Below are 72089 nucleotides of genomic sequence, written 5' to 3' on the forward strand. Positions count from 1 at the left end.
ACGTCTCCTAACCCTTCTTTCCTTCTTCCTCACCTCTTCTTCTTCCCCAGCAGACCACCGCACGGTCCGTACGGATACTCCCCAACATGCGGTTTGATAAACATACTCTATGAATGAAAATTATGTGTCAATGATAGGATGGCTGAGTTTGGTTTGTTCACATGCGACAGCGCATGTCAGTGAGGGTGCGTTCCGTTGGTTGGGTTTGTGGCATGCAGGAGCGACTGTGTGAGGGTGCTGTGCGACCGCGGCGTGCAGAAGCGACCGTGTGAGTGTGCGGTGCGACCGCGACAGCCGTGCGCAAGTGTACCTCCTTCTCATTTTGAAAACTTTAGGCAAGCTTGGCAAAAATGTGTGGCGAAGTTTGGCAATGCAAGGCCTAGACCCAAACAGGATAAGTACGTACGTACTCCCTCCATCTCTGTTTACAAGTCCTACGTGTATATCTAGGTTGCGAATTTTATCACCCTAATATAAACTATATAACACAAAAAACTATACCTTTTGAAAGTAGAAACTACGAAGTTTGTATTGGTATATTTTTTGTAATATATGACTTGTATTAGGTTGGCAAAATTGATGGCCTAGGGGTACGTGCATGCCCTGTAAACTGAGAGAGAGTGAGTACTAGGAGTACTAGTGTTAAAAAAGAAAGGCAAAGTTTTCCTTTGCGGGATTTAATCGATACAAATCCCCGTTTCACGTGTAAATTAATGCGTATTTTTTCTCGAAAGACCAAAGAGCTAACCATCTCACTCCTCATCGCTTGATTAACGCAGCACCATGCAAACCAACCTTCTCACTTCCGCATGCATGCAAGGGATATTAATGCTCTTGGTTGCTAACCCCATCAATTTTGCCTCGATTACTGTTAGTGGCCCTTTGCAAATTGTAATTTTGATATACTGGCCATGTGTACAAAAAAATGGAGGTAGTAACTATATTTGACTTCCTTCCCCATTGCGGTGACGTTGACAATACTTTTTTTGTGGTTTGGTGAAGTGCGTTCGACGGAGAACACCAATAAGGGAGACCACAGTAAGTCGTTTGCAAGTGCCGCCTGCAAGCCGAGATTACCGCCTTATTTGCATCCAGGAAGTCCTTTACTAGTACTACTAGGAGTACTAGTGCGGTGAGATGGTTTCTAGAAGAAGACGATGGAGAAGCGGAGTCAGCGAAGAGTGAAATGATGGTTGCTTCGTCCGTGCTTTTGTGATTTGACGCCTCACTGCTTTGTGATTTGTGATAGAAGGGACAGGGGAGTAGACTCTATGCTCTATACTGTACTACATGCGTCCAAGCATGGGAGAAAGACGAGAGATGTTGCATTTGTCTATTCCTTCAATCAATCAATCAGGGATCTTCGGTTCCATCTTTTTGGTTTTGGTAACACCGTCCACAATGGTTCCGACGATGCCAAAAGCTATTTTCACATTTGGCTACACATTGTGGATACCCTTAACCGTACCACTTGGTTTTGCTCCTGTGTGCTATCTATACAAATCTCAATTATATTGATCTAAAAAATTATAGAATCAAGATTAGTAAAAAGGAGGTGATTTTGCCGCGCGAATGGCGGGGGAGGTTTCTTATTTTTGGAGGACGTTGTCCTCGCGGTTTGCTAACATGCGGTCCCACGTGTCAGTGCCTTACCAAGCCAATCCGCGTCCCACATGAGGCAGAACAACGGCAGAAGCAACACGTGGTTAAGTTGAAGAAGATGAGGGAGAAGCGGATTCAGCAATGAGTGAAATGATGGTTGCTTCGTCCCTCCAACTTCTTTTTAGCATTATTACTTCGTCCCTCCAACTTAACTGCGGGAAAGGTGCAACTTTGTGATTTGACTCCTCATTGCTCATTACTATGCCGGAGCCATGACTGGGGTGCTTCACCGCGACTGCTCCGCACTGTATTCTGGTATGGCACGTGGACCCGGTAGCTTGATGTCCCACATGTCGGTGAAAGGGACTAGAAGATTTATGAAAGCGAGCGCTCCACTCTTACGACGGAGGAGTAGACAACATGACGGCCCAGTGAGCTGTCACTTGTACTGTATAGTACTATAGTTTTGTTGTTTCGCATGACCCATCGATATAAACCCGATTAAATAGGAAAGGTCGAGATTTTTCCTGCGCGGTAGATCATACTGGCCATACATTTCAAAGGCAATTTTAATGTATGCCAACTGAATAATTATAAGTAACAATATGATATCTAGTAAAACTAAAAACACATATGATTTATTGTGTTAGAGTGTAGTAGTAGTGTTGTATTGCATAGTTGTTAGATGTAACATGCGAGAACATGTAGAGATGTAGTTTTGGAGGGCCTACAGAGAGAAAAGCGTAATACGGTCACCGAACTTCAGAATAAGCTGATTACGGTCACCATATACGTTTTGCAGTGATTATACGGTCACTTGCTCACAGTTCAACATCGGATTGCACTCCCTTGACCGGCCAAATAGTCTGCGTGGCGCCATGTTGACTAGTTAAATTGACCACATTCCTTGTGGGTCCCACCTGTTAGTTTGCATAGGGAAAAGGTCAGATAAACACAAATTAACACAGGCGCGACAAGGCTCCAACCCGTGCGCGGGAATCACCTGGTTGTGTATGTGTCTGTCAGGGCCTGATGTGTGTGCATGCACGTGTAGGTTGAGCACTTGAGCGTGAGAGTGTGTGTTGGTCATGTGGTGTACTGGTGTGTGCATGCATGCATGCATGTGTGCGTGTGAGTGTTGCATGCGTGCATGGTTGCGTGTGTATGTGTGAGTGTTGCGTGCGTGCGTGGGTGCATGTGTTTGTTTGAGTGTTGCGTGGATGAATTTCGTGTGCATGCATGCGTGTGTGTATAATCACCACACCAGCTCCTGTGTGTTAAAACAGACGGCTCAGCATACCAATACGAGGCCACCTTGTCCGCTGTGCCCGCGGTCATGACTTCGAACCACCGTCCAAATATTTTTTTGTCGTTTGTTTTCATTCTTACTAGCAAGATGCCCGTGCGTTGCACGTAACATCAAGATGCATTTGTATGACTTGTTTATCTTGTGAGAGAAAAGGATGAACGAGGGAAGGCCTTATTTGCAAATGTGGAGAGGTGTGTGGGGTACCTTTTTGCCAAATTGCCATAGTTTCTTTCCTATCCGTCAGATATAAATCGGACAACCTATATTGCAGGATGGCAGGCACACCATCCTCACCAACTCTGTTTTTTATAAGGGTGTATTTTATGTATTTTATAAAAGTGTAGATGTAGAGTAGATACAAGTGGACAGGTGGGCACGATGGTAGTGAGATAATGTGATGCAACACTAGAGGTGCCACGTCGAGCGTTTAAATGGTCAACTAGTCATGTCATGAGCAAATACAGAGTTGTACGGTGAGTGACTGTATAATAACCACTAAATGTAAATGGTGACCATAATAAGTGGATTACGAAGTCCAATGTACGTATCGTGCTTTCGCTTCAAATACAATGATCGGCATTGCATATATCGCAAGAGAAAGATGAAACACGCGTGAATTTTCTGGGGGATTGCTTTTAGAGGACCTGGAGATAGTTTTGTGTGCATACGTGAATGGGGTGTACAAGGGGGGGTATGAGATGGAGAGAGAGATGCTCTTCGTTTCCCTTTATTATGACTAACTTTGTATATACTATAAAAATATACAAATTCACAATGCGGAATAAATATCATTGTGGGCACCATGCAATGCAAATTAGCGTTCCTACTCCTGCATATAACTTTGTAATGTTGTATACATGTAGAAACTCTAAAATAATTTTTTGGCCACACTTTGTTCAAAAGGAATGTTGTATGCGAAAAAAACGTGAAGAGAGGGCTTTTTAGATCAATGGGGTATGTGGTGTAACATGTGTGAATGTGTAGTTGATGCATTTGGCGGGGCCTAGAGAGGTATGTGTGTGTATTACCTATTCGAGAGAGGCATGGATAGAGGGGCCGACGGGGTCGGGGGGCGTGGGAGAGATAGCACGAGAAATGAGAGTGGTCTAGAGAGAGAGAGACGAATATGACATCACGACAAGAGATTCCATTCCCTTGAGTATGTATATGCAAGGGGGAGGGAATAGAGGCACCGGGAGAAATTTTTTGTGTGTGTGGTATTTGTGTTGGTATGTGTGGGTGTGAGAAGATAATGAGACGTGGGGGCAGAGGGTGTGTCACCGCGTGAGGTCCGGTGGGTCGAGGTGAGGCCCTTCGTTCGGTTCCGTCCAGCGCCACATTGGTCGGCCCATGACACATTTAGGAAGACCCATGGATGACTAGTCGTACAAGACAAAGATAGCAGAATTGTGAAGGACTCTGTGTCCACTGACAAAGCCGGCTAGGATTCGTAACCCTAGGTTCTCAGACTAAGGTAACCCCTTTATCTCTGATATTACTATTCACCCAACCCAACTTTAAGGGGTATCCCACAGAATGCTCTGCTAGAATCATACTCAACGATTAGGAAGAGAGGTGTGAGACAATGCATGAGAGACAGGTGTAAAGATAATGTGTGTACATGAGACACGTAGGCAGGTCCATGTATATAGAATGGGTCGATGAGGATTGTGCGTGTGTATGTTTGCGAGAGGAAGAGTGCTTGTGATAAAGGTTAGTGAAAACAGTTGTAAATGGTTACGGGAGGGAGGGAGGGTTATATCTAGAGCATGTGTGCGAGAAAGACACCTCGGGAGAGAGTGTGTGAGGATGTGTGAGAGACCACCGATGGAGAGTGAAACTACACGTAAAAGACTGCTCTACACATTGATTGAAGATATAAATTGTATCCAAATATTAGGATGGGATCATGATATTTGCAATTCGCGTAAGGAGCGGTCATTGATCCATCAGACATCTAGATTCTATCGAATTTGAGCATGTCATGTTATTATTCGACACAATTGATCCACATAGTTAGTATTTTGAACTCCAGACAATGCATCGCTTTAGCAATCGAATATAAACGTGAGTATAGTTCATGTTGTGTGTGTAAAGCACATTATACATACGAAAGTTACACAATGGACATTATAAATAGCTACCTATGAACTAGCATACATTTGAATTCAAATTAAGGTGGTTTAAAAAATCGAATTCAACATGACGTCCATTCAATTATTTGAATTTGATATCATGACATTTGTAAACCATACCTAAATTATGGGGGCACCAATCTTTGCTCTGATTTTGTACATAATAGCATATGTATTCGTGTACAAAATAGATTCAAATTTAGCTCCTCCATTCCAAAATAATCGTAGTTATAGGATTTTCAAGTTTAATTCCAAAATAATCATATGTCTCCTGTCATTTATTTTTCAGCCACCTGCTATCTGCTACTTTTACAATGCACTAGTTCTGCACACACTTCACCCATACTCTCACTATTGTGTTTTTATGCAAGGGTATTTTAGAGTCTACCGAAAGAGAAGCAGCAAAGAAAAGAGAGAAGTCGCGCCAGCTTTCTTCGTGGGTATGCACGACACGTTACAACGCTATAAAGGGTGCAGTGTCAGCAGATGGAGACGGTAAATGTAGCTCTGGAGTTGATGACCTCGCTCGCAATGAACCACCATCCCAGGTGCTTGCTTTAACTTCGCGGTGTCATATGTGGTTGCATGTTCCATATGGTGTCTAGCTTGTATTCGAAAGGCCGAAGTCGGTAAGATAAGGAAAGATATTTTTTTTACATGAACCACCATCCCGTGAGCACCAGAAGACAAATAGCTAGTCAGGGCACTAGCCGAGCCAGTGACAAGCCTAGCAAAGATAGGCATCACCTGGAAGCCAACTAAAATAATGCGATTGTGGCGAAGCAGCCCGCCTCCCACCAGGCTCTCAGGTCCTAGATGATCATGCCCACCACTCCAGCCGGATGTCTAGCTTGTATTGCTTCCAATTTGGTTAAATTGCATCTGCTTAGCTTACACATTATACCTTTGAATATGACATGCCTTTCTGTTTTTGGTACATACTAGTACATCTGTGTATTAACCATGTTCTTACATCAACCTAATGATCTTGTGTATCCCTCATCAATCACTTATGACGAGGCGGGCAGGCAAGGGGACTACTCCTCATTTAAAGAATGCAGCGTCAGCCTCCCGACATGATTCTCAAGAAATAGAAATGCTAGATGAAGATAGTGAACGTAGCTCTGTAGTTGATTACAAAATTTCCCCTACACTAGCATCGCAGGTGCTTGCTCTAACTTGGCAGCGTGATATGTGGTTGCATGTTGCTCTTCCAATCTGGTTAAATTGCATGTGCTAGTCTACTTAGCTTATACATTATACCTGTTAATGTGACATGCCTTCCTGTATTTAGTACATAGTACATCTGTCTATTAAGCATGTCCTTAAAACTATTGTTTTTTTTGTATCCCGCATCAATCAATATGATGAGACACCTTTAGTATATGAAGTGCGATATTAGTTGCATCTTTCATATGATTTATAGCATGCACTGCTTCCAATTAGTTGAAATTCCATTTATCATGGGACGCTTTTAACTTGGCAGAGTCATATTGGTTGCATCTTTCATGTGGTATCTAGCTTGCATTACTTCTTATTTGCTGGAATGGTTTCTGCTTAGTTTACACAAACAGTTGTGAACATGCCATGTCGTCCTATTTTTCGTACATATTTCATCCTGGTATCTTGTGTTTGCCTTACATCAAAGTAGTGATTGTCAGTATCATGCATGAATGAGTTCTGAAGAGAGAATTTTATTGCTTTTTCTTGTCGGTTTTACTTGACAATTCAAAATCAATAAAGCGTAAGGAAGTTAGCAAGGTAGCGGATAAAGGTGCTCCTTCCGAACGGAGGGCCTCTACAGTTTCTACTCCTCCACACCCCCAAGATGATTTCCAAGACAACACATGCCTAGACACTCAACAAAGCTGTGTTTATGATGAGCACGTCTCCCCTAGTGTAGCATCACCGGTGCTCCCTCTAACTTGGCACTGTTATATGTGGTTGCATGTTATGTGTGATGTCTAGCTTGTATTGCTTCTAAATTTGTTGAATTCCATCTGCTTACATTACACATTATACTTGAATAAGACACGTGTTCCTGTTTCTAGAACATACAATATCTGTCTATCACACCATGTTCTTACATCAAATTACTACTGGTGTGTAACCTGCAAAAATCACTTATCATAAGAGACGTTTGACTTTGGAGTGTGATATAGGTTACATCTCACATTCTTTTCTAGCTTGTACTACTAATTTGTTGAAATGGCACTTATGACGAGACAGTTTTAACTTGGTAGAGTGATATTCGTTACATCTTTCATATGATGTCTAGCTTTCATTGCTTCTAATTTGTTGAAATGCCTTCTCCTTAGTTTACACATCATAAGCTGGGAATATGCAATGGCACTAATGACGAGAGACCTCTAACATGGTAGTGTGATGTTGTTTGCATCTTGCATATGATTTATTTCTTGTACTACTTCACATTTGTTTAAACGCCATTTATGATGAGACACTGTTAACTTGGCAGAGCGATATTTGTAGCATCTTTCATATGGTGTCTACCTTCCATTGCATTGCTTCTAATTTGGTGAAATGTCTTCTTCTTAGGTTACACATCATAGTTCTGGTTATCTCTTCTGTCCTGTTTTTCATACATATTACATCCTCATATCATGTGGTTGTCTAACATCAAAGTTCACTTTGTCTGCATCACGCATCAATTTGTTCTGAAGAACTAAATTGTTATTCGTTTTTCTTGTCGGCTTGACTTAACATGGCACAGAGAAAGAGGAAGAAACATAGAATGACAGGGAATGAGAAGCGGATTAATCCTGCAGATTCTACTGGTACTAATGGTGCAATAGAAGGTCATAGTCCAGCGGAAAATTCTACAAACACGGCATCCCATGCTACACGAGGTGCAAAAAAAGCCAAATAGAAACAAATAGCTGCCACCAAACAAGCAGAGACAGCCCTAGTTCTTGCAACACCTACCACAGTACTACCAGCTGCACGACTTACTCGTGCGTCTACTGAGCTAGCAGCACGTTCCCAAGCTCCCTTGCCATCTGACACTACTTTCCAAGCACTCTTGACACAAGACGAGTTGGCAATATCAGATGAACCTTGTGAGCTTCAACAGTAAGAAGGTAGTTGTTGGAGTCAATTTACAGTTGCATGCTTCTTTATATGTAGTCTCATAGTTTGATGTACACTAACACTTCCTATGTTCGTTGTTGGACTAGCACCTAGGTGCAAGAGGAAACAAACATCAGGGATAATGCTCAATAGGTTAACTAAATCTAGAGGAGGAAGAATGGAGATCCGTTTTGAGGCAGGTTTAAAAAGGCCACGTGATGCTACAGAGTCAGCCAAGTTAGTATCAGAGGCAGCGGTTGCCGTTAGGTGTCATGTACATATCCTCCCAACATGGATTCCGTACAGGAATGACAAATACGAAACCTAGTTCAACACCTTCCTCGACCATTTATCTGTAAGTATGGTTATGCATGGAAACTAGTAATATCGTCTTGCTCTGTCCCATACTTTCTAGGTTGCTGATAATGAGACTCCCATAATTTTCAACAGATGAGGTTCAAGTTGGATAGCCAAGATGATGCAACCAGACAAGCTTGCACCCATGTTTTCAAGTCTGTTATGCGACAGTATCGGTATAACTTGAGGAAAACTCACTTTGAAGGCAAGGCTAACAGTGAACTTTCCCAAACATCTCAAGTGGAAAATATATCGGATGAAGACTGGAGGGGCCTTGTTAAACACTGGTCTGATCCGAAGTATCAGGTACATTATATATATGTGATCAGATCACATGTTGAAGTCCTATTTACGCATGTGCCACACAAATCTATCTTCTTGTAGGTGAACTGTTCAAAAAACAAGGCCAACCATACGAAAGTGAAATTCCAATAGACGACAGGATCTCGTAGCTATATTGCACACTGCGAGGGTCTTGTAATTAGCTGTTGTTTCACTCTTTTCGTTGTACCATATTATCGGATCTATATTGACTTGTTCGAAATGCAGAGGAAAACCCGCAAGGACCAAAATGTACCTGAACCAAATGCTGTGGAAATCTTCAAGGACTGTCACACCAGCAAGAAGAAGGGCATGACTACACCAGTCAAAGCCGCTGTTGCAAGTCCTTAATCCTCATGCCTTTTAACTACTACTTACTCTGACTTGTGCCTTGAACTGCATGGTTTGCAGCCAATGTCTATTACTCTTTTCAATTTTATACACAATTGTCTTAGCGTATCATTGCACCTTACAAGGTTTAAAAGACAGGAGTGATGTTCCTTTGATCTTGACCCGTAATCTAGTTCCGTGCTAGACTTGCCCACACAACGTTACAATTGCCTGTTTGTCTGTTCTCAGTTGTTTTGTGATATGAATGATGTCATACTATGCTTACCATATTATAAACTTCGTCTCTTTATCCTTAGCCATCAATACAATGTGAAGAAATAGACAATACATTAGCGATGGTACATGGTCATATGTTTGGAACCTGGTTTTATTATGTACTTTGCAATAAAATACAACTAATATTTTACATGGGTTCACCAGAATAAGTTCTGTATATAGACCAAAGCTATTTTGTTTGGTTTTGCTGCCTCCTTAATATCTTCTGTTCTGGTACTACTAATGTAAAACCTCAACTTTTCAGCGAGCTATGGAAAAAATGGTGGAACCGCCACCTTCTGACGGTGGCGAGGCAACTATAACCGCAATGTCATCTCTTGTTGCAGTGGGTCAGTACCTGTCCACTAACAGTGCCAAAAGCACATTCCTGCGTAATATTGGGTTGGTTGTTAAGGCGATATCATCCAAACTGCCTCATGATCAGGATATGCAAGCTCAAAGCAATGTTGTATCTGCGCTCCAGACACAAGTCCATTCCCTAACAGAGGCCCTTTGTGAAACAAGGAGAAACATTGCTCAATGTCGTCAAGATATGCATGGTTTTGAAACCAGACTATCAGACATTTTGCTATGTTGTTCAGGAGCCTAGGGGAAATGAAGGCGAGGGTTATGGTGCTCCATCGGACAATACAACATGAAAACTTAATAGTCAGGTCAAATGAACTGAGCTTCTGAACTTCTGGTGGTGCATTTATCTGCTAGACTGTTAAGTTTTATGCCAACCTTCCTTTTGTTATATAGTTGTAATTTTTTTGGTGCGATACAAAATTTATTCTTAACGTGCAACCACCGGCAGAAGAAAACAGCAAGCCATTTTTGTATAGTGTAGGGTGTTCCTTTTATTTGCACTCGTGGCGATCTTTGATGCTGAGTGGATGTAATCTGTGCAATCACCTTAATAGCCTAGCGTTAGTTTTGGCCTTATTTATTTCCTACTCTTCTTTTTCCCTGGTTTTCTAGTGGCCGCAACTACTATGGGCCATATACGGGTCGTAGGATCCATGGGTCTCCTACGGGCCGTCGAAAAATGGGCCTGTAATCGGTGGGCCTCGGGCCGTCGATAAATGGGCCTGTAATCGGTGGGCCTCGGGCCGTCGGATAAATGGGTCTACATGGGCCGTAATCTGGCGTAATTGGTATCGGCCCAGCACGGTAACGGGCCGTTAACAGGCCGTAGGACTGCAAAGGCTTAATTCTATCACAGGCATAACGGGTCGTTAATGGGCCAGAATATAGGACGGGCTGGAAATGGCGCAACGGATTAACAGGCCAGAAACGGGCTGACTCTTGCCATGGGCCGAATTTGTCCCATTAGGGTAAGAGGCTAGTAACGGGCCGACTCTTGCCATGGGACGAATTTGGCCCATTAGGGGAACATGCTAGTAACGGGCCGACTCTTGCCATGGGCCGAATTTGGCCCATTAGGGGAACAGGCTAGTAACGGGCCGGAAGTAATCGAGGGCCGAAAAGTAGCCCAACAACGTATGGGCCGTCAATAGGCCGAAAGCTAACACGGGCTGGAAATGGCCCATGTAAATCAGGGCCATTAACGGTTACAAAGGAAATTACTATTCATTATGGGCTAGAGTCACCGTGGGCCTGTAAAGGGCCGAAAGATACGAAGGCCTCATATGGGCCAAAAGACGTCATGGGCCATACATGGGCCTAAAGTGAAATGGGCTGGTGTTATATTCGACGGCCCACATGACGTTGTTGGGCCGATTTCCTTTAGGGCCTAACGGGCCATGAGTTAACAGGCCGTAAAATGGGCTATTTGCGAAGAGACCGTTAACAGGCTTTTCATGGGCCAGCCCGTTAACTTTTGACCATGTCAAACGGGCCGGCTTTGTAAGCTAAATGGGCCAGTGGTGGGCCGTGCCACGTGTCGACATATCATAGGAGCCTATCTGACCCACTAACGAGCTGACACGTGTTTCGTCCGGCCAATAAGAATTTTACACGTGGAAATTTCCCATTGGTCTGGGCTGTTAACGGGTTATCGGATCCAAAACCAGACCCGATAGCTTAACGGTGTTCCGTTACAGTGGATGCCACGTGTCAGTCACCCTTGACGAAAGCACTTCTGTGACGCGCGATTTATCGTCATGGAAGTGGTTCCGTGATGATAATTTTTGTAATGTCATGGAACACTTCTACGACAGCACAGGTATGACTATCTTGATTCTGTAATAAAATCGTCATGGATGTACATGCATGACAAAAAACGTGACCTACTGTGACAAACACGTATCATCACGGAAGTGTATTTTTTTTTGTACTGTAGGCATCTAGACATGCATACTTGATCTGGTCATGGTCTAGGTTGGACTTTTCTCACTAACTAACAGTGATGCTTTTTTCCTTGTTAAGACTTATGTTTGCAACCTTCTTTGCTAGCTTCTCCAATGAAGCCAAATTCCCAGCTTTTTGGTTATGAACCTTGATACCTAGTCCCTGCACATCAACAGGTTTTTTGATACCCAAGCTATATAACTTGAGTTTTTTTGATGTCATTGCAATGGCGGCACCCGCAAATTCGACTGTGTCATTGTCGAGGAAGTTGCGCAGAAGTGGAGGGATAAAACTCCTGGCATGAGCCTGGTATAGCTGGTAAATTAGGCAATGCTTGCCCACACAAAGCTGCAAGACAGCAGCACATTGTGGCTCTTGATTAGAGAGAGCAAGTTGTTTCTCAAGTGGAAGCTTCTTGCACTCTTTGCTGTGGACATATCTAGTGTATTCACAGTCAAGGCCGATAACACGACACTTGGCATGATTAAGATTCTTTTTCCAGATGAACCTGATGAAGGCAACAACTGTTGAAGGGCTTCTAGTCATCGTAGTATGAATTCTAATACCACTCTTGCTGATATGAAAAAGGCGGTCTGGATGATTGTTGTCCACACTCTTGGGAAATTGGACACGGACTTTGCCGACCTTAATATTGTGAAGGTTGACATGGCGAACATTTCTTCGCTGAGGTTGACAGCACACACTACACCACAACACTTGATTGGGGGCAGTTAACTGCCGGGAGAAAAACCTGCCTAAGGGCAATCTGTCTGCCGGGACATCTGTTACTGCCGGTAGAAGCATCTTAGGGCGGTCTAATTGTCAGGAGAACTACAGCAACAATGGCACGTGCACTACTGGCATACTTTATGGCCCATAATCTGCCGGAAGAACTAAATCACGGCCCATTGTCCGCTGACCCATGCCGGAGACCGTCTTTGGCGCATGAAACGGGAAAACGGCCTAGCTAGCGCGTGCCAGCGAGGAAAAAAAGCACGCGACTTTGATGAATTCTTTTGCCTATTGTAAAATAGACGCGCCGGCCCTCCCGCGACCATAGAGACCCGCAATGCTTCCCCCAAATCGATCCCCAATCCTGCGCCTCCACCAAATCGACCGCGCGCAGCCGCCGCCCCCAAAACCTAGCTCACCACCGGCGCGCGACCGCCTTCCGGTCAGACCTCCTCTAGCGTAACCCCCCACCCCCACCGCCGATGTAACCCCTCACCACCGCAGCTCCTCTACCCCTCACCATCGCAAGCAGCCGCCTCCCCCAACCATCCATCCATCACCGGTGCCGCCGCTCCCAACCAACAACTTCCTCCACCCCCAACCGACCATCGACCGCCGCTGCCGCCACCAACCATCCACCGCCCTCCGCTAGACCCAGCTCTTTCCTCCCCGAGCTCTGTTTCCGCCCACCACCAAGCCGCTGTCAGCCACTGTCATCGTTGCCGCACTCCAGATTGAGCTTTGCTTCCTCCCCGAGCAGGCGAGCACCAAGTCATGGGTCTGCTCCTCCACAAGCCCCTAAAGCAGGAGACCGCGCATTGGCCCTCCTCTCCAGCAAGCAGGCAACTCCTTGACAAGCCCCTGAAGCAGCAGTCCGCGGGTTGGCCCTCCTCTCCAGCAAGCTACTCTGCCTACTGAACATCGAGTCTACTGTACTTCATTTGACAGCTGGTAAGGTTTCATGACAATTTTTTTGTTTTCTTTTGTTCTGAATGTGCAGCTATGGATCTTGAGATCAAAGCCCCTAAGACTACATTGCTAGTTTGTTCTTCCTTGCTGATGGCTAGAACACCTCCTGCCCTTTGAAGCTTGTGCTCAAAATAATGTTGAAAAGTAGCAGCACTGAACTATTCCATCAATTAGAACAAAGCATCAAGTTTTAATTGCTTTGATATTATAACAACAAAAAAACCATGAGCCAATCACATTTGAAGGTTATTTTCTTGTCTAAAAATGAACACTGCTACTATAAGTAGCCCTTTAGATCAAAGAACAGGGACAATTACTGATTAACAAGTGCATACTTTAATTAGATTTTTTGACACCTGACTAAGTTGTTTAGTTGAGCTTTGGAGTTCACTTTAATTTGAGATGAAAGAAAGCTAGTTATTTAAGTTCTTTGTTTGTTTATTTAATGCCCCAAGGTAGTACCATCTTTGTTTGAGTTTTGCCAAATACGAGATGTGTACAGAACATGTGCTATGCTTTTACGATATAGATGATGCCATTCTTACTGCTATTTTGGTATTTTTATTTTCTGAAATGAAATGTTTTAGTTAATTATATTCTATTGTGTGATGGCATTTCTTCACGTATTGTATTTCTTGTTGCCTGTACTAGATATTGATGATCTGCATTTTGTTACTAGATTTTTTCCTTCATAGAAGTATACTTTCTTGCATGTTAGGCAATTTTAGTGAAATTGGTCAAGAATGGAGAAGAGTTGGATGGATAAAGCTAGAAATACACAAGCATATATTGACGGGGTAGAGAAATTCATAGATTTTGCTTTTACGCATTCAGCAAGAGGGAACACTATACTATGTCCTTTTAGAATTTGCTTGAACTGTTGTTGGTTTGAAGCTAATGTTGTCTATGAGCACTTGTTATGAGATGGGTTTATTAATGGGTACAAACGATGGATATATCATGGGGAGGCATCATCATCTCTTGCATCTGAGAGTGACCATGATGAGGTTCAACCAGATGATTTTCAAGAGGAGATTGACTTAGATGACTATGATGAGATGCTTGAAATGGTTCAAGATATAGCACATCAAAATGGGGATTTTAGTGATGGTACTAGTGGGGAGGATCCAAGTCACCAGGATGCAGAGCCTGGGGGCGTCGACCCTCTTCTAGAGAAGCAAAAGAAGAAGGATGAAGATGCTTTTCTACAATTCATAGCTGATGATAGGGAGGAGCTTTATCCAGGGTGCACAACCTTCTCAAAGCTACGTTTTGTTGTTAGGTTACTCCACATAAAATCTCTTGGAGGTTGGAGTGATAAAAGTTTTGACATACTGCTAGAGTTGCTAAAGAGGCCTTTCGAACAGCAAAGCTACCCAAAAACTTTTATGAAGCTAAGAAGATGATAAAATGCCTTGAGCTTGGTTATATAAAAATTCATGCATGTGAGAATGATTGCATTTTGTTCTGGAAGGAACATGCAAATAAGGATATGTGTCCTACATGCAAAACTTCTCGGTGGAAATCTGAAAAGAATAGTCTTGATGGGAAACATGTACACAAGGTCCCAAGGAAGGTTCTTCGTTATTTTCCAATAAAGAAGAGGCTACAATGCCTTTTTGTGTCCGCAAATAGTGTAGTGGACTGCAGATGGCATGCTGAAGAACGTACAAGAGATGGACTAATAAGGCATCCAGCGGATGCACCTGCTTGGAAGGACATGGATGGCAAATATCCAGATTTTGCTAAAGATAGTCGCAACATGAGGCTGCTTGTAGTATCTGATTGTTTTAATCCATTTAGGACAATGAAGTTATCCTATAGTGTCTAGCCTGATGTAGTAATTCCGTTGAATCTTCCTCCTTGGTTGTGCATGAAGCAGCATAATTTCATCCTCTCTTTACTAATTCCTGGTCCAAGGTCACCTAGGAGAGATATAGATGTATTTCTTGAACCACTTATTGATGATTTGAACTTGCTTTTTGAGGAGGGTGTTAGAATCTATGATGCCTCGACCGGTAAACCCTTCAACCTGCATGATGCTGTATTGTCAACTACATCAGACCTCCCAGGCTTATGCACTCTATCCGTGATTGTAACCTCTAGTGAATTTGGTTGTCCATCGTGTGCCTCACATACTTGTTCTCTTCGGTTGAAGGAAGGCAAGAAATTTTGCTATATGGGTCATCGAAGGTTTCTTGATCCTAACCATGAATACAAATTTGATGAAGAATCCTTTGATGGTGTGAAATTAGGGACAACACCTGGACCACTTACTGGAGACGAAGTTTTGGCCCTCACTGAAAATATGAAGACTGTTTTTGCAAAGGACCCTTCCGGGAAAACAACCACAAAGAAGACCAAGGTTGGCGAACCACCAATGGTTCGGAAAAGAAAATCCATATGGTTTAGGTTGAGATACTGGAACGACTTGCTACAGCCTCATAATCTTGATGCAATGCACATTGAAATGAATGTATGTGAAAATATAATTAACACACTTCTATGTATGGATAACAAATCAAAAGATAAGTATAGCCCTCATAGAGATCTAGAGCATCTTCGAATAAGAAAATCTCTCCAACCTGTCCCAGTAGGTGAACAATTTGATTTGCCTGCTGCACCCTATGGAATGGACAATGTGTCAGGACCCCGACTCAATGCCACATCGATCTAGCATGTAACACCTCATATCACTTTGCGGCCTCACGCACGGTATTCCCACGGGTGTCGCCTTACCTTTGCCCGGGACCGTTTGCGCCTTTTGGCACACGTATATGACAGTGTCGCTAGCATCCATATGATAAGGAGCCCGGGCTGACATGGCTAGTCGTAAACCCAAAGCGGCACAGACTTACAGGGACAGGCATCCATGACCCAGCATCGAACGTGTCGGTCATCAGCGAGTGAATCCAGGCTGTAGCACTGGGCTAGCAGGACTCCGGTGAACCGGGCTGTAGCGGGCTAACAGGACTCCGGTATTCATCGCGTGACATTTCCCCGAAGGGACAGACACAGGAACGAAGAAGGACACATGCCGGCCAGCCTAAGTGTTCCGGAGCAGTAGCAAGCTACCATGGCTCGGTGGAAACACTAGGAGACATTTCCCGGTAAGAGAGGCTACTAAAGATAAACAACTAGATTGTCAGATCCCACACATACCAAGCATTTCAATAACATACACACAATATGCTCGATATGTGCAATACAACATGGCATCACAAAATGACTCTACGACTCAGTAGTTTATTCAATAGGCTCCGAGGAGCGAGACATTACAAACATGGGTCTCATGACCCAACAATCAGAGCATACAAGTCAAAGCACAAGCGGAAGCTATCATGTCTGAGTACAGACATCTATAAATGAAAAAGGCTGAGAAGCCTGACTATCTATCAGATCCTGCCGAGGGCACAAGATCGTAGCTGAGGTAACAAGCTAAACGTCGAAGACCACGCGGAAATACTAGTGAGACTGAAGTCTCTCTGCAAAAACATAAAATAGGCAAACGTGAGTACAAATGTACCCAGCAAGACTTACATCAGAACTATCTACATATGCATCTTTATCAACAAAGGGGATGGTGGAGTTTGACTGCAGCAAGCCAGCTTTGACTCGGTGGCTATCCTGAACTACGACTGCAAGTAACTCTTTTGAGGTGGCGCACACGAGTCCACATATTCACCATATCAATACACCACTATGGATCCGCTCCCGTCTCCCTACGAGAACGCCATCCATAGCACTCACGCTTATCTTGCATATTTTAGGGTATCCACTTTCACTTGTCTATGAACTGATATAAGCAACCCAGAAGTCCTTTTCCGCGGACACGGCTATTCGAATAGATGATGTTAACCCTGCAGGGGTGTACTTCTTCACACACGCTCTCACCACTTACCGCCGTTTACACGACATGTACTCGGCAACCTTCAAGCGGAAGCCCAACGTGGGTGTCGGCCACGGCCTGCCTAAACACTCGAGTCTCTAGTCCAGGTTTATCGCCTATTCGGGTTCCATCCATGAGGAGATCCGGCCGGAGTTTCGCTCACAGCCCCAAACGATGTGAACAGGGTTCCCGAGACACCAAACGGGCGCCCGGTACACCGTGCCACGTGCCTACCACATCACAGCCCACCCCTACGGTCAGCGCTGCCCACGGCCTCCAGCATACTACAAACACCAGAAACTACTTGCAACTCCTGGACAGAGGACAAGGGTGATCAAGAAGCCGAGAGGGTCCATTGGTTTCGGGCCCAATGCGTGGTAGTAGCTGAATCATGGATCACAAACGCAGAACTCAGTTCCTGAGGACGGCTGCAATGAGAGAACCCACCATGTACTCCTACATGGCCTCTCACCGCTACCTTTACCAAAACGTGTTCACACACTTAGCTCAAACATAGTAGGACATGTTCACACGCCTCTGATTCATCCCCGATGAATCAGACCTGACTCAACTCTAAGCAGTAGCAGGCATGACAAACAAGCATGAATGAGTAGGCACAACAGGGCTCAAACAACTCCTACTCATGCTAGTGGGTTTCATCTATTTACTGTGGCAATGACAGGTCATGCAAAGGATAAAGGGGTTCAACTACCGCAGCATGTAACAGTTGAATCGGTGTTGTCCTAATGCAGTAAAAGAGAGCAGGAGCGAGAGAGTAGGATTGTATCGGAATGAACAAGGGGGTTTTGCTTGCCTGGCACTTCTGAAGATAACATTGAGTCTTCATCAGTGTCAACGATCACATCATCGGTATCACGTCTATCGAGAGGGGACAAATACCGGTAACACAGAAAGGAACACAATCAATGCAATGCACAATATGATGCATGCTCATGACATGGCAATATGAATGTGTTTTGAGCTAATGCAACTAGCAACAGATTAAATGAAGTTGGTTTGAATATAAAATTCAAATTTAAACTCCATATGTGATTAAATAAATGCCATTTAATTGATTTGTGCTAAACAGCAGCTATAAGTTGTTCTAACATGCATGAAAATGGTACAGATGGATTCCTTGAATTTTTCTGATAATTTTTCATATATAATTTATTTGATTTGGAGTTACGGTTAATTTTCTATGATTTATTGAAGTTTATACCAATTTCTGGAATTTCCTGAATATTTAAAATAAACTAAATTCCAGAAAAGGAATATTGCGTCAGCATGACGTTGGCATGACGTCAGCAAGTCAACAGGGGTCGGTCAGGGTCAAACCTGACGTGTGGGGGCCACACGTCAGTGACACATGTTAGACAGGGGGGGGGGTTAGTTTAATTTAATTAAAGATTAAGGAACTAGGGCCCACATGTCAGTGTCAGCAGGGGGGGGTAATTAAATTAAAATAAACTAAATTAATTAGCAGGGGGGCTGGCCCCACCTGTCATCGACCCAGGGGGGGTTACGCCGTGGTCAAGTGGTCAACCCCACCGGCGGCTTGACGCCGGCGAGGCCAGCCGCGGTGGCGAGCCTCGGGTTTTGCCCACAGGGCTCAGTTTGGCGCGCGGAGCACAACTTCGGGATGCGGACGCTCGTCCGCATCCAACTGTGGTGGTGGCGCGGCCGGGGAGTGGCCGGAGTGGTGCCGGCGACGAGCTCGGCGGCGGCCGAAGCTCGGGTGCAAGTGGGGATGGGGCTGCGTTTCGCAAACGAGCGTGGCGAGGTGCCACGGAGGCTCTACGCGATGCGGGGAGCGCGTTGGGCGCATGCCCGGGACCAAATGGTCACCGGAGCTACGCCGACGTTGAGCTCAGGCTGCGGCGCGTTTCGGCCATAAGGGGGGCGACGACTACGGCGATCAAATGAAGCGGGGAAGAGGGGGAAAGGGTGGAGGAGCTCACAGCGATCACGAAGAGGGGCTCGGCTTGCTCGGGAACGGCCGGAGTTCCACGAATTTGGGCGACGGCGACCGGCGGGTCTGAGGTAGGAGATGAGCTCGGGGAGGATGTTCGGGGCTTCTGGAGGGGCGTGGCTCAGTGGAAGAGGAGGAGGGGGTCGAGGCGAAGCTCGAGGGCGTGTCGGAGAGGCTGCGGGATGGCTGCGGCCGCGGTAGCGACGTCGGCGGCGACGAGATCCGCTCGGTCGCGGGAGGGAGAGGGAGCAGAGGGGGATAGGGACGGAGGGAGAGATACGGGAGAGTGAGAGAGGGTCGAGGGAGCCGCGTGGCGTCTCCAGGGAGTAGCGGAGGCAAGCAGGGAGGCAGGAGGTGGCCTGGGCGTGTGCCCGCGCGCTCCGGCCACGCGCCTGCGCCTACTGGCGCGAGGAGGAAGGCGACAGGGGAGGGAGGCGGCGGTGGGCTGGGCCAGCTGGGCCGGTTGGTGGCGCCAGGTAGGCTGCGGTAAGTGGCCCAGGTGGCCTTCTCTTCTTTTATTTTTGCTCTGTTTTATTTTTAATCATTGTTTTCTATTTGTTTCAATCTGTTTTGATTTAGTTCAAACACTAAATCATTTTTGTTTCTTCCAATAATTTTTGCAGGGACTGAAAGTAATATTCTAGAGCCCCTCACAGAATATCAGAATTATTGAAGCATTAAAAATATATATAACATATATTTGCTCCAACTCAAATACAATATATATTAGTTCAAAGATCCAAAATGACATGGAAAATGTGCATCATCTCCGGTTACTGTTTCCAGCATTTTTCCAAAGATGATGAACATTTTTTGAAAGCCACTTGGATTGACTGAAAATATTTTAGGTGAACCTGGTGAATTCTTATAATGCTAGGGTTTGGACAATCCCCATTTCAACTTTCTGTAAAAGTAAACATGATGCATCACCAAAGGCTAGTACTAGTGCAATGCCAGAAGCTAGGGATGGGACAACTCACCCCCACTAAACAAGAATCTCGTCTCGAGATTCAAGCGTAGGGTAGGATGAAGGGAAAACGCAAACTAGTATAATCTTCATGATCCAGGTTGCACTTCAAATGAACGTTGTTTCGATCACCATCTTTGTCTTGTCGTCTTGCTCTGAGAAATCCTGCCAACATGACCTGGAGGGAAAGAGACTCTAGAAGGGTCGGTCTTCTCGAAGGTCGAGCAACTCAGGATTAACTCATGGAATGAGACATAGCAACCTCTCTTGAGCTGAGACACTAAACATACGTCCATGGGAATGGAGTGAAGCAGATGACGAAGGTTCACTAGGTAGACAATAATTCCACACTTAAGAAGGTGGTAAAATATCGTCCACGTAGCGAGGAGTTTAGTTGCCATGAAACCACGACGAAACATCCTGGAGGAGCGTGATTCGTAGATTATTTCCTTAAGTGGCAAAAAGAATTACCTTTGATTCGGAGATCATTTAAGCTCTTCATACCAGCCTAAGGCAATCACAAGCGATCATTTGGAGGGGGTCGGTAGAATGGCATACTCGGACTTGGATGATGTGGATTACCTTGTTGAAGACAACGCAATGGATGAATTTGCTTATCACCGGAAATGGAAGGGACCCATGGTAGAATGGCACATTGGTGGTGCAAACTGGGAACAAAATGCAAATGATGGGAATGATTCTGGTAACTGGGGAAGAACCCAACAAAAGAGAGTGGATTCACTGTTTGAAAGGGTCATAGCATTGCCGAGGAAACTGAGAGCAATCTCGGTTAGTGCCGATGATAACACGTAGCGCTTGTGCGTGCTCTCAAGAACTTGAGCATTTCCACATCATCAAGGTTTTATCAACAGTCGCGTCAAGGATCCTGGCAACACAACTTACTACCATGATGAATACCGGTGGAAGATGCAGATGCAAAGGAAGATAACACCTTCTCAGATTTCACCCTTGGCAGGGACAAGGAAATAAAATCTGGATGATCGACCGAGAGACATTTAGCACTCCGCTTCTAATGTTCTCCTTGATGTGCTAGCGTAATACACCCATAGATATGGTTTGATATCTAGAACATCAAGTAAAGATCGGACTTCGGGAGCAATAGAATCCATAAGAAACAGTTACGGAGGTAAATCCTACGAAATCCTTATGGGGAGGTGGCCAACTTCCTCAAACAAGATACTACAATAATAGGCCTTCCGGCTGGGTGTGTTGGCCACGACATCCACTTTACCGGTTATTGAGGGACCAATATTATAGTTCTTGGGAAATGTTCCAACCATCATATCTGCCTGAGATTCAGATCTGGTTGGTGTCAGGTTATTCCAGACTCATCGAGTCTAGGAAGAAAAATGAAAGTTTGCAACACAAATCGACGAGATAACGTTGCGGGATTCTCGGGAGATGAACTACGATAGCAAGCTCCAAAACATGAGCTGGTTCTGCTACTAACATGTGAACACGTTGTCCCAGACAGGCATGACCACATAGTAGTCTTATAATAAAACACTACCGAGTTCAGTAGGGGGAACCATCAACGAGGGTATCGAAGTCTTGTGCATTACCATGGATTAACACTTAACTCCTTTTCTCGAACAAATCAGTCAGTGGCTTGGGGTGCTACGGAACACATATGGAATGGAGGTTGCAAGTCTCCGAACCACAGAATACTTTCGCACGTATGCATGACTGATTTGGGATGATTCCAAAGAAACAACATTGACTTTCTCGAATCCACGGCGGCAACTTGCATCAGATGCACATGAATTAAAGGAAGTCACTACCTTCATCCAAAAATACATGCTTCATGAGCTAGCATGAACAAATGCTTTCAAAAGTTTCCAACACTAACTTAATGTTCAACAACAGCATGGAGGGGATAAGGATGTTGTCAATGGACTCAACAACATCTCATCGGAATTTCCATATCACTGGACTTCCACCATCGTGTGAACACGGTGATAGCAGTGGTCAGACCCAAAAAATATAATGGTGTATGCTCGAGGGATCAACCACGAGGAAGACAACATTACGAACATCGTTGGTTCTGACTTGATTTGACGATAGCCCACACTCAAATCAAAAGATTGATAAGACGATAGGTCCAACAACTGATCACAGGGACCAATCGATGAAGATATCATCTTTCTTCAACACACACTACACAAGAATATCCCTTTGGAACGAACTAAGTCAGGCAAGCTTTTATCTTCCAACTCTCCAAGTTGTTGTCTAGCTTAACCAACTAGCTCCGGGATATCCAACACAGATTCTTGGAGAAAGGGTGGTTCACAAGAAACCAACTTGATCACGAGCTCAACATAGCGGTCAGGTGACAACCTGGTAATACTTCCGAGAAGATCTTCGGAAATCACGAACCACCGATATGTTACTAAGCTCGAGAACAATCTTGCTTTTCAGGGCAAGATGATATGATCAAATGGGCGAGGACTTGACAAATCCTAACTCATCAATCAAAGAGTGCACCAGGAAATAAGGACTAGGTAGCACGATCAATCTTAGAACGGTGATTCAATAACCAACATACTGAGAATAGGATTATTGTCCATTAACTACCAAGCAATGGGGTTGCTAGGAGTATTGAGTTCACACATCACGATTCACTTGTAGACATTCCGGTTACAATAACACAGGAACCGAGGAATGAACAATGATGGCAAGAAGTATTACTGTACTAAGAGTTCATAGGATGGTGTGCAATTCCTATAACAATCTCGATATAAAATATGTAATACTCCAAGGTAGAGCAGAACCAAAAGCTGGATTGGCATTTGATCTGCGGAATACAACTACTTTGACCCAATCCTAGATATGGAAGAGGTACTGGAGTTTGTTTCTCCTAGTCATTCCGGAATAGAATGGCTTGACAGACCACAAGGGTAATAGGCATCGATAGACGAACGCACGCATACTCTTGACTATCAATTGATAGACGAGGGTCAGAATGCAACTAAAGAGAGACAACTCAAAAGAACATATTACTTTCTGGGTTGTGGATACATGGGTTGGTATGCCGAACAAAGTTCAACAAAATTCTTCCGGATAACCCATGCATAAAGGCTGAGCTGGCAGAGTCACAATATAGCATGGAGAACTCATAGAGGGCCTGTTGTGATCTTTTGATCCAACAACTTCTGCCATAATGGTTCATGGTATTTGGAAGAACGATATACCACGGACCTCGAGGACTATCGCAAAGGTTACTGATATACTAAAGGAAGTAGCAACACTATCAACATGATGTAAGTAGGGTGAATATCGGGTTTAAGAACCCAGGAATAGAATACCTACTACTAAGTAGCATCACAGGATGCTTTCGAGAATGATGGCCAGAATCATCACACTGGGAACACAAATCATGGCTAAATTACTAGATGATCCCCTAGGACACCTAGGGTCATTATAATATCTCCAACATATATGTCAAGGTAACGGAGTACCTCAACTCACTGATTAGTGTGATTGAGCTGGCATAAAGGAGCATCGAAACCAGAGGAAAAGGATTTTGCAAATGCATCAGATTATTTAGAAACCTGGAATGACTCGGACAGCATAACGGCTATAAATGCTCAGAAAAGATTTGAGACATTCACAAAAATGGTGGCATAACCACTCAGAAGCACAATATCAAGGTTCCGAGATCAATAATTAACATACAGAGGTAGAAATGAACTGAGGCTTAATCCAAAAATCTTATAAGTCTACGGATTAGTAACACGTGATCCTGATGGAAAGAAGAGATAGCCTAGTTCTTAATCCCTGTAGAAGAGAAGATGATGACTCAGATCAGAAGGCCATGAGGTATAAGGAGTAAAAGAGCCTTACGTTCCAACCCACAATCAATTCCCTTATATAACTAAAGAATTTCTAGACTCAACTTCGACCAGTTTGGCTTGGTAATCCTACAGGCAGTCAAGCTCTGATACCAACGCTGTCAGGACCCCGACTCAATGCCACATCGATCTAGCATGTAACACCTCATATCACTTTGCGGCCTCACGCACGGTATTCCCACGGGTGTCGCCTTACCTTTGCCCGGGACCGTTTGCGCCTTTTGGCACACGTATATGACAGTGTCGCTAGCATCCATATGATAAGGAGCCCGGGCTGACATGGCTAGTCGTAAACCCAAAGCGGCACAGACTTACAGGGACAGGCATCCATGACCCAGCATCGAACGTGTCGGTCATCAGCGAGTGAATCCAGGCTGTAGCACTGGGCTAGCAGGACTCCGGTGAACCGGGCTGTAGCGGGCTAACAGGACTCCGGTATTCATCGCGTGACATTTCCCCGAAGGGACAGACACAGGAATGAAGAAGGACACATGCCGGCCAGCCTAAGTGTTCCGGAGCAGTAGCAAGCTACCATGGCTCGGTGGAAACACTAGGAGACATTTCCCGGTAAGAGAGGCTACTAAAGATAAACAACTAGATTGTCAGATCCCACACATACCAAGCATTTCAATAACATACACACAATATGCTCGATATGTGCAATACAACATGGCATCACAAAATGACTCTACGACTCAGTAGTTTATTCAATAGGCTCCGAGGAGCGAGACATTACAAACATGGGTCTCATGACCCAACAATCAGAGCATACAAGTCAAAGCACAAGCGGAAGCTATCATGTCTGAGTACAGACATCTATAAATGAAAAAGGCTGAGAAGCCTGACTATCTATCAGATCCTGCCGAGGGCACAAGATCGTAGCTGAGGTAACAAGCTAAACGTCGAAGACCACGCGGAAATACTAGTGAGACTGAAGTCTCTCTGCAAAAACATAAAATAGACAAACGTGAGTACAAATGTACCCAGCAAGACTTACATCAGAACTATCTACATATGCATCTTTATCAACAAAGGGGATGGTGGAGTTTGACTGCAGCAAGCCAGCTTTGACTCGGTGGCTATCCTGAACTACGACTGCAAGTAACTCTTTTGAGGTGGCGCACACGAGTCCACATATTCACCATATCAATACACCACTATGGATCCGCTCCCGTCTCCCTACGAGAACGCCATCCATAGCACTCACGCTTATCTTGCGTATTTTAGGGTATCCACTTTCACTTGTCTATGAACTGATATAAGCAACCCAGAAGTCCTTTTCCGCGGACACGGCTATTCGAATAGATGATGTTAACCCTGCAGGGGTGTACTTCTTCACACACGCTCTCACCACTTACCGCCGTTTACACGACATGTACTCGGCAACCTTCAAGCGGAAGACCAACGTGGGTGTCGGCCACGGCCTGCCTAAACACTCGAGTCTCTAGTCCAGGTTTATCGCCTATTCGGGTTCCATCCATGAGGAGATCCGGCCGGAGTTTCGCTCACAGCCCCAAACGATGTGAACAGGGTTCCCGAGACACCAAATGGGCGCCCGGTACACCGTGCCACGTGCCTACCGCATCACAGCCCACCCCTACGGTCAGCGCTGCCCACGGCCTCCAGCATACTACAAACACCAGAAACTACTTGCAACTCCTGGACAGAGGACAAGGGTGATCAAGAAGCCGAGAGGGTCCATTGGTTTCGGGCCCAATGCGTGGTAGTAGCTGAATCATGGATCACAAACGCAGAACTCAGTTCCTGAGGACGGCTGCAATGAGACAACCCACCATGTACTCCTACATGGCCTCTCACCGCTACCTTTACCAAAACATGTTCACACACTTAGCTCAAACATAGTAGGACATGTTCACACGCCTCTGATTCATCCCCGATGAATCAGACCTGACTCAACTCTAAGCAGTAGCAGGCATGACAAACAAGCATGAATGAGTAGGCACAACAGGGCTCAAACAACTCCTACTCATGCTAGTGGGTTTCATCTATTTACTGTGGCAATGACAGGTCATGCAAAGGATAAAGGGGTTCAACTACCGCAGCATATAACAGTTGAATCGGTGTTGTCCTAATGCAGTAAAAGAGAGCAGGAGCGAGAGAGTAGGATTGTATCGGAATGAACAAGGGGGTTTTGCTTGCCTGGCACTTCTGAAGATAACATTGAGTCTTCATCAGTGTCAACGATCACATCATCGGTATCACGTCTATCGAGAGGGGACAAATACCGGTAACACAGAAAGGAACACAATCAATGCAATGCACAATATGATGCATGCTCATGACATGGCAATATGAATGTGTTTTGAGCTAATGCAACTAGCAACAGATTAAATGAAGTTGGTTTGAATATAAAATTCAAATTCAAACTCCATATGTGATTAAATAAATGCCATTTAATTGATTTGTGCTAAACAGCAGCTATAAGTTGTTCTAACATGCATGAAAATGGTACAGATGGATTCCTTGAATTTTTCTGATAATTTTTCATATATAATTTATTTGATTTGGAGTTACGGTTAATTTTCTATGATTTATTGAAGTTTATACCAATTTCTGGAATTTCCTGAATATTTAAAATAAACTAAATTCCAGAAAAGGAATATTGTGTCAGCATGACGTTGGCATGACGTCAGCAAGTCAACAGGGGTCGGTCAGGGTCAAACCTGACGTGTGGGGGCCACACGTCAGTGACACATGTTAGACAGGGGGGTGTTAGTTTAATTTAATTAAAGATTAAGGCACTAGGGCCCACATGTCAGTGTCAGCAGGGGGGTAATTAAATTAAAATAAACTAAATTAATTAGCAGGGGGGCTGGCCCCACCTGTCATCGACCCAGGGGGGGTTACGCCGTGGTCAAGTGGTCAACCCCACCGGCGGCTTGACGCCGGCGAGGCCAGCCGCGGTGGCGAGCCTCGGGTTTTGCCCACAGGGCTCAGTTTGGCGCGCGGAGCACAGCTTCGGGATGCGGACGCTCGTCCGCATCCAACTGTGGTGGTGGCGCGGCCGGGGAGTGGCCGGAGTGGTGCCGGCGACGAGCTCGGCGGCGGCCGAAGCTCGGGTGCAAGTGGGGATGGGGCTGCGGTGCGCAAACGAGCGCGGCGAGGTGCCACGGAGGCTCTACGCGATGCGGGGAGCGCATTGGGCGCATGCCCGGGACCAAATGGTCACCGGAGCTACGCCGACGTTGAGCTCAGGCGGCGGCGCGTTTCGGCCATAAGGGGGGCGACGACTACGGCGATCAAATGAAGCGGGGAAGAGGGGGAAAGGGTGGAGGAGCTCACAGCGATCACGAAGAGGGGCTCGGCTTGCTCGGGAACGGTCGGAGTTCCACGAATTTGGGCGACGGCGACCGGCGGGTCTGAGGTAGGAGATGAGCTCGGGGAGGATGTTCGGGGCTTCTGGAGGGGCGTGGCTCGGTGGAAGAGGAGGAGGGGGTCGAGGCGAAGCTCAAGGGCGTGTCGGAGAGGCTGCGGGATGGCTGCGGCCGCGGTAGCGACGCCGGCGGCGACGAGCTCCGCTCGGTCGCGGGAGGGAGAGGCAGCAGAGGGGGATAGGGACGGAGGGAGAGATACGGGAGAGTGAGAGAGGGTCGAGGGAGCCGCGTGGCGTCTCCAGGGAGTAGCGGAGGCAAGCAGGGAGGCAGGAGGTGGCCTGGGCGTGTGCTCGCACGCTCCGGCCACGCGCCTGCGCCTACTGGCGCGAGGAGGAAGGCGACAGGGGAGGGAGGCGGCGGTGGGCTGGGCCAGCTGGGCCGGTTGGTGGCGCCAGGTAGGCTGCGGTAAGTGGCCCAGGTGGCCTTCTCTTCTTTTATTTTTGCTCTGTTTTATTATTGTTTTCTATTTGTTTCAATCTGTTTTGATTTAGTTCAAACACTAAATCATTTTTGTTTCTTCCAATAATTTTTGCAGGGACTGAAAGTAATATTCTAGAGCCCCTCACAAAATATCAGAATTATTGAAGCATTAAAAATATATATAACATATATTTGCTCCAACTCAAATACAATATATATTAGTTCAAAGATCCAAAATGACATGGAAAATGTGCATCATCTCTGGTTACTGTTTCCAGCATTTTTCCAAAGATGATGAACATTTTTGAAAGCCACTTGGATTGACTGAAAATATTTTAGGTGAACCTGGTGAATTCTTATAATGCTAGGGTTTGGACAATCCCCATTTCAACTTTCTGTAAAAGTAAACATGATGCATCACGAAAGGCTAGTACTAGTGCAATGCCAGAAGCTAGGGATGGGACACAATGAAAAGAAGAAATTGTTTTGTGAAATTTTTAAGGAAGCTATGTTCCCTGATGGTTGTGCATCTGATATACGCTGGAATGTCCTTGTGAAGCAGAAAAAGATCGTTCGGCTGAAGAGCCATGACAATCACATTCTTTTGCAGCAATTGCTTCCAGTAGATGTTCGGAACACATTGCCAAAGGAAGTCGGTATTGCCTTGGTTCGTGTCAGCAGATTCTTCAAGCAAATATATTCTCCTGTCATTAGCATAAGTGACATGGAGAAGCTAGAGGGAGAAATAGCTGAGACCTTGAGCATTCTTGAAGCCATATTTCTGCCATCATTTTTTGAATTTATGGTTCACTTGATGATTTATCTTCCAACCCAAGTGAGGCTCGGGGTTCCAATAAAGTACAGCAGCATGTACCCAGTAGAAAGGTCATCCCTATAAACCTATTTTCTTGGTATCATATGGTTTCTTGCTTGCCCCAAAATAATATGATATATCCTATGTATATACTATATAGGTATAATATGAAGCTAAAGGGGTTTGTACATACCAAGAACCACCCCGAGGGGTCAATTGCAGAGGGCTATGTGTTTGATGAAAGCTTTACATTCTGCTCTCGTTATTTACATGGATGTGAGACTAGATTTAATAGAAAATGCTGAAATGACACCCTTGAGACCAATGTATCTACTATGCCATTTTTTATCAACAAGGGTCGATTTTTGGCTGGAAAGCATATAGTGACCTTAGATCACAAGTCATGGCTGCAAGCACATCGATGTGTTTTGTTTAATTATGATAACATAGATTCATATTTCAGGTATTTTATTTCTAAGATTTTCTTTCATTTGAGCCTATGAACAATATTTTTCATATTGCTGAATTTGCATACTTAACTCCTGCAGCAAGTATGATGCCTATTTAACTTCGATTGGCCACGGGAATAAGTTAGAGATTACTGGCATTCGCCATGAGAAATTCAATGAGTGGTTTAAGCTCCATGTGGCACAACTAATTGCGAATGGTGAAGATATTTCTGAAGAGATTCAAACTTTAGCTAACGAGCCCTTTTAACTGCAGGGAAGCGTAATAGCTATACCATAGACGGGTACAATTTCCACACAAATTCATATGATCAGGGTAGACCTACCCAAAGCAGCGGGGTTGCTCTTGTATCTCAGATTTTGTCTTCCACAAGTGAAGATAATGAAAATCTTATGGTTAGGAAAAATATATTATAGTGTGATAACTGAAATCCTTTAGTTAAATTTTAACAACAAAGGAAGTATTGTGCTTTTAAAATGTGATTGGGTTGACAACAGTGCACAAGACAAGTGGGTTCAAGTCAATGATCTTGGTGTCACACGTGTGAACTTCAAGCATTTACTCAAGTCTGATGATCCTTTCATTTTGGCATCCCATGCAACCCAAGGGTACTATGTGCAAGATAAGCTTGATAAAGATTGGTATTCTGTTAGAAGCTTTCCTCATCCACGAGACCTGTATGATATGTTTGGAGTGGGAGATGAAGATTTTGACCACCATGATGCACCTACTGTGTCAATTGCTGATATGGATGCCAATGTTGATGTGTTGATGTTAGAAATATACCTTGTAGTAGGACAGATATAGATGGAACACTTGTTCCTTCAGTTTAGCAACCAAAGTGTGTGCCTTTTCCTTTCATTTTTCTTATATACTTGATATCCAATGTGTCAATTCTAATGTGCTATAAATTTTATTTTAAGGAAAAAAGATGGAAAAAGGAAGAGACGAAGACAATGCTGAAGCACGAGAGGAAGAGAGGCTAGCGAATCTTAAAGCAAGAAATAGTGAGGATTTTGCACGATTTGGGTCTTTCAGATTTGCAGATGATAAAGAAATTCCTGGAGGCAAAGCCAGTCAATGGCAAACTAAAAGAAAGAAGGTGATATAACATGCTTCTATTTGGTTATTGCATCTATTACTTCAGTTTTACATATCTTGTTTCGTTATGTGCAGAGCACCGCAGAAAAGTCTACTGTTGAAGTAACTCGAGTTCTTAGGTCCCAAAGTACTAGAGATGTTGATGACATGCCAAGTGATAACATTGAAGAGCACGAAGGTATGTAGCTCTAAAATCTATGTATAGAGACTGCTAGTTAAATGATGACAGCCTACTAACTATTTTTCATGTTTAGACCATGAGTTGGATCAAGAAACAAAGGGGAAGAAGGGGAAAACGCACTAGAATGCACAATGTGTATGATAGATTGGGGACAGTCCCACCAATTCGTCTGGAGTACAATGGTGATGGATAACCAATTGGGGACAATGCGTCGGAGTTTTCAAACTTCATCTGAACACTTGTGAAAATTAAAATATCTCTTGGGCATAATGATTGGAGAAAGGTTGATGTTGAGCAAAAAAATCATTTGTGGAAAACCTTAAAGGTATACTCTATGGTTTCTGGTATAACTTGCCCCTTTATCTCTAGATGACTAGTAGTATAACTTTCCCCTTTATCTAATACATCATCCTTGCACTCTCCATTTACACTTGCTTGAAAGCAGATGTACTATCTTGTGGATGACAAACTGAAGGACTGGGTAATGGGAAGCGTTGTGAAGAAATGAAGGGATTTCAAATCGGATTTGAAGACTTTGTATTTTGATGAGAAGATGACCGATGAGGAACTTCAAGTTGTCCCAGATAACAGAGTTAGCCCAACTGACTGGAAAGAGCTTGTTGCTTTTTGGAAAACTGAAGCAGGGAAGGTACGTTGCAAGAAAATATATGTGCACTTTTCTGTAGTTTGCCTAATTTACAATTCAGTGAATCAATATTTGTAGCAACGTAGCGAGCAAGGAAGAAAAAATCGAATGGAGATGGAATTATTGCATACATCAGGCAACAAAAGTCATGCTCGTGTTTCTCATGAAATGGTGTATAATGATCTTATATAACTCTATTTTGCACCATTTCTTGATTGTTATGAACTAATTATAAGAAAATGAATGTAGCATAAGAAGAATGGATATCCCCCTCAGAGACATGAACTATTTATTCAAACACACACGTGCAAGAAGACTGGTGCACTTTCAAGTGTGGCTGCAGCAACTATATTTGTAAGTATTTTGAGTTGCAACAATATTTATGCTTTGTAATTGTTAGTTTTTTTCTCTAGAACATTGGAGTTATAGTCTTTAGTAGACACTATGTTGCTGATGTGTTCATGGATCATATATTCTGTCTTATAGAAAAAGATAGAAGAGAAGTCAAATGAGCGTCCAGAACTTTTAGAAAAAAGCATCAAGCAAGGTGACCTCTTCTCACATGTTGCAGGAAAGTAGAGGAATGGGTATGTGAGGTGTATAGGTCTAGGACCAAGTGCTGCAGGTTTGGGCATGCCGGGTAATAGAAAGCTGAAATCCATGAAGCTTCAAACGGCTAAGGAAGAAGCAAAAGAAGCTTGGCAATCAAATGTAATTCTTGTTGAGCATGTAGAGAATAATTTCCAAACAGTAGTTACAACTCTGAAGGATGAACTTCAACAAATGAGGAGACTGTTACAATCAAAAGTGCAGCAAAATATTTAGTTCAATCAAGAGTACGGCTTGTCTCACTCTAGATATGGATATGGAGGTGGCCATGGTGGTGGCTATCGATATGAAGGTGCCCATGGAAGTGGATATCGACATGAAGATGGATATGAAGGTGGATATGAAGGTGGATATCGGCATAAAGATGGATATGGAGGTGGACATCGACATAAAGATGGATATGAAGGTGGATATGGAGGTGGTTATGGACATGAAGGGGGGTATGAAAATTAAGGGGAGTATGAGCATAAAGAGAGTGCATAATCTGCCACCCGCAGCCATGAGGTGCGGCAAGAGAAAGAATCAGCCATTTTGCATAAGAAGACTCAAGAAGCACTCTTGCAAAAGAAGTTAATAGCATCCACTCAGAAAAACTTTTTACTTTCTGGTACCGCTCAACATGAGGTGCTACAAGAGAATGAAGCAACCATTTTGCAAAAAAGAAGGCAATAGGGATCACACAACAAAGTAAGGATGTGGCACTTCATCGCCAGAAGATGGCAACAAGCAAGGAAGTTGAAATCACACAAAAAAATCAGCAGGTCAGATTGTACTTTGTTTATATTTTCTTGCTCTTTCTTGTTTAGGATGACAAAGACACTTTCACTTATCTGAGTTCTTTTTCATGCTTACTCAGAAAGGGAAGGATGTGATCCTGTATAATGTTTATTGAGATCATAGTATCCCAGCGGCAAAAGCAACCATTCTGTCAATTGATCAGAAAAAGGAGGTAGGTGGTTAGGAGCTTGGCTCTGAATATTGTCAGGTTGCCCTGAACTATGTAATAAAAAGGGATGCTATACTACCTTGTGGTGTTGCGAACATGACCACCATGGGGCAAGCTCACGGGTGATGTATCGCATGGCCATACAAGCATGTGAGATTTTGTTCTTATTTTCTTATGATTAAACCTACCAATGACTATGGTGGTTGATTCCTGAAAAATCTTTGCTTCTATGTATGAAGTTGGAAGTGGACAAGGCCATGGAAAAAGCGGGAATGCGACCACAAGTAGGCTAAGGAGGTAATATACATGTTTCTCTTGGCTGCTATGTGTATGATGTTAAGTTGCTGCATGGTAATTGCTTGATCTATGCGACTGGATCGATGGATACTTTGATTGGATGTTGTTGTTCATGTCATGTGTATGCATGTTCTTGCATATAACTAGTGGAAGCTTTTACATGTCCGTTGAAAAGAGTATTTAGTTTGGCAAAGTTCTTGATTTGTTCTTAAATGCCGGTCCAATTCTGAATCTGCTGCTGAAAATTTACTATTTCTGAATTGAATGTACACTATAGTTTGTTATCTGGTTTAATTAGGATTTAACATCTTCCACTATTGTCTCTATATACTCGTTTTCCTGTTCATTTAGTCCAGTTACAGATCTGTCATTGAATTTTTTCTTGTTCCAAGTACACTAAAATATTTATCCCATTTTATACTGCAGCCAGATTCTGACTGTTCGTTTCCAGAGTGACTTGAAGTTTTATATGATGCAGATTGCAAGGAGTTTGGTACCTTCACAAATAGGAATGAGTGTTATAGCAAAATGACCATATTTAGTCCCTAATCGCACATGGCCTCTTTTTTAGATGCATGCCAAGTAGTAAATACTTCTACCTTATTTCTAAACTGATTAGTCTCCACCGTTAAAGTTTCACAACTTACGGTTGAAAAATCTTCAATGTTCCTTTTTTTGTTTAATATTATAATAGATAGATGCTGCCAATTCTTGATAAGTTGTCACTTTACTGGATGACATGGTTTCTAAAATACGTCTTTCAACTGTTTGGCACTAGGTTACTCTTGTTTGGCACTAGGTTACTTGCAGAATCATCAACCTTTTCTTTCTTATTTTTCTTGGCAGATAAAGTAGTTGATGCCTTTTCCTTCATGCTTTGTTCTCTACTACTTGGCTATACATGAGCACTATTTGTGTTCATGTATACTGGACAAGGCATAGGCGCATAGTTTTGTTTGTCAAAAAATTGCCACTTTGTACTATGGTGTATTCTTTTCTACATGTGTCATATTATTCCTATGCAAAGAATGACTACTGCCTAGGTCTTTGTAAATGTTCCTTAAGTTTAACTGTAGCATGTCAACTTCAATGTTAATTTCAATTCTGAAACAAGAGCTCCCTATTGAGTATCCTATTTGTTACAGGTTTCACAAAGGTGCACAAGTCGATGAAGATTTGGAAGGTTTTCAAGCTCCTGAAGATTTGGAAGACCTACAATAGTTGGTGGAGTGATTATATAATATTCTTGTTTAGTTTGTGAAACTTGGACACACTTTCTCCACTCATTTTGCTGCTTGATAAGCCATCTGCTCATTTAGGTTGTGTGGCACACCCAAAAACATGTACTTCTCCATTTGTTGCACTATTTCATTTTGTTGGTTGTGTGACACATTTTAAAACATATATGCGCTGTACCTTTTGTGGCACAACCTCCTTATATGTATATTATGGTTGTTTTGTTTATCCAATGACGTTTTAAGGTTCTGGATGAGGCCTGATATTATTTTGATTGAAGCGTATGGATGAGGCATATATGTGACTTTGATCGATGTATAAACTGTACATGTGATATGTCCTGATGACTGAACATACTAAATGGATATTACATATGGGATGCCTAGAACAATTAGGTACTAAAATCAATATGCTGGCAAAATAACTGCCGGGTCAACACTCTTCTGCCGGCAGTATGACTGCCAGTAACTGGTAGTCCATGTGTCTTGCCTAATCTGTCGGGAGAATAGAAACTTGATACGTCTCCAACGTATCTATAATTTTTGATTGCTCCATGCTACTTTATCTACTGTTTTAGGCAATATTGGTATTAATTATCCACTTTTATATTATTTTTGGGACTAACCTATTAACCGGAGGCCCAGCCCAGATTTGTTGTTTTATGCCTATTTCAGTGTCTCGAGGAAAAGGAATATCAGACGGAGTCAAAACGGAACGAAATCAACTGGAGAAGTTATTTTTGGAAGGAAACCCACCTGATGGACTTGGACCCCACGTCAGAAGATACGGGAGGTGCTCACGAGGGTGGGGGGCGCGCCATCCCCCCTGGGCGCGCCCCCTGCCTCGTGGGGCCCCCGTAGCTCCACCGACGTACTCCTTTCACCCATATATACCTACGTACCCTAAAACTTCCAGAACAGAAGATAGATCGGGAGTTTCGCCGCCGCAAGCCTCTGTAGCCACCAAAAACCAATCGGGACCCTGTTCCGGCACCCTGCCGGAGGGGGATCCCATCACTGGAGGCCATCTTCATCATCCCGGCGCTATTCATGACGAGGAGGGAGTAGTTCTCCCTCGGGGCTGAGGGTATGTACCAGTAGCTATGTGTTTGATCTCTCTCTCTCTCTCGTGTTCTCTCTCGTGTTCCCTCGATGGCACGATCCTGATGAATCCCAAGCTTTGCTATTGTAGTTGGATCTTATGATGTTTCTCCCCATCTACTCTCTTGTGATGAATTGAGTTTCCCCTTTGAAGTTATCTTATCGGATTGAGTCTTTTATGAACACTTGATGTATGTCTTGCGTGGGATAACCGTGGTGACAATGGGTTATTCTATTGATCCACTTGATGTATGTTTTGGTGATCAACTTGCGGGTTTCGTGACACTTGGAAACCTATGCATAGGGGTTGGAACACGTTCTTGACTCTCCGGTAGAAACTTTGGGGCACTCTTTGAAGTACTTTTATGTTGGTTGGATGAATCTGAGATTGTGTGATGCATATCGTATAATCATGCCCATGGATACTTGAGGTGACAATGGAGTATCTAGGTGACATTAGGGTTTTGGTTGATTTGTATCTTAAGGTGTTATTCTAGTACGAACTCTTTTATAGATTGATCTGAAAGAATAGCTTTGAGGTGGTTTCGTACCCTACCATAATCTCTATGTTTGTTCTCCGCTATTAGTGGCTTTGGAGTGACTCTTTGTTGCATGTTGAGGGCTTGTTATATTATCTATCTATGTTATTATTGTTGAGAGAACTTGCACTAGTGAAAGTAAGAACCCTAGGCCTTGTTTCCTATCATTGCAATACCGTTTACGCTCACGTTTATCATTAGTTACCTTGTTGTTTTTATTATTTCAGATTACAAAACCCTATATCTACTATCTATTTTGCACTTGTATTACCATCTCTTCGCCGAACTAGTGCACCTATACAATTTACCATTGTATTGGGTGTGTTGGGGACACAAGAGACTTTTTGTTATTTGGTTGCAGGGTTGTTTGAGGGAGACCATCTTCATCCTACGCCTCCTACGGATTGATAAACCTTAGGTCATCCACTTGAGGGAAATTTGCTACTGTCCTACAAACCTGTGCACTTGCAGGCCCAACAACGTCTACAAGAAGAAGGTTGTGTAGTAGACATCAAGCTCTTTTCTGGCGCCGACGCCGGGGAGGCAAAGGTAAAGGGCACTCACTCACACCCCGTCAACTAAGCTCTTTTCTGGCGCCGTTGCCGGGGAGGTGAGTGCTTGAAGGTATATCTTTAGATCTTGCAATCGAATCTTTTTGTTTCTTGTTTTAGCACTAGTTTATTTTATAAAAGAAAATTACAAAAAAATGGAGTTAAGTTTGTCTCAAACGCTTCACCTTTTTAATATCTTTCATGAGTATGATGGAAAGGAAAATTGTGCCAAAGTGTTAGAAGAAGAATTACATAGAATGCTTGGCATGAAATATGTGAATGATGAGCATGATTGCAATGTTGTTAGTATGAATTCCTTGAATATCCATGATGCTAATGATATGCAAAGCCACAAGCTTGGGGTAGCTATGTTTGATGAAGATGATATTTTTTGTCCCCCAAGCTTAGATGAGCAAATTTACTATGATGAAAGCATGCCTCCTATCTATGATGATTATTGTGATGATACGTATGCTATAAAGAAGAATTTTGCTTATGTGGAGAGTAGTAAACTTTCTATGCTTGTAGATCATGAAAATAATGCTTTAGGTGCTGGTTATATTGTTGAATTCATTCATGATGCTACTGAAAATTATTATGAGGTAGGAACATATGCTTGTAGGAATTGCAATAATATCAAGTTTCCTCGCTATGTGCTTAAATTCTTGAAGCTATGCTTGTGTTACCTTCCTATGCTTGTTGATTATTGATCCCATAAGTTGTTTGCTCACAAAATCCCTATGCATAGGAAGTGGGTTAGACTTAAAAGTGCTAGTCATATGCTTCATGATGCTCCCGTTATGTTTAAATTCTTATCTTTTATGTGAGCATCATTGTCATCATCATGCCTAGCTAAAAGGCATTAAAGAAAAGCGCTTGCTGGGAGACAACCCAATATTTATCCTTACTGTTTTTGTGTGTCCACATGATTATTCTACTGTAGTAATCATGTTTTATAGCTTTTGTTTCAATAAAGTGCCAAGTAGAACCTTTGGGAAGACTTGGGTGAAGTCTATGTGATCTTGGTGTGAAAAACAGAAACTTTAGCTGTAACATCCCAAAATTCTAAATTTTGGAATGTTATATTAAATATATAGATTTGATTGATTGTTTGATTGATTGACCGAAAGTGAGTGAACTCGAAAGTTTTTGAAAGTTAAATGAGAGGGAATAAAAGGACTTTCCCAAACTTTCATTTTCTTTTCTACACTTCATGAATTCAAATTCTTTTCAAATACAAAACCCTTGAGCGAAGATGATATGACTTCTTCCATTTATTTAAATGACAAGGGGTGTTGAAAATATTTGAATTTCATTTGGAAAATATTTCCAATTCTGGAAGATAAAATGACTTCTTCAAAACATATGAAATGTGAGTTGGGAGTTTCAAAAAAATAAAATTCAAAGTTCTTTTGAATTTATTTTCAATTGGGAGTTATTGAGTTTTATTCAAATTATTTTTCTCCAAAAATAAAATATATGAAAAATAGGGTAACATGATTCCCTACATCAGAAAATTGGAGAGAAATGAATTTGAATTAATTTTGGTATTTTTTTAAAAATGATTTTTACTGGATTTTACTAGAGCAGAAGCACTCTTTGCTTTATTTGAATTTGTGTGTATTTTATTTGACTCTAGAAAAATGTTCAGCTTGTAAAACATCTTTTTATGAAAATTTTGATATATTATATGCCTATATAATATTTTTATTTATTTGGTTTCTTTTTATTTTTTACTTTTTTCCTGGTAAAATGTATTTTTTTTAAATCTGTTCGCCGACTGGGCCGACCCAGCACCCAGCCAGGCCGCGGCCCAACCAGCCCGGCAGCATCGTCCCCGACCTCCCGACGGGAGCCCTGCCCCCGCACGCCATCGATGCCGCCGTACCGCCGTCGGAGTCCTCCCTCTCCTTGGCCCCTCCCCAAGCCACCGGCGTCGCCCCCCTATAAATCCGGAGCCCCGGATCCCGCCGCCCCCCTCTCTCTCCTCCTCACACCACGCCGCCACCCCGCATCTCGCCGCCGCCGCCGCTGCCAGATCTGCCGCCGCCGCCGTCGGTTATCGTCGCTGTCGCCTCGATGCTCGTCTCGCCGCCGCCGCTGCCGCGCACCTCGCTGCCCCCGCCGCCTCTCTGTTCGCCTGTGCCACCGGAGCACCGCCAGCAACCACGACCAACGCCCTCGTCGCCGCGGGAAGCTACCGGAGTTGACCGATCCGCCACCACCGGATCCGATCCACCCCGAACCGGTAATAAACCGCCCGGTCCGGTTTATTTTTTTGGGTTTTGGTTTACTTCGTTTTGTTTTTTAAAAAAATACGGTTTATTATATAGTTTAGTTTATTTTGCGAGTGTTCATTAGTTAGGGTTTTGTAGCGAATGGTTTTCGTTAGTTAGCGTTCGGCAGCGAACGTTCGCTCGGTATAGTTTTTTTTTCTTTTTCTTTTAATTTCGGCCAGGGACCTGACTATGAATATTTTATTTACAGATTAGCCCCTGGACTTCAAACCCTCACAACTTTTCAATCGTTTATCCAAATCCAATGAAACCAATGCCCACTTCTTTGTTACGATCCCCTCTATCCATATAAACAACTTAAACATGTTTTTGGAAGTTTTAAAATTTGAATTCAAACAGTTTAGTATTTGAACTTCGTTTGATCGTAGTTTGAGTTCTATAACTCCGATTTGAGTGATTCTTTTTGCATCTTGAAGCTGTTGACCTAAACTTTCTGATAAGGCCAAATTCACATAGTTTTGGTACTGTTAGAAATTCTTTTATGATGCAAGAGTCATTTGCTTGGTTTTGATGTTTTCCGAATCGTACTCTCCGTTCTTTCCGATCTTTTGAGTGATTGCTTATGTGTGGTTACAATTGCTTGCTCACAATAGATTGACCGGAGTGTGACGCGTAGAACTATCAAGAGTTTTGAGTGTGAATCATCTTCATCAACATTGCAGGCAAGTTCACACTTTGATCATACCTCCTTATTACCCAGTTTTATTGCATTAGTTCAATCCTCCAAACCATTGCATGATTAGGATCTGTATTAAATTGTGGGCTTTGGGAAGTAGATTGAGGTAGCACCTATTACCTGTTTTATTATCAAACCCTTGGGAGTTACTTCTACATTTGCTTATTATGCCATGCTATGCTCGTAGACGTGAATTGGGTGAGTGAATATCCATGACCGATGTGAGATTGTTAATTAATGGTTTATTTAAGGTGGCAACATTAATACACATCTGGGTGGATTGAGGTACCTGGTTATTCTAGGATTGCCTGTCTAGGCACGTGGGTAGACCAGGATTGCCTGTTTTCTTTTATGGACTGCCACCCAGGCTCAAAGGGATCATAAGATTATTCATGCTAGAAACTTCCGTGTGCAGCCACATGCTATTATGGGCTCTAGCATAGTTGACTAAGTCGTTTGAACTCTTAAAGTGGTAGACTAGCAGATGTAGGGGATGTAGGTTGGTACGGTCTACCCATCGTAAGGTGCTAGCGCTTCTGAAAGACTATGTCTTGGTCATCCGTTTCTCAAACACCATGTAGTGCGAGAAAACCAACGGAGGAGATCGAGTCATGTGGGGAAAAGTGCGCAAACCTCTGCAAAGTGTATAAACTAATCATGATTAGCCGTGTCCCCGGTTATGGACGTTTTGATTATCTAGTACTTGGATTATCATGTGAATCTCGTCATGTTACTTTAATTAATCTTGTTGGGTTTAATGATGATGCTTAATTGGGATTGAGGATGCTGTCAACCATTCTCAATGTTTAACAACCACCATGATAGTTAAATAATTTATTCCTTTGTAGTAGGGAAAAATTGGCTTTTCGCAAAAACACTATAACCATAGAGCCTCCACCAGCCAAATATGCATGTAGTGATAGCCTTTATTCATCACTGCTCTATGGTGTGAATTTTTCAGTACATTTAATGTACTGACCCTTTGTGGCTGCAACGTCTCATGTTGCAGGATCTTACGACGAGAAAGTGTTACATTAGGGTTACGATTTCTGCACTCAACTTTGTCGTTGGTGTTGATGGGAATCCACAACCTTGTTACTTCCGCTATTTGGATTGAGGTAATAGTACTTACGTTACTTTATACATGTGATTTACATCTGTTATAAATCCTCGAGTACTGTGTGTGTCAGCATACCGATCCAAGGATGACACTTAAGCACAGAGACTTGATCCATTCGGGTCAGGTCGGTACAAGATGGTATCAGAGCACATGTTGACTGTAGGACGTGACCCTAGAAACTGGCAAGCCCATAGGAAATATTTTCTCTACAACTTCATTCTTCAAAAGGATCTTTTACCTCTCTTCTCTTCTGAGCTTATTCAAATATTAGTGAGACCATACCCCTTACCCTTTTGACCCCTCGAAGATTCGAATGATGAGACCACTCCAAGAAGGACAAAATATCGGACAATTAAGACCATTCAGAATGAAGAGGATTTTACTATATGTTATGATAATGGAAACTACAACTTTTGAAGACTATGAAGACTAGGAGAATTTGAAGGCTCTGAAGAATTTCCAGATTTTTATTACCAAAGAAGGCTACACTTATGGAACTTGGCAGACTATGGAAGCTGTCAATACCCGAGATCAAGGTGTGTAGGAGAAAGACCGGAACATGGAGCGTAAAACTTAAGGTTTTGTCAAGAAAGCCCCAAGAAAGGAGATATCAACTATGGAATGATAGCTCATGGCAGAGACATAGTCATAAACATGGATATCCATGATGATATCGCTCGCTCATGTTATTGTCACCGTGAGGTGTTAAGCATGCATCTTTCGTAAGAATTGGATGGTAGAAGGCTAATGAAGCATCTATCATCTAACATTGGAATTTTAACCTTAGCTGGTGTATCGCCAGGATCTGGAGTATTACATCAAGGATTTTAAGATGGACTTTAGGAAGTCATATTTGACAAGGAGGCAATTCATGAAGAACTCAGGAACAAGAAGCTGAAGTAGCCAAACTGGAGGAACAAAACCTCGAGATACCAGAGATTTGTTAGGAACTGAAGGACATTAGGACCATGGTTCATGCCAAGGATGTTGAAACCCAGAAGTTTGGAATGCAACTCCAGAAATATTAAAGGATGTCATGAGAGACTTCGCGTCAACAGAGATGATTTGGCAAATGAACTTGAGAAGGACAAGCATGATCAGAAGGAGCCACCGGAGACATGACCAAGACTTAAAGAGTTTGATGACGTTGAGATCTATAGACCATTAGAAGACCAAACCCCTGTTATATACCTACGTTAGATGTGACGATTGTGAGCTGTCATCTGTTTGATGTTTTTCCGACAGCCACAATAAAACATGTCTTTTCAAAACTATTGTTTGTACTGTGTGCATCCCTCTCGATCTCTCTTATCCCACCCCAAACCCATGGACCCAATATAGGATGAATGGAGATGAGCTTATATTTTCTGGACCGATGAGTCAATTGGTGATGGAATAATGGATTCAGAACATGGAGGATCATACGGAGAGTGACACTATAGCCAGAAAGGATATGACCCATCATGCCCTTCAGAGTTTTGAAAGAGGTGCTGCTACTTGGTGGAGGATGTACCAAACCATCAATGGATGGCAAAGAGTAACCACTTGAGAAGAATTTAAGTTGACTCTGCAAAGGTCTCGTCTTGTGTCCCAGAAGTTGAGGCCTTATGGAAAGGATATGAAGAAACCTTGTGCATACAAGCTTTGTGGAGAAATAGGACCCAATCATAAAGAACACCAGGATGAATACCCTCATAAGTGGGGATTTACCAAAGGAGTTAGCCGAGGATCTCAGGGAACTTCGGTTGGAGATTGTTCCCAAAGGTTTTGTTGCAGCAATGGAAGTTCAGTCCACCTTGTTGGGAAAGATCCGTGAAGCTCAGAAGGATGACAAAGAGATTTCTGAGTTAAAAGAGAGGATGAGCAGAGGAAAGACCAAAGGTTTTTGTAAGGATGAGTACGACATCTTATGGTTCGAGGACCGTGTATATGTTCCCACTAATGCAAGTATCAGGAAGTAAATACTTCAAGAGGCTCATGACTCACCATACTCGATTCGCCCTAGAAACACCAAGATGTATTATGATTTGAAGGAGTGTTTCTGGTGGAATGGTATAAAGAAAGATATTACGGAGTATGTAGTCGTAGGTGATGTATGCCAGAGAGATTAAAAGCAGAGCATCAAAAGCCAGCAGGATTACTACAGCCTATGCTGATACCCAGATGGAAGTGGGGATAAGCTTGGCATGGATTTCATTACCGGATTTCCCAGAACCCGAACGGGATATGACTCTATCTGGGTAGTAGTTGATTCGCTTGATCAAAGTGGCTCACTTTATCCCAGTGAAAACCACCTATACAAGTGCGAAGTTGGCCAAGATAAATATGACCAGGATTGTATGTCTACATGGAGTTCCGAGGACCATCGTATCAGATAGAGGAACATAGTTTATCTCAAAGTTTTGGAATCAGCTGCACCACACCTTGGGTACTAGGCTAGAGTTCAGTACATCCTTTCATCCGCAGACAGATGGATAAATCGAGAGAGTCAATTAGATTTTGGAGGACATGTTGAGAGCATGTGCGCTAGATTATGGATCTAGTAGTGATGATAATCTACCTTACGTGGAGTTCTCATACAACAACAGTTACCCAGCCAGTTTGAAGATGGCCCCTTTTTAAGCTTTGTATGGGAGAAGGAGCCAGACACCATTGATGTGGGATGATGTTGGAGACCGTCAGTTGTTTGGACCAAATATGATCAAGGAGTCAGAAGAGAATGTTAAGTGGATTCGAGATAGACTGAAGGTAGATTAGTCCTGGCAGAAGATTTATGCAGACTCAAAAACGCAAGGAGGAAGTCTATGAAATTGGAGACAGAGCATGTCTTCGTGTGTCCCCTCTGCGAGGAGTTAAACGATGTGGAGTTAAGGGAAAGTTAGCCCCGAGATTGTAGGACCATACCGAGTTTTGGAGTGTATGGGAGAAATGGCCAACAAGTTGGAGTCACCCGAAGGACTATCAGGAGTTCATGATGTGTTTCATGTTTCCAGTTGAAGAAGTGCCATGCAGAGATGGCCAATATTCCCCTATAAGGACGTTTGACCCTGGAAAGGATAATGATGTTCCACGAAGTGGAGTATGGACTTCATAAGTATAAGTTTTATCTCGGTATGTTGGATGTCCCACGAGGATGAAGAGATGAATTACTATTGGATATAAAGGAGGTATGTTGGAAATATGGATCAATGGAAATTCCATGATGAGTCTGAGTAATCACGTCTTAGTTTGGTACTAATAGAAGGAAGGAAGACGTTACAATTGGATGGATTTAAGAATGCTAGGAAATTGGATGTTGGAATAATGATCTGTTGCCCCGATGATGAGTTCAAGGTTTGCAAGTGATGAGATGGGCCATAACCCATAGGCCCAGGACCTGCCAAGAAGCAGGCACACTCTTGCTGAAGGAAAACCCTGGAAGGAGTTACCGTTTTTTCGACATACGATTCTATAGGAGTTTACGCAAAACCTGAGAGTTGTTAGGGAACGATAGATGTTTGTTTGGCTGGCAGAATCAATGGATTTATCCGAACTTGGTTTGTCGACAAGAGAAATTCTGCAATGCTTGTGAGGATGACCGAGTGTTAGAATGCGAGATTCGCTAAACCATGTACAAGGTAATGATTTGGGTGCGGGATGGATTGATCACCATACCAACTTACTCTTATTATTCGCCTTGCTATATGGGATGGTAAATCTGAGTGACTTACCTATAATAGAGAGTCGACGATCAAAACCTTTTTTGAACCTTAGAATGGTATAAGTATTTTTCCCTTGTACAAGGCAGTTGTCGCCAATCGTAGGTCATACGGTGAGGTTCAGCCCAGACCCATTTCCTGCAGGAGAAACCATAAATTGTTGACCACCATGAGATATCGATAGTTGTTTAGTATTGGCGCCAGACCCGTCAGCTAACAAGACCCAGTCTCAGTATAGCCGTACCAAGATGAAAGGACAGAAGTATTGAGGAAAAGTTATGCCACTACCGGAAGATCCCAGAGAGGGAATTTTTCCCGAGATCTGAGAAGACCGACACTGTCAGAAATAAGGATGGAGTATATGAGTTTTGATGGAACCGTAATGATGCTTCTAAGGGTGGTAGCACCCAAGACCCCGGAGACGATCGATGGATTCTGAAGACCCCCTACCCTAACCTATTTCTTTCTAGCCTCTCCGAATCTCGAGGACGAGATTCATTTTAAGGGTGGTAGGTTTGTAACATCCCAAAATTCTAAATTTTGGAATGTTATATTAAATAGATAGATTTGATTGATTGTTTGATTGATTGACTGAAAGTGAGTGAATTCGAAACTTTTTGAAAGTTAAATGAGAGGGAATAAAAGGACTTTCCCAAACTTTCATTTTCTTTTCTGATCTTCATGAATTCAAATTATTTTCAAATACAAAACCCTTGAGCGAAGATGATATGACTTCTTCCATTTATTTAAATGACAAGGGGTGTTGAAAATATTTGAATTTCATTTGGAAAATATTCCCAATTCTGGAACTTTATGCAACTCAATGATTTTCACGAGCGAAGATAAAATGACTTCTTCAAAACATATGAAATATGAGTTGGGAGTTTCAAAAAAATTAAATTCAAAGTTCTTTTGAATTTATTTTCAATTGGGAGTTATTGAGTTTTATTCAAATTATTTTTCTCCAAAAATAAAATATATGGAAAATAGGGTAACATGATTCCCTACATCAGAAAATTGGAGAGAAATGAATTTGAATTAATTTTGGTATTTTTTTAAAATGATTTTTACTGGATTTTACTAGAGCAGAAGCACTCTTTGCTTTATTTGAATTTGTGTGTATTTTATTTGACTCTAGAAAAATGTTCAGCTTGTAAAACATCTTTTTATGAAAATTTTGATATATTATATGCCTATATAATATTTTTATTTATTTGGTCTTTTTTTTTATTTTTTTCCTGGTAAAATGTATTTTTTTTTAAAAAAAATCTGTTCGCCGAGTGGGCCGGCCCAGCACCCAGCCAGGCCGCGGCCCAACCAGCCCGGCAGAATCGTCCCCGACCTCCCGACGGGAGCCCTGTTCCCGCACGCCACAGATGCCGCTGTACCACCGTCGGAGTCCTCCCTCTCCTTGGCCCCTTCCCCAAGCCACCGCCATCGCCCCCCCTATAAATCCGGAGCCCCGGATCCCGCCGCCCCCTCTCTCTCTCTCCTCCTCACACCGCGCCGCCACCCCGCATCTCGCCGCCGCCGCCGCTGCCAGATCTGCCGCCGCCGCCGTCGGTTGTCGCCGTCGCCGCCTCGATGCTTGTCTCGCCGCCGCCGCTGCCGCGCACCTCGCTACCCCCGCCGCCTCTCCGCTCGCCTGTGCCACCGGAGCACCGCCAGCAACCACGGCCAACGCCCTCGCCGCCGCGGGAAGCTGCTGGAGTTGACCGATCCGCCACCGCCGGATCCGATCCACCCCGAACTGGTAATAAACCACCCGGTCCGGTTTATTTTTTTGGGTTTAGGTTTACTTCATTTTGTTTTTTAAAAAAATACGGTTTATTATATAGTTTAGTTTATTTTGCGAGCGTTCATTAGTTAGGGTTTTGTAGCGAATGGTTTTCGTTAGTTAGCGTTCGGCAGCGAACGTTCGCTCGGTATAGTTTTTTTTTTCTTTTTCTTTTAATTTCGGCCAGGGACCCGATTGTGAATATTTTATTTACAGATTAGCCCCTGGACTTCAAACCCTCACAACTTTTCAATCGTTTATCCAAATCCAACAAAACCAACGCCCACTTCTTCGTTATGATCCCCTCTATCCATATAAACAACTTAAACATGTTTTTGAAAGTTTTAAAATTTGAATTCAAACAGTTTAGTTCGATCGTAGTTTGAGTTCTATAACTCCGATTTGAGTGATTCTTTTTGCATCTCGAAGCCCTTGACCTAAACTTTCTGATAAGGCCAAATTCACATAGTTTTGGTACTGTTAGAAATTGTTTTATGCTGCAAGAGTCATTTGCTTGGTTTTGATGTTTTCCGAATCGTACTCTTCGTTCTTTCCGATCTTTTGAGTGATTGCTTATGTGTGGTTACAATTGCTTGCTCACAATAGATTGACCGGAGTGTGACGCATAGAACTATCAAGAGTTTTGAGTGTGAATCATCTTCCTCAACATTGCAGGCAAGTTCTCACTTTGATCATACCTCCTTATTACCTAGTTTTATTGCATTAGTTCAATCCTCCAAACCATTGCATGATTAGGATCTGTATTAAATTGTGGGTTTTGGGAAGTAGATTGAGGTAGCACCTATTACCTGTTTTATTATCAAACCCTTGGGAGTTACTTCTATGTTTGCTTATTATGCCATGCTATGCTCGTAGACGTGGATTGGGTGAGTGAATATCCATGACACATGTGAGATTGTTAATTAATGGTTTATTTAAGGTGGCAACACTAATACACATCTGGGTGGATTGAGGTACCTGGTTATTCCAGGATTGCCTATCTAGGCACCTGGGTAGACCAGGATTGCCTATTTTCTTTTATGGACCGCCACCCAGGCTCAAAGGGATCATAAGATTATTCATGCTAGAAACTTCCGTGTGCAGCCACATGCTATTATGGGCTCTAGCATAGTTGACTAAGTCGTTTGAACTCTTAAAGTGGTAGACTAGCAGATGTAGGGGATGTAGGTTGGTACGGTCTACCCATCGTAAGGTGCTAGCGCTTCTGAAAGAATATGTCTCGGTCATCCATTTCTCAAACACCGTGTAGTGCGAGAAAACCAACGGAGGAGATCGAGTCATGTGGGGAAAAGTGCGCAAACCTCTGCAAAGTGTATAAACTAATCATGATTAGCCGTGTCCCCGGTTATGGACGTTTTGAGTATTCAGTACTTGGATTATCATGTGAATCTCATCATGTTACTTTAATTAATCTTGTTGGGTTTAATGATGATGCTTAATTGGGATTGAGGATGCTGTAAACCATTCTCAATGTTAACAACCACCATGATAGTTAAATAATTTATTCCTTTGTAGTAGGGAAAAATTGGCTTTTCGCAAAAACACTATAACCATAGAGCCTCCACCAGCCAAATATGCATGTAGTGATAGCCTTTATTCATCATTGCTCTATGGTGTGAATTTGTCAGTACATTCAATGTACTGACCCTTTGTGGCTGCAACGTCTCATGTTGCAGGATCTTACGACGAGAAAGTGTTACGTTAGGGTTACGATTTCTACACTCAACTTTGCCGTTGGTGTTGATGGGAATCCACAACCTTGTTACTTCCGCTATTTGGATTGAGGTAATAGTACTTACGTTACTTTATACATGTGATTTACCTCTGTTATAAATCCTCGAGTACTGTGTGTGTCAGCAAACCGATCTAGGGATGACACTTAAGCATAGAGACTTGATCTATTCGGGTCAGGTCGCTACATTAGCGCTCACGAGATTAGCTGCCATTTTTTACTGGAGAGTGCTTTTAGGTTGATTATTTTTGCAGATGATTAATAGACAAATTACTCAGGTCCAGAAATTTATTTCATAATTTTTGGGGTTACAGAAGTATATGTTTTATACATATTACTACAGACTATTCTGTTTTTGACAGATTCTGTTTTCTATGTGTTGTTTGCTTATTTTGATGAATCTATGAGTAGTATCGAAGGGTATGTACCATAGATAAGTTGGAGTACAGTAGATATTACACCAATATGAATTTAGAATGAGTTCATTACAGTACCTAAGTGGTGGTTTTATTTTCTTATACTAACGGAGCTTACGAGTTTTGTTTTGAGTTTTGTGTGGTTGAAGTTTTCAAGTTTTGAGTAAAGATTCGATGGACTATGGAATAAGGAGTGGAAAGAGCCTAAGATTGGGGATTTCCAAGGCACCCCAAGGTAATATTCAAGGACAACCAAGCAACTAAGCTTGGGGATGCCCCGGAAGGCATCCCCTCTCTCGTCTTCGTTCATCGGTAACTTTACTTGGAGCTATATTTTTATTCACCACATGATATGTGTTTTGCTTGGAGCGTCATTTTAATTTTGTTAGTTTTTGCTTGCTGTTAGTTAGAATAATGTTTTGCATCTTTAGTTTCAATAAAAAGTCAAGGATAGCCTTTGCCATGCTTATTTTGCTAGTTTGCATGTTTCTGTTTGAAAACAGAAAGTTTACCGCTGTTGCGAAAATTCCTTAGAAAAGTCAGAGCATGGTCTAACGTTGAATCTTTTTGCATATTGAGCTCTGATAAATTTATTACAGTGGTAATTTTAGTTCATAATTTTTGGAGTCAGGGAAGTATTGATACTCTTGCATTCTTTACAGACTGTACTGTTTTGGAAGATTGCTGTTATGGTTGCATTGTTTGCATATGTTTGCTTGTTTAATGATTCTATTTGAGGATAGGAGTATTAAATATACAGAGGCATTTAGTATGCAATGTTGAATAATAGTTTAGGTGATTTTCTACAGTATAATATGATAAGGTTTTGCATTGGTTTATACTGACCTATCTCACGAGTTCTTGTTGAGTTTGTTGTGAATGAAGCTTTTGATAAAAAGAGAAACCACGATATGAGAGGAAATAAAGAGACACAAAAGTTCAAGCTTGGGGATGCCCAAGGCACCCCAAGATAATATTTCAAGAAGTCTCAAGCATCTAAGCTTGGGGATGCCCCGGTAGGCATCCCACCTTTCTTCTTCAACAACTATCGGTTAGTATCAGTTGAGCCTAAGTTTTTGCTTCTTCACATGAGTTGTGCTATCCTTGCAATGTAGTTTTCTTTAGCTTTGATTTCTGTTTGAATAAAGTATCAAGATCTGAAATTATTAAATGAGAGAGAGTCTTCGCATAGTTACATAATTATTTAGCTACTCATTGATCTTCACTTATATCTTTCGGAGTAGTTTGTCATTTGCTCTAGTACTACACTTATATCTTTTAGAGCATGGTGGTAGTTTTTATTTTGGAGAAATAGTTGAACTCTCATGCTTCACTTAGATTATTTTGAGAGTCGTTAATAGCATGGTAATTTTCTTAATATTAATATACTTGGTGTTCAAGATATGTGAAACTTTCTTTTGAGTGAATTGAATACTAAGCTAAGTTTGATGCTTGATAATTGTTTTGAGATATGGAGGTGATAATATCAAAGTCATGCTAGTTGGGTGATTATGAATTTGAGAAATGCTTGTGTTGAAGTTTGCAAGTCCCGTAGCATGCACGTATGGTTAAAGTTGTGTAACAAATTTGAAACATGAAAGTGTACCTGGCTTGTGCATCCTTATGAGTGGCGGTCGGGGACGAGCGATGGTCTTTTCCTACCAATATATCCCCCTGGGAGCATGCGTGTAGTACTTGATTTTTGATGGCTTCTAAATTTTTGCAATAAGTATATGAGTTCTTTTGACTAATGTTGAGTCCATGGATTATACGCACTCTCACCTTTCCGCCTTTGCTAGCTTCTTCGGTACCGTGCATTGCCCTTTCTCACCTTGAGAGTTGGTGCAAACTTCGCCGGTGCATCCAAACCCCGTGATACGATACGCTCTATCACACATAACCTCCTATTATCTTCCTCAAAACATCCACCACACCTACCCATCATGGCATTTCCATAGCCATTCCGAGATATATTGCCATGCAACTTCCATCATCATCATCATGACATACATTACTTTTGTCATATTGCCATTGCATGATCATGTAGTTGACATCGTATTTGTGGCAAAGCCACCATGCATTATTTTTCATACATGTCACTCTTGATCATTGCACCATCCCGGTACACCACCGAAGGCATTCATATAGAGTCATATCTTGTTCTAGTTTTGAGTTGTAATTCATATGTTGTAATGAAAGTGTGATGATCATCATTATTAGAGCATTGCCCAAATAAAAAAAAGGCCAAAAAAGGCCCAAAAAAAGGAAAGGCCAAAAAAATAAGAATAAAGGCCCAAAAATATAAAAAAATGGCAATGCTACTATCTCTTTTCCACACTTGTGCTTCAAAGTAGCACCTTGTTCTTCATGTAGTGAGTCTCATATATATATTGTGCTTCAAAGTAGCACCTTGTTCCTCATGTAGTGAGTCTCATAAGTTGTCTTTTTATACTAGTGGGAATTTTTCATTATAGAACTTGGCTTGTATATTCCTACGATGGGCTTCCTCAAATGCCCTAGGTCTTCATGAGCAAGCAAGTTGGATGAACACCCACTAATTTTCTTTTGTTGAGCATTCATAGCTCTAGTGCATCCATTGCATGGCAATCCCTACTCCTCATGTTGACATCAATTGATGGGCATCTCCATAGCCCGTTGATTAGCCTCATCAACGTGAGACTTTCTCCTTTTTTGTCTTCTCCACACAATCCCCATCATCATATTCTATTCCACCCATAGTGCTATATCCATGGCTCACGCTCATGTATTGCGTGAAGGTTGAAAAAGTTTGAGATTATTTAAGTATGAAGCAATTGCTTGGCTTGTCATCGGGGGTATAGAAGTTGGGAACATATTTGTGTGACGAAAATCAAGCATAGCCTAACTATATGATTTTGTAGGGATGAACTTTCTTTTGCCATGTTATTTTGAGAAGACATGATTGCTTTGATTAGTATGCTTGAAGTATTATTATTTTTATGTCAATATGAACTTTTGTCTTGAATCTTTCGGATCTGAATATTCATATCACAATTAAGAAGATTTACATTGAAATTATGCCAAAGTATCACTCCGCATCAAAAATTCTTTTTTATCATTTACCTACTCGAGGACAAGCAGGAATTAAGCTTGGGGATGCTTGATACGTCTCCAACGTATCTATAATTTTTGATTGCTCCATGCTACTTTATCTACTGTTTTAGGCAATATTGGGCTTTATTATCCACTTTTATATTATTTTTGGGACTAACCTATTAACCGGAGGCCCAGCCCAGATTTGCTATTTTATGCCTATTTTAGTGTTTCGAGGAAAAGGAATATCAAACGGAGTCAAAACGGAACGAAATCAACTGGAGAAGTTAGTTTTGGAAGGAAACCCACCTGATGGACTTGGACCCCATGTCAGAAGATACGGGAGGTGCTCACGAGGGTGGGGGGCGCGCCATCCCCCCTGGGCGCGCCCCCCTGCCTCGTGGGGCCCCCGGAGCTCCACCGACGTACTCCTTTCACCCATATATACCTACATACCCTAAAACTTCCAGAACAGAAGATAGATCGGGAGTTTCGCCGCCGCAAGCCTTTGTAGCCACCAAAAACCAATCGGGACCCTGTTCCGGCACCCTGCCGGAGGGGGATCCCATCACCGGAGGCCATTTTCATCATCCCGGTGCTATCCATGACGAGGAGGGAGTAGTTCACCCTCGGGGCTGAGGGTATGTACCAGTAGCTATGTGTTTGATCTCTCTCTCTCTCGTGTTCCCTCGATGGCACGATCCTGATGTATCCCAAGCTTTGCTATTGTAGTTGGATCTTATGATGTTTCTCCCCATCTACTCTCTTGTGATGAATTGAGTTTCCCCTTTGAAGTTATCTTATCGGATTGAGTCTTTTATGAACACTTGATGTATGTCTTGCGTGGGATAACCATGGTGACAATGGGTTATTCTATTGATCCACTTGATGTATGTTTTGGTGATCAACTTGCGGGTTTCGTGACACTTGGGAACCTATGCATAGGGGTTGGCACACGTTCTTGACTCTCCGGTAGAAACTTTGGGGCACTCTTTGAAGTACTTTTATGTTGGTTGGATGAATCTGAGATTGTGTGATGCATATCGTATAATCATGCCCACGGATACTTGAGGTGACAATGGAGTATCTAGGTGACATTAGGGTTTTGGTTGATTTGTATCTTAAGGTGTTATTCTAGTATGAACTCTTTTATAGATTGATCTGAAAGAATAGCTTTGAGGTGGTTTCGTACCCTACCATAATCTCTAAGTTTGTTCTCCGCTATTAGTGGCTTTGGAGTGACTCTTTGTTGCATGTTGAGGGCTTGTTATATTATCTATCTATGTTATTATTGATGAGAGAACTTGCACTAGTGAAAGTAAGAACCCTAGGCCTTGTTTCCTATTATTGCAATACCGTTTATGCTCACGTTTATCATTAGTTACCTTGCTGTTTTTATTATTTCAGATTACAAAAACCTATATCTACTATCTATTTTGCACTTGTATTACAATCTCTTCGCCGAACTAGTGCACCTATACAATTTACCATTGTATTGGGTGTGTTGGGGACACAAGAGACTTTTTGTTATTTGGTTGCAGGGTTGTTTGAGGGAGACCATCTTCATCCTACGCCTCCTATGGATTGACAAACCTTAGGTCATCCACTTGAGGGAAATTTGCTACTGTCCTACAAACCTGTGCGCTTGCAGGCCCAACAACGTCTACAAGAAGAAGGTTGTGTAGTAGACATCAAAACTGCCGGCAAATAAATGCACTAGGGAAGTAGGACTGCCGGGAATATTTTATTTGCCGGGAGAAGTGATCCCCGGCAGCCGTTCTCGTGGCGTTCTATCTGCCAGGAGAAATACTGTCCCGGCAGATAGTGTGCCGCTTAAAGTGCTTTCTCATGGTAGTTTACATGCTGTTGCATCGGTGTTCTGGTGTACTGACATCGACTCAAATGAAGTCAAAGAGGAATCATATGCGACGGGTGTTGATGACGACAAGGGACTTGACAATGTTGATGTTGGGTTCACATGAAATGTTTCATAGCCATGGGAATCCGGATGCTTTTTCTTGTATTCAAGGGGAAACTTGAGAACCTTCTCAGAGAATTCTCTAATGGATTTATCGGTCAGCGAAAGAATAGGCTCTGAAGCATCAACTTGAACTTTATTCTAAACCTTTGACGTCCTTCCATGCAGAAACAACGAGGAGGAAAATATAATCATGGTATTGCCCCCATTCATAGGTTGCTCATAGTGGAGTTTTTCCATTGTCTTCCCTTTTCCTTCTTTTTCTACCCTCATACTTCCCCCAAACTTGAGTAGAGAGAATACTTCCATTCCTTGGTCATTTTCAGTTGGTGATTTAGTCATAATATCTTGATGCCGATTTGTTGAAGTCGCACATGGACCAACTGGCATATCAAGCCAAATGTCTCCAATGCGGAGTCTCACTGACTGCGGCACCCAACATTCCATACCTTCAAACTAAAGAAAACCATATATTGGTTTTCTTCATCTTTTTTCATGTATGCATACATAATATTTTACGTTTTATGTACTACAGAAATTCATGTGTTGCAGTCCTATGTTGGAATTCGAAGATGAGGGGTGAAATATGTCCCATCGGGCGTGCCAGAATCTGATGACGGGAAAATAGCGGGCGTGAGATACGCGTCCACGTCATTGATACAGAGTGACATTTAAATGCATAAAATAAAAATAGAATCAAACATTGCATGTACTTTATTACCAGAACTCTTACATTTATATAAAAATTCTGTTAATTACATCTCCAAAGAGAAAACCCCTGATTAAGAATTCCAACATATCTATTACATAGGATTACATCACATGCCTATTACAATATTCTACAAGAGAATTCCTCCTCGCGGTCGATGAGGAACTCCTGCTTTGTGATCTTGAAGTTTGGTTCCATGCAAATACTCCTCTATGATTTCATGTGTGATGTTAGGGAATATATTTCCTAGCATGCAACCATTTGTGTGTGTTCAACCTCATATATATGTAGAATGCAGGTTGATTTTGGCTAGGCATAATTTTATCCTACGTTTGGCACATAGGATATGTATATATTTTCTTTGGGAGTTTTACATGATATCTTTGGTTTTGATGGCATGGATTTATGTGACATACCAATTTTAATAAGTTTTGCATCATCACATTACTACTATCATCGCGCGACACTGATGTGGTGCCCGTGTGTAGCGTAACGGGCTGAAGCTTTTTGACACAATCTTGATGCTTTCTATGGTGCATGTGATATGTGCCATGTTTAGTTGATTTTGACTTCACACAGTATCAAAACTAACAATTCGGTGCAATGATATGACACACCCATATAGCCTGGCCCAAATGGAGTTTGTGAGTGGAGTTTGCTTATGATATTTTTTGTTTAATGCCTATGTGCGCTACATGGAACATACCTTATCATGTATTTTGCATGAATTTTGTATGCATATGTGGATGTGGAGTGAACGTATTTTTATTAAGTTCTCTTTACCTGTATTACTACTAACACCACGTAGCACTAAGATAATGCTCATGTGCAGCGTAACCAAGCAAAGGTTTGCGGAGAAATTATGGTATTGCATGAGTCATATGACATCTATCATTTTTGTTTATATTTGCACCTTACATGGTACTAGCACTAACTCCACATAGGGTCATTTCATTGGTACTCATGTGTAGCATAACCCTCGTAAAGTAAGATTGTGATATCCATTTGTGATGATGCTAATAGTTTAGGCTCTTATAGCATTGGAGCATTTCATGACATATTTTATTTGACTTTGGCCAAAATATGTGCCCCCAATGTTTTGTTTCATTTTCTCTCACTTGTATTACTACTAACACTGCGTAGCATTAAGATAATGCCCGCATGTAGCGTAACCAAGTAAGGTTGGTTTTTATGATGCAACATGTTTTATATTTCATCTTGCATGATTTTGGTTTTTGGATGTGTAACATGAACATATTTTTTAATTAAGTTTTGACATGCTCGTATTACTACTGACACCACGTGTCATTAAGATAATGCCTGCATGCAGTGTAACCAAGTGAGGGAATATATTTTTATGCTCTTGTTTATATTACAACTAGCGTGACACATAATGCCGGTACCGCAACCAAAGAAGAGTTTATCGTGAGTTCAATTTAGCACGTTCGTAATTTCATTCCAACTTAGTCATATCCAACAAAAATTATGATGACTAAATTAAGGAAAAAATTTATGAAGTTTCCATACTTATGACTCTCTCTTGATTTGCATCCACGTATAGACACCAAACCAAGGAACGGGGCATTCATGTTGTCTTGTATCGCTAACAAAACCAAACCAAGACGGAGATCAATAGGACGAAGCGCATGCAACATTTTAAGGAACCATGCATGCTCCTTGACTGGTACCGCGATGGCTGAGCCGAAGGCGAATGTTTAGGGTAGATATAACATGCTCCATGGTTTGTACCATGAAGGCCGAACCAAAGATGAAATTTTGAGGTAGATTAAACATATACCTTGGTTTGTACCGCAATGGCCGAACCAAGGATAGGAATTTTGGGAAGATGAAACAACTCCTTGATTTGTACCGCGATGGCCGAACCAAGGGCTAAAATTTTAGGAGAGGAGGAAGAAAGCTCCCTGACCTGTACCACAATGGCCAAATCAGGGGCTAGGGGAGAGCCATGAATCTCACCTTCTCACCAGCTGCAAGAAAGACGCCTACCTCCTTCTCTTCTCTTTTTCTGTGCTCCAATATACTGTAATGTGTGTGATTTTAGCAGAGGAGATGAAAATGTATTAAAGGACCGAACCTAGAGCAGCCACGGTGCCTCCTATTTATAGGGGTGGGCTAGAGTAGAGCAAGGCTCTTGTTGGATCCGCGCCCACGTTTGATTGATCATGGGATCATGGGAATCGTGGGAGCGGGGCTGATCTTTTCTTTTTTTATTTGTTTAATCTCTAATTACCCGGCAATGTCCCATCACCTAATATGGGCTTGAATAGGCCATCATTTGTCAACGTATGGGCTCTTGCCCTAATCCATTTGCTTGTATGGCTGATGGATGATGAGGCAATTCATGTGCGTGTACACGTAGCCATTTTTTAAAAAGTGGGCTAGGCTAATTTTCAACGTATGTGTCTCCTAATATATGCGTGCATGCCTAGCTATCTCACCAGGGTTCCTATATGGCGCATCGGGCGCCGCCGAGCGACCTGGCGCACACCCCTTGGCGCGCCGGGCATTCTATGGGCCAGCCCATATACCGTTTATCTTTCTTTTCCGTTTTTTCTTGAGTTCATTTCTTTTCTTTTTCTTTTTTTCTTTTCGGTTTCCCTTTTTCTTTTTCTTTTTTCTATTTCTTTCGAAATCCGTGAACATTTTGTGTAGCAAAATGAAAATATGTTCGTCAATGTGTAAAAACGCTCAATTATTCAAAAAATGTTCATAAAATTCTTTTTTCTTCATCAGGTTGAAAAAAATGTTCATCAACATTCAAAATTTGTTCATCAAATTCAATTTTTTTTATCAAATTCGAATTTTGTTCATTGATTTAAAATATTATTCATTGAATTAGAAAAATGTTCATCATATTCGAAATTTGTTCATTGATTTCAAAAATTGTTCACAAAATTCATAATTTGTTCATTGATTATCAAAAAAATTTCATCATCGATTTCAAAAATTTTTCACCACATTCAAAATTTGTTCGTCGATTTCAAAATTGGTTCATCACATTCCAAATTTATTTTTTTATTTTTTTTCTTTTCTTTCCAAATTCGTGAACATTTTTTTGTATAAAATTCAAAAAATGTTCATCATTGTGTAAAAATGCTCAACGATTGAAAAAATATTATTGAAATTCCTTTTTTGATCATCGGATTGAAAAAATGTTCATCAAATTTCAAAATTTGAAACCATGATAATTTTTGAAATCATCAAGATTTTTAAAAATCACAAATAATTTTTAAAAGTCGTGAACATTTTTGCCTAAGTCGTGAACATTTTTCTGTAATTGTGAGCATTCATGAACATTTTTTGGAAATTGTGAACATTTTTCAAAACAAATGAACATTATTTTGAAATCCTAAACAATTTTCCAAATCTTGAACATTCTTCAAATCATGAAATTGTTTTTGAATTCGAGAACAATTTTTGAAATCATGAACATTTATTTAATTCAAGAATAAGTTTTTGAAATCATGAACATTTTTTACAATTTTGTGAACATTTTTTAGAATTCATGAACAATATTTAAAATCATGAATATTTTTGAATTTATGAACATTTTCTTACCATTTTTTGAATAGTTTTTGAAATCATGATTGTTTTATTTAAAATTAGTGACATTTCTGAAATTTAAAACTTTTTGATATCCCGAATTATTGAGAAAAAGAAAAAATAGAAAAAGAAAAAAACAGGCAGTGTCCCGGCCCAACATGGGCCGGCCCATATGGGCACGAAGGGGGAGCGGGGGGTGCGCGCTCGCTGCATTCCCGGCGCCTTATGCGCCCTATAGGAGCTCCCCTATGTCACGTACCCACACCTCATGCATGTATGTACGCAATCGAATGAATCTTTTTTTCTTTGTTGTGCAGCGGATCGCTCTTATAATTGGCTATCTATATCAAATTTATTTTGTGTGTATCCGTTAAGATACAACGATATTTTGATGGAGGAACATACCCCGTGATGCTTGGACAAAATTGATGCCGCCTTTGACGGTGAAATTTTAGATCAATGTCCGTCGGTGATAGTGCACGTACATATGAACCATGTGTCCCCCATTTTTTCATATATTCTTTTTTTGTCAGCGATGGTGCACGTACATATAAATCATGTGTTCTCCATTTTCCAATAGGTGAAAACTTAATGGTTGTTTATTTATTTTCATAATATTTTATAATTGTTGGTTTAATGCCTACATAATTGGCATTCCAAAATATAACATAGGCCTATTTTTTTTCTCAGTCATCAATTTGAGCGGTTGATTATAATTGATTTCTTTCATTATAAAACAGATTTTGACGTTTTGTGTTTATATTTTATGTGGTTTATGCATTTTGTTTATCTTTGTCAAAATCCATGTCAACAACCGGGCAGCTTCCTTCCCTTCTCCATTCGAGCACACTTATCCACCAAGGTGTAAAGCTCCTTCATAGTCTTGGGCAACCGCACGTTCATCTTGGAAGGGATCCAGCGGTTGCACACATTGGACTGAAAGGCAGCTATCATAGCTACGGGATGGATATTTGGGATGTTTCTATGGACCTTACCGAATCTCTGTAAATACTTACGGAGGGTCTCTCCTTACTTCTATTGGAGAAGATGCAAGTCGCTGGGTCGGCCTAGCTCTTGATGGCTGCCGGTGAAGGCGCCGATGAACTCATGGCACACGTCGGCCCACGAAGAAATGGAGTTCTCCGGCAGGTGCATCAGCCAAGACCTCACATTGGATTTGAGGGCCAAAGGGAAGTAGTTGGCAAACACCTTCTCGTCTCTTCTACCGATAGCCTGAACAGTGATGGTGTACATGCTTAGAAACTCTGCTAGGTTCAGCCTCCCATCGTACTTCTCGGGTATCTCTGGCTTGAACGTGCGTACGGACGGCCAATGGACTTGCCGCAGCTCACGAGTAAAGGCAAGGCACCCAACCTCAAAAGGTAGGCACCCGCCAATACCGAGCGCAGGCTCGTCGACATCAGGGCCATCGCGCACATCGGTCCGGCAGTGGTCCTCACGATGTCGCTCGACGGTAACATGCACGTCTCCTCATTTCGCCTATCCTTTAGGGCTTGCTGTCGGCCTGGACGTGCTCGAGGGTCAGAAGAGGCCATCGAGACATCATCAGGTTCATGATTCTGGTGCGCTTGCGCTAGATGCCGTGGTGGGGACTGCACCGTGAGGGTGGCCCCTTCTGTATGGCCAGCAACACGGGCCATTGTCGTTGCTTGGAGAGGCCGTGGTGGGCCTGCTCGCTATGAGCCCCTAGCCTCTACGAAACTGAGCAGACTTTGGATGGTGGCACGCTATTCGTACATCTGTTCGGCCGCTGGCGGAAACCTCAACAGTAGCTAAGCCCGCGCCATGGCTTCTGTGGCTGTACTAGGCATAGGTGATGATGAAGTAGATTGCACCGTCGCTTGGCTCCTGACGGTTCCAGCGGCGGCAGCACCGCGCCCCGCTATTGCAGAGCGGCCACCTGGATGGCAGGGTGGTCCGGCAAAGGTGCTAGAGGGCTAGCGGCTCCGTCAGGCGCAGCGACTTGGTCGACCCATCCGAGGGAGCCACACGCGTTGCGGTCACTCCCGTGGTGGGGTGGCCGGAGGGTGGTGATTCACGCCGGATCGAGCGCCATTGCTGCGGCTGTGCCCGTCAGCGAGAGGAGGGGGCGCGGACGGAGTAAACCCCTCACCAGTACCTTGTGGAGCATGGCCGTCGGGGCCTTGCTGATGCTGTTCTCCTCCAATATCTCCTAACCCTGTGTCGGCCATGGGGGAAGTGGTGATGTTGCCTCCTGCTCTGACCACATCCCCAGCAGCGTCCACGTCCTCGCGTGCCTCTGCATCCCCTGCAGCATTAGAGGCCACAGGCGGCCGAGCCTTCGAGGAGGATGGATGAGCCGAAGCACCATATTTCTTCTTGGGCGCCATAGTCGACGGCGCCATCGAAGGTGAAGACGGTGATGAGGATGACACGCTACACACGCCTTCAGGTTCACACAAGTGACCCCCCTACCTGGCGCGCCAAAGATGTCGTGGGAAACCACGGCCACCTATGGGACCAGAGGGCCCCTTGCTGGTTCGATAGGGGGACGTCATGTTGCACCAAGAGCAGACGAGCGTGGGGCAGCACGGCAGAGATCACATAGGCAATTTTACCTAGGTTCGGGCCGCCGTGAAGCGTAAAACCCTACTCTTGCTTTGGTGGATTGATAGTGGAAGAGTGGTGGTGGAGCGCAGTACACTTGCTCGGCAAGGGCGGCAGTGGCTACATGTGTATGGGCGTATGTGTTATGCAAACTTCTAACCCTTTCTACGGTTGCAATGGGCCTCCTTTTATAGATTAAGGGGTTACCATCATGGCAAAGTACTCATTATGCACTGATAAGATAGCAAACAGTGCTATCATACCTAACTCTGCAGGCTGACAAGGTGCAATAATGCACCGCTTAACGTCACGTTGTTGGTTGCCCGGCAAGCCTTGCCGAGCTATTTTGCCAGCCTCACACCTGCTTGCTTGACACGTCGCAGGGTAGGTGTCATTCTTGGGCATCTTCCGTAGAGAAAGGCTGCCATGTTGTGAATGGCTGCTACTTCATCACTTTGCGGCTTGACACCGACTGATTGACAATGCGGGTCGTGGTGGAACAGTTGGCTGAGGTGGTTTTGCCCTCTGAGTCCCGGCAAGCCCTATCAGGACGTCGTGGGTGCCATCTTCCGGGGGCGACCCTGCCCCTGTCGAGCTCGTCTGCCCGGCAAGGGAGGCTCTTCTCTTGATGGTATCTTGTTTTCTCTAGCTTGACCTTGGTCCTCTTGGTTTGCATGTTGGTCCTTCGAAGCTCTTGATCTCTTGCACTCTGACTTGGGTTGGTGCCTCAATCCTGTTCTCGTGGCTGTGCACAGTTTGGGCAACAGGCACATGGTTTGTTGCAATGACAATCATGATCGGTGCAACCGAGTTAGTCCATGTCGGTTGAACCGATGAACTATTCGCAAGGAGACGTTGTGCTTCGGTTAGACTGATAAGTTTGGATCAGAGGGACTGAGTTCAACACAGAGTAGAATTTTTTTGTCAACTTAGCTCACTTAGCAAATTAAATTTCGCAAGGATTTGCAGGGAATTAACTGGAAAGATTTGCAATGAGTTAGACACAGAAGTTACAGAGAAAAACAGACAAAAGAAAAGAGATCTAGATGAAGTTTTTTTATAAGGGGAACAACATAGCAAGAAATATATGCAAGAACACAAAGTAAGAACAGAGAAACACTAGAGAACTTCATCTAGAAGGGGTCGGCGACAAAGTCACCTATGTTAGGGTATATTGACTTAGGAGTCAAGAGAGGTCAGTTGATCATAGGTCATACTTATCGTTTAAACTCAAAATGGGGTTACCATTTTTCGTTTAAGCATTTTGATGTATTCACATCTTGTTGAGTTGCTTTGACTCATTTCTTGGAGTATAGCTTCTCTAAGATGGATTAACATACCTTAGGTTGTAGTGCTGGATGCTCAAGGTTGATGTAGTCCATCAGGAGTTGGGAGCACCACTTGTACTTTGAGTTCATCTTCCTACATGGAATAGTATTGCAAGAAAGAGCACTTGTGTATACAAAATGAAAATCATGAAACTTGATACCAAATGAAATTTGATATATAGAAATTGTCAAAGGATATGCTGAGTGCGGTCATGCTTCCTTGTATTCAACAACCATGAAATAGGGACTTGGTGATGTAGAGATTGCTTAGGATATAAATAACTTGTAATCCCATAGATTTGGTTTCATCCAAGTACCTACAAGGGTTAGATAACATGCAAGGGTACGAGTATAGATCCAAGACATATGATCATCATAATAAGAGAAATATCAAGGATTAGTCATAAAAAGGCTCATGCCTTGCATGTATATAAATGGAGTTTCTACTCCAAGTTTGAGGCATCAATGATATTCAATTCACCTCTCAAATGGCAAAAAACTTTCTCATCAAGTGTTTTGGTGAATATATCCGTCAATTGCTTATTGGTACAAACATGCTGAAGATTGATGTCTCCTTTAGCAACGTGATCTCGAATGAAATGATGACGAACTTCAATATGCTTAGTTCGAGAATGTTGCACGGGATTGTGAGCCATCTTAATAGCACTCTCATTATCACAAAGCAATGGAACATGTTTCACATGTATCCCATAATCCTTAAGAGTTTGGGTCATCCAAAGTAATTGAGCACAACATGATCCGGTGGCAATGTATTCTGCTTCTGCGGTGGATAAGGAAACTGAGTTTAGTTTCTTGGAGGTCCAAGACACAAGGGATCTACCAAGAAATTGACAAGTACCTGAGGTGAAGTTTCTATCTACCTTGTCACCGGCATAGTCCGAATCGGACTAGCCAACAAGCTCAAAAGATGACCTCTTAGGATACCAAATGCCAAACTTTGGTATATGAAGTAAGTATCTCACTATCCTTTTCACAGCCTTAAGATGACATTGTTTAGGGGCCGCTTGATATCATCCACACATGCACACACTTAGCATAATATCGGGATGGGAGGCACATATATATAACAATGAACCAACCATAGAGCGGTAATCCTTTTGGTCAGTAGGTTTTCCATCCTTAGTCAAGTCAAGATGTCCAGTCGTAGGCATGGGTGTTTTGATACCTTTGCTTTCTTGCATGTTGAACATCTTGAAACTATCCTGGGTATACTATGCTTGAGAAACAAAGGTACCTTCCTTAGTTTGCTTGCACTACTGCAGGATGCTGCTAACGCGACACTACGATCAGAGACCCTTTGACGAAACTGTGTGCAATGCATTTATCAGAAATGGTGATGTAGAAAAACCATCAAAAATGGTGCAAAACGTTTGCGATGACGGATGCATCAAACGCGGTTCAGATTTTAGTTCCGTATGTGTTGTAGGGCATACAGTTTAGTGCAATTAACCATTTGCGATGAGGAGCAACAAAAGAAACGGGTAACCAGATGAAGGTGTGTGCGATAAACAACATACGGTTCACTAGAATGAACTTTTTGTGATTAGGCAACACAAAAGAAACGGTCAGCCAAATCAAGGTGTGTGTGATATATGGCATTTGGTTCACGTGGATGAACTGTTTGTGTTGAGACAAGAGAACATAAACGGTTCAATATAATAAGGTGTGTGTTATACGTGGCAAACAGGTCTGTAATTAGAAATCTGTGCGAACACCGATAACAGCATAGACGATTGATGCTAATAAGACATGCGTGTTGTGCCATGGGATTGCATACAGAACAACAACATATATATTACATGCATGATTAACCAAATTAAACATCCAATGACATAGGTGGCTGCTACAACCATGGCATTTGCACACACCAAAGTAAACTATTGCATGCATAATTTCATAGGTGGCTACTACACACATGACACTTCCACACACCCATAAAGTAAACTATATATTACATGCATGATTAACTAGCATAAATGATCATCTGATCATCATCTACTTCTTGTGACGCTTGCTCTGCTTGTGGCTCGATCTATGCTGGTCGATTTGAGTAACGAGGCACTTCCTCATGTCAACGAACCTCCTGTGCATCTTGTAGCATGTGTACACGCTCTTGGCCGTGAACCTGAGGTAAGGTTCATCCAGTCGCCGCATCCAGGCCCCATGCCAGGGTATGGGATTTTTTCTTTGTGCATCCGGCTTCAGGGGTCGATGATGGCCGAGGCGAGTTCGACCAGGGCGTCCTTCTTTGTGCTTCCCCAGACCCTGTAGCGGTCATGGATTTCGACAAGGTTCTCGTAGGCTAAGCCCGTAAAATTGAGCGCTTTTAACATCGTCGGTGGTTTCCACCGTGGCGAACTTGTAGTCGATGTTGTTGACAAACCTGTTGAAACGGTCGCAAGGCTGTTTGGCCATGCAGTAGTGGTAGATGATATGTCTCCAACGTATCTATAATTTTTGATTGCTCCATGCTACTTTATCTACTGTTTTGGACTATATTGGGCTTTATTTTCCACTTATATATTATTTTTGGGACTGACCTATTAACCGGAGGCCCAGCCCAGAATTGCTGTTTTTTTGCCTTTTTCAGTATTTCGAAGAAACAGAATATCAAACGGAGTCCAAACAGAATGAAACCTTCCGGAACGTGATTTTCTCATCAGATAAGATCCAGAAGACTTGGACCCTCCGTCAAGAAAGCCACCGGGCGGTCATGAGGGTGGAGGGCGCGCCCCTCCCCCCTGGGCGCGCCCCTACCTCGTGGGCCCCTCGGAGCTCCACCGACGTACTCCTTCCTCCTATATATACCTACGTATCCCCGTATGATCAGAACAGGAGCCAAAAACCTAATTCCACCACCGCAACCTTCTGTATCCACGAGATCCCATCTTGGGTCCTGTTCTGGAGCTCCGCCGGAGGGGGCTTCCACCATGGAGGGCTTCTACATCAGCACCATAGCCCCTCCGATGAAGTGTGAGTAGTTTACTTCAGACCTTCGGGTCCATAGCTAGTAGCTAGAAGGCTTCTTCTCTCTTTTTGGATCTCAATACAATATTCTCCCCCTCTCTCATGGAGATCTATTCGATGTAATCTTCTTTTTTGCGGTGTGTTTGTTGAGACCGATGAATTGTGGGTTTATGATCCGGTATTATCTATGGAAAATATTTGATTCTTCTCTGAATTCTTTTATGTATGATTGAGTTATCTTTGCAAGTCTCTTCGAATTATCCGTTTGGTTTGGCCAACTAGATTGGTAGTTCTTGCAATGGGAGAAGTGCATGGCTTTGGGTTCAATCTTGCGGTGTCCTTACTCAGTGACAGAAAGAGTTGCAAGGCACGTATTGTATTGTTGCCATCGAGGATAACAAGATGGGGTTTTATCATACTGCATGAATTTATTCCTCTACATCATGTCATCTTGCTTAAAGCGTTACTCTGTTTTTAACTTAATACTCTAGATGCATGCTGGATAGCGGTTGATGAGTGGAGTAATAGTAGTAGATGCAGAATCGTTTCGATCTACTTGTCACGGACGTGATGCATATGTACATGATCATTGCCTAGATATACTCATAACTATGCTCAATTCTGTCAATTGCTCAACAGTAATTTGTTCACCCACCGTAGAATACTTATGCTCTTGAGAGAAGCCACTAGTGAAACCTATGGCCCCCGGGTCTATTCTCATCAAATCAATCTATATCACTTTATTTACTTGCTTTGTTTTTACTTTGCCTTTAATTTTTACTTTGCATCTATCTATCAAAAATACCAAAAATATTATCTCTATCAGGTCTCACTCTCGTAAGTGACCGTGAAGGGATTGACAACCCCTAAGAGTTGGTTGCGAGTTGCTATCGTGTTGTGCAGGTACAAGGGACTTGCGCGTGACCTCCTACTGGATTGATACCTTGGTTCTCAAAAACTGAGGGAAATACTTACGCTACTGTGCTGCATCATCCTCTCCTCTTCGGGGAAAACCAACGCAAGCTCGAGACGTAGCAAGAAGGGTATCTGGCGCCGCTGCCGGGGAGGCTTACGCAAAAGTCAACATACCAAGTACCCATCACAATCCTTATCTCTCGCATTACATTATTTGCCATTTGCCTCTCGTTTTCCTCTCCCCCACTTCACCCTTGCCGTTTTATTTGCCCTCTCTTTCCCAATATCCTCTTCTCGTTCCGTTGCCTTTTCCCCCGTCCTTTTGTTTGCTCGTGTGTTAGTTTGCTTGCTTGCCATCATGACTAGTCTTATATCTTCTCCGTTATCTCCCGAGAATGAAGTGCTAAATTTTAAACAAAGGGAGGGAGAAAATCTAAAAGGTGCTTGGTATAGAATTTGCAATGCTCAAAATAGATCTACCAGGAAGCAATCTACTTCAGTTCTTCTTTGCAATTTTTATGTAGGTGCTAATCCTTGGTATAGATATATCCTTGATACCATTACCGGAGGGAATTTCTTGGGTAGCCATACTTTTGATTCCTATAATGCTTTAATAGATTTATTTGGCTCACCTCCTCTTTTGGTTAATGGAACTATGTTAACTTTGGAGCATGTTATGCATAGGCTTGAAATTATTGAAAATAAAGTTGCTACCATTGAATACATTGAAAATCTAGATAAAAATATTCATAATCAAATTACCCAATATGGATCTAAGGTAGGAATGACCTTGAAAAATATTAAGGAGAAGGAACCCATGGTTAATGAAAAAATAAATATAGACTCTACTCGTATCAATAAACTTGAGGGTATCATTACCAATTTGGGAACCGCTTTTTCTTCCGTAAAAAATACTCCTAGTCCTCCTACTAAAATTTCCAAGCTTATGTATGTTCCTAGAAATAAGGGTGAATCATCTAGTAAGGAAAATGCGGATCTTAAATCTATAAGTATTCATCCCGATCTTTTTACTATCATTAAGGAACCTTTTGCTACGAATGAATTTTTCGATCTTATGCCTAAAGGTTTGATAATTTCTAGAAAGAAAGAAAATTCTAAGGGAGGTAGATGCCTCATTGAAGAATTGCCTACCAAAGATGGCAACACCTAGATCTATCTTTGCTTTTATGCCTAGCTAGGGGCGTTAAACTATAGCGCTTGTTGGGAGGCAACCCAATTTTATTTTGTGTTTTTTTGTTTTTACTTCTGTTTAGGAATAAATAATCCATCTACCTTCCGTTTGGATGTGGTTTTATGTTTTAATTAGTGTTTGTGCCAAGTAGGACCTATAGGATAACCTACGATGATAGTTGATTTGATTCTGCTGAAAAATAGAAACTTTAGCTTTCACGAGATTAGCTGCCATTTTTTACTGGAGAGTGCTTTTGCGTTGATTATTTTTGCTTCTGATGAATAAACAAATTTTCCAGGACTTCCTGTTTTGGTAGAATTTTTTGGAGTTCCAGAAGTTTGCGTTAGTTACAGATTACTACAGACTGTTCTGTTTTTCGTGTGTTGTTTGCTTATTTTGATGAATCTATGGCTAGTAAATTAGTTTATAAACCATAGAGAAATTGGAATACAGTAGGTTTAACACCAATATAAATAAAGAATGAGTTAATTACAGTACCTTGAAGTAGTCTTTTGTTTTCTTTCTCTAACGGAGCTCACGAGATTTCTGTTGAGTTTTGTGTTGTGAAGTTTTCAAGTTTTGGGTGAATTCTTTTGATGGATTATGGAACAAGGAGTGGCAAGAGCCTAAGCTTGGGGATGCCCATCGCACCCCCAAGATAATCCAAGGACACCAAAAATTCAAAGCTTGGGGATGCCCCGGAAGGCATCCCCTCTTTCGTCCACTTCCATTGGTAATTTACTTGGAGCTATATTTTTATTCACCAACATGATATGTGTTTTGCTTGGAGCGTCTTGTATTATTTGTGTCTTTGATTTTTAGTCTAACACAATCATCTTTGCTGTACACAACTTTTGAGAGAGCCATATATGAATTGAAATTTGTTAGAATACTCTATGTGTTTCACTTATATCTTTTGAGCTTGATAGTTTTGCTCATAGTGCTTCACTTATATCTTTTGAGCGTGATAATTTTTGCTCTAGTGCTTCACTTAGATCCTTTAGAGCACGGTGGTGGATTTGTTTTAAAGAAACTTGATCTCTCATGCTTCACTTAGATTATTTTGAGAGTCGTTGATAGCATGGTAATTTGCTTAATGTTAATATACTTGGTATTCAAGATATGTGAAACTTTCTTTTGAGTGCGTTGAATACTAAGATAAGTTTGATGCTTGATAATTGTTTTGAGATATGAAGGTGATGATATTAGAGTCATGCTAGTTGAGTAGTTGTGAATTTAAGGAATACTTGTGTTGAAGTTTGTGATTCCCGTAGCATGCACGTATGGTGAACCGTTATGTGATGAACTCGGAGCATGATTTATTTATTGATTGTCTTCCTTATGAGTGGCGGTCGGGGACGAGCGATGGTCTTTTCCTACCAATCTATCCCCCTAGGAGCATGCGCGTAATACTTTGCTTTGATAACTTCTAGATTTTTGCAAAAATTATATGAGTTCTTTATGACTAATGTTGAGTCCATGGATTATATGCACTTTTTCCCATCCTTCCACCTTTGCTAGCCTCTCTAATACCGCGCACCTTTCGCCGGTATCATACACCCACCGTAAACCTTCCTCAAAACAGCCACCATACCTACCTATCATGGCATTTCCATAGCCATTCCGAGATATATTGCCATGCAACATTCCACCGTTCCGTTTATTATGACACGCTCCATCATTGTCATATTGCTAGCATGATCATGTAGTTGACATCGTATTTGTGGCAAAAGCCACCTTTCATAATTCTTCCATATATGTCACTCATGTTTCATTGCATATCCCGGTACACCGCTGGAGGCATTCATATAGAGTCATATTTTGTTCTAAGTATCGAGTTGTAATTGTTGAGTTGTAAGGAAAAATAGAAGTGTGATGATCATCATTATTAGAGCATTGTCCCAAGTGAGGAAAGGATGATGGAGTCTATGATTCCCCCACAAGTCGGGATGAGACTCCGGACGAAAAAAAAGAGGCCATAAAAAAAGGAGAAAAGGCCCAAATAAAAAAATGAGAGAAAAAGAGAGAAGGGACAATGCTACTATCCTTTTACCACACTTGTGCTTCAAAATAGCACCATGATCTTCATGATAGAGAGTCTCTCATTTCATCACTTTCATATACTAGTGGGAATTTTTCATTATAGAACTTGGCTTGTATATTCCAATGATGGGCCTCCTCAAAATGCCCTAGGTCTTCGTGAGCAAGCGAGTTGGATGCATACCCACTTAGTTTCTTTTGTTGAGCTTTCATATACTTATAGCTCTAGTGCATCAGTTGCATGGCAATCCCTACTCACTCACATTGATATCTATTGATGGGCATCTCCATAGCCCGTTGATACGCCTAGTTGATGTGATGCTATCTTCCCTCTTTTTGTCTTCTCCACAACCACCGTTCTTTTCCACATATAGTGCTATATCCATAGCTCATGCTCATGTATTGCGTGAAGATTGAAAAGGTTTTGAAAATGTTAAAGTATGAAACGATTGCTTGGCTTGTCATCGGGGTTGTGCATGATTTAAATACTATGTGTGGGGAAGATGGAGCATAGCCAGACTATATGATTTTGTAGGGATAACTTTCTTTGGCCATGTTATTTTGAGAAGACATAATTACTTTGTTAGTATGCTTGAAGTATTATTATTTTTATGTCAATATGAACTTTTGTCTTGAATCTTCCGGATCTGAATATCACAATTAAGAAGATTTACATTGAAATTATGCCAAAGTATCACTCCGCATCAAAAATTCTTTTTTATCATTTACCTACTCGAGGACGAGCAGGAATTAAGCTTGGGGATGTTTGATACGTCTCCAACGTATCTATAATTTTTGATTGCTCCATGCTACTTTATCTACTGTTTTGGACTATATTGGGATTTATTTTCCACTTTTATATTATTTTTGGGACTAACCTATTAACCGAAGGCCCAGCCCAGAATTGCTGTTTTTTGCCTTTTTCAGTATTTCGAAGAAACAGAATATCAAACGGAGTCCAAACGGAATGAAACCTTCCGGAACGTGATTTTCTCATCAGATAAGATCCAGAAGACTTGGACCCTCCGTCAAGAAAGCCACCGGGCGGTCATGAGGGTGGAGGGCGCGCCCCTCCCCCCTGGGCGCGCCCCCTACCTCGTGGGCCCCTCGGAGCTCAACCGACGTACTCCTTCCTCCTATATATACCTACATATCCCCGTATGATCAGAACAGGAGCCAAAAACCTAATTCCACCGCCGCAACCTTCTGTATCCACGAGATCCCATCTTGGGGCCTGTTCTGGAGCTCCGCCGGAGGGGGCATCCACCATGGAGGGCTTCTACATCATTACCATAGCCCCTCCGATGAAGTGTGAGTAGTTTACTTCAGACCTTCGGGTCCATAGCTAGTAGCTAGATGGCTTCTTCTCTCTTTTTGGATCTCAATACAATGTTCCCCCCCTCTCTCGTGGAGATCTATTCGATGTAATCTTCTTTTGGTGGTGTGTTTGGTGAGACCGATGAATTGTGGGTTTATGATCCAGTATTATCTATGGAAAATATTTGATTCTTCTCTGAATTCTTTTATGTATGATTGAGTTATCTTTGCAAGTCTCTTCGAATTATCCGTTTGGTTTGGCCAACTAGATTGGTAGTTCTTGCAATGGGAGAAGTGCATGGCTTTGGGTTCAATCTTGCGGTGTCCTTACTCAGTGACAGAAAGAGTTTCAAGGCACGTATTGTATTGTTGGCATCGAGGATAACAAGATGGGGTTTTTATCATATTGCATGAATTTATCCCTCTACATCATGTCATCTTGCTTAAAGCGTTACTCTGTTTTTAACTTAATACTCTAGATGGATGCTGGATAGCGGTCGATGAGTGGAGTAATAGTAGTAGATGCAGAATCGTTTCGATCTACTTGTCACAGACGTGATGCCTATATACATGATCATTACCTAGATATACTCATAACTATGCTCAATTCTGTCAATTGCTCAACAGTAATTTGTTCACCCACCGTAGAATACTTATGCTCTTGAGGGAAGCCACTAGTGAAACCTATGGCCCCCGGGTCTATTCTCATCATATCAATATATATCACTTTATTTACTTGCTTTTTACTTTGCCTTTACTTTTTCTTTGCATCTATCTATCAAAAATACCAAAAATATTATCTCTATCAGATCTCACTCTCGTAAGTGACCGTGAAGGGATTGACAACCCCTAAGCGTTGGTTGCGAGTTGCTATCATGTTGTGCAGGTACGAGGGACTTGCGCGTGACCTCCTACTGGATTGATAACTTGGTTCTCAAAAACTGAGGGAAATACTTACGCTACTGTGCTGCATCATCCTCTCCTCTTCGGGGAAAATCAACACAAGCTCAAGACGTAGCAGTAGATGAGGACATGATGGCGCACGCACAACTGGGCGACGACTACCTTCTAATCTATGTCGGGACTACCGGCGGTGTACTGGAGGTCGATGTCGACCACCTTGTACTTGTGTCTAGCAAGCAACTATTCAACGATGTTGATGTAGTCGTCCACCACGGTCGGGTCGATGGTGTACACCACCGAGAGATTTGTCTCCCTCTCTTGGGTCTCCACTTTATGCTCGCCGAAATCCATTGGAGCGCCGCTAGACATGCCCTCTCTATGTGTCATCGTGGGTGTGCTTGTTGTGTTTTGGGGCGTGAATGAAAGGTTTAAGAGAGTAAGGTTATAATGGCCACGGGAATTAAAGGGGAGGATGGACGACATGTATGGGTTTGATACAATGACTTCCAATTGCTCTGTCATATGCTCTTCCAAAACGAAGTTTAGCTTTTTTGGAGCCTCTTCCATTCTACAAGACTTGCCGGCTTTGATTAACATACCATTCATCTATCCTAATTAAATGCGTGTTCAACCTTAGTACCCTCAGCACCTTTGCTCTGGCAAGAAAGAACCTGGTGAGTGTAATCTCTGGTAAGGTCCCTCGGTAGGAGTTCAAAGTAATATTTGAGAGATGCAGATCCAAGCATTCGATGTGATTGTCTTATAAACATTATCCACCTCCGGGCTTATTATTATCTGCAAAAGAAGAGAATGTGTTAGTGCCTACATGAAGTTTTGAACACTACCACATGCCTATTTGGTTTTCAGGATTTGTAAAATGCACCAACGTGCCATCTTTGATCTGACATGATTAACATGGGCATTTGATTACAATCTAGAAACATGTAGCCTTCTTCACAAGAGGTTTGATTGGATGAAAAATTCCCTAGGAAAACTAGTACAGAGAATCCAAAGGAGAAATTCTTATGGATTGTAACCATATGAATAAAGCAACCAATATGTGGTGGGGGTGTATGTCCTGAAAGCCTCCAAAATTCCTTCAGAAATCGTAGAAATTGTCATTGTAAACTTGGGAAAAGGTGCATAAAATTGAACTCCCTTATGGTGAACATTTAAATGGAAAGGAACATCACCTCGATATACAGCTTCTTCAGGCACAGAAACCATCTCATGCAATTAACAACTTCGTCCAAGTTGGGGCCGACAGATTCTAGTGCCAAGACCTTCACTGTGCCCAGAATCTGGGTGAAGCTTTGCTGGATG

At 42.5% G+C, this 72089-nt stretch overlaps 1 long non-coding RNA gene across 4 annotated transcripts; it reads left to right on the forward strand.

Moving 5' to 3' along the window:
- The first annotated feature begins 12794 nt into the window (after window positions 1–12794).
- Window positions 12795–34473, forward strand: LOC123136926 (uncharacterized). Of its 4 annotated transcripts, none has more exons than XR_006467505.1 (10): window positions 12795–13413; window positions 30152–30330; window positions 30405–30507; window positions 30584–30835; window positions 30956–31159; window positions 31406–31510; window positions 31728–32526; window positions 32622–32861; window positions 32951–33008; window positions 34154–34472. It is a non-coding gene; the product is annotated as an uncharacterized lncRNA (long non-coding RNA). The 4 variants fall into 4 exon arrangements; XR_006467506.1 differs by lacking the exon at window positions 12795–13413 and adding an exon at window positions 31235–31327 and having other exon boundaries at window positions 28297–30330; window positions 34154–34473; XR_006467507.1 differs by lacking the exon at window positions 12795–13413 and adding an exon at window positions 28297–30069.
- The last annotated feature ends 37616 nt before the right edge of the window (window positions 34474–72089 follow it).

This window comes from Triticum aestivum, chromosome 6B (genome assembly GCF_018294505.1).
Source record: "Triticum aestivum cultivar Chinese Spring chromosome 6B, IWGSC CS RefSeq v2.1, whole genome shotgun sequence".
Taxonomy (NCBI): Eukaryota; Viridiplantae; Streptophyta; class Magnoliopsida; order Poales; family Poaceae; genus Triticum; species Triticum aestivum.